The sequence below is a fragment of the Peromyscus maniculatus genome, chromosome 14 (assembly GCF_049852395.1).
Source record: "Peromyscus maniculatus bairdii isolate BWxNUB_F1_BW_parent chromosome 14, HU_Pman_BW_mat_3.1, whole genome shotgun sequence".
In the NCBI taxonomy this organism is placed as follows: domain Eukaryota; kingdom Metazoa; phylum Chordata; class Mammalia; order Rodentia; family Cricetidae; genus Peromyscus; species Peromyscus maniculatus.
Window position 1 is genome coordinate 30,854,942 of NC_134865.1, and position 72,089 is coordinate 30,927,030.

General features: G+C 37.2%; 1 long non-coding RNA gene across 1 annotated transcript; it reads left to right on the forward strand.

The window, feature by feature from the left end:
- Positions 1 to 5,390: 5,390 nt before the first annotated feature.
- Positions 5,391 to 37,858, forward strand: LOC143268537 (uncharacterized). The gene is made up of 3 exons (XR_013044595.1): positions 5,391 to 5,498; positions 24,008 to 24,163; positions 37,590 to 37,858. It is a non-coding gene; the product is annotated as an uncharacterized LOC143268537 (long non-coding RNA).
- Positions 37,859 to 72,089: the final 34,231 nt, after the last annotated feature.

Here is a 72,089-nt window from a genome sequence, read left to right on the forward strand (position 1 = left end):
TTCTCAGGGAGGAGACTTTTAGATCAGTTACAGTTCAAGGACTTCTGAGCTCTGTGTCTGAAGTACACGACATCTTTAGCAATAAATACTTACTTTAAACCCTGGGAGACAACCAAGGGCAATGGCAATATCATGCAATTTTGGGGAAGTCTCACGGACAGCCCTGACAACAAATCAAAAGAGGTCTTCTTGCAATGACCATCTTTGACATTTGACATTTCTAATTTATGGTTTTTAATTCATCAACTGTCTTCAGCCTATACTGAGTAGCCATTTCTAACGACTCTTCACAATTTGTCAGGTCAGGTCCATCTAGGATTATAGAGCAGGTGCTGTGATAGATTTATAGTTTACTTTTTAAATCCTGTGTACTTTAGCACATTTTCTTCCAGATATGACTTTTAACCATATCATAGTTATTCTTTTTCTCTGTGATCACTGGCTTTGAGATTTTGGAGAAAAAAGATGTGTGTGAGGGCAGTAGCAGGAAGCACAGGCAGAGAGGAAACCAGCTGTGCATAGTAACAATGGCGTGTTACCCTAAACAGACCAGCTCATAAGGAGAAACTTTTATTGCTTAATATACAGCAAGCACAGTACACATATAAAATTCTTTACCTGATTTGCTTATTGAAATAAATTATCAGTGTACTTTGCAAATTTTCTGTGGAGACTATGGAGGTCCACAAAGGTTTTTTAGTGAGATCTGAGCTTGCTTCACCCAGTAGGGCTGCATTAGAGAATTGCTTGACCATGTACATGGTTACTAGGTTATTGGAAGGATCTACACTTGGCTGAGCTAGGGGGAGGTCTTTTGCTCCACCCCTTAGCATTCCTATAAATAGCCCTTTAGAAGAGACAGAAGGGGCCAGTCGATAATGATCCAGGCCTTCTTGTGATTTTATCTGTTTCTCTCTCCTCTATCCTTCTTTCTAATATCTCTTATTCCTCTCTCCTCAAGAGTTCCCTGTAATAAAATGTGGGAGCCGGTCTCCCAGCTGGACTCCCACAGGAGACAGACTACTTTATCAGAGGGACAAAAATAATCCAGGGGGATAGTTTTATAGCAATATACACACTAACTTTTATGTAGTTTTATTTGCACATATGTATTTCAAACACATTTCTTTCCATCAGTAATTTTTATTCCTAATCAGATAATGTAATGAAAATTTCATTTTACTTTTATTCCCAACTGAATCAGTGTTAACACAATAAACATATTTCAAACAGCCATCCACTTAAACATTTCTTATGGAACTTCTGTTAAAAACAGACTTTCTGAACAACTTTCTCCTGAAGTAACAAATACCTTTCTTATCTTATTTTAGAGCTGGACATAGCCATTTCTATATCAATGAGAGCTAAAATAACGAGATTTGCAAAAATGTCACTCAGCATCTCATGTTAAATTGATGAAAGAAATAAAATGCAGAAAATTAAAATAAAAATGTAGAAAAATTAGACACTCTACTGTTACCAGAAGCTTTACTGTGTCCCACCTGGCCCCACAGCAGCTTGTAAAATAATCACTCAGAGGCTTAATATTAATTGCAAACTCTTTGGTCTATGGCTCAGGCTTATTGTTAGCTAGATATTACATTTAAATCAACCCATTTCTATTAATCTATGTATTGCCACGTGTCTCGTGGCTTTGCCTGTGTTCCATTACATCTTGCTTTCCTGGCAGCTCACAGCATCTCCCCCGACTTCACCTTTCCTCTCGCTGTGTCTTTGCTTGGATTTCCCGCCTTGCTGTAACCTGTCTTGCCATAGGACAAGGCAACTTTTTTCTTAACCAGTAGTAGCAGCAGCACATATTCACAGTGTACAGAAAGACCATCCCCAGTACTCTACAGACCTTATCATGATGGATTTGCCAGTTTAAGGTGGGGTCAAAGTCCTAAAAGAACCAACTTCTGAACAAAGTGTCCTGAATGTGGATATGTTCCCTCCTTCCAAGAGCTTCTGCAGAAGCCTCCTAATTTGCCTCCTCTCATGGAAAGTGGGGACGATATCAGTGTCATATGACCTGATTTGGCTCAAGTTATATAAGTTATGCTAGATTTAGAGAGGAGCCCTTCATATGTTGAATATCAACAGATGTTACTACTTTAATATGATTTGGGAGACATGTAAAATTATACACATATTTAAAATTTCATATGTATAACATTTCTAAGGAAGGCATGCCCAGCTCAATGTGGCCAAGATGTACACAATGTTCTTTTAGGGCTTCTGATTAACGGGCCCCTTTTTCACCTCAGATCAAATTAACAGGTTTAGAGTTGGAGAGATGACTCAGTGGTTAAGAGCACTTACTGATCTTTACTGATCTTGTGGGTGACCCACCTTTGCTCCCCACTCTCCCGGTCTCCCTGCACCCACATGGCTTATACCCATCTTTAACTTGGTAGCAAGGATTTAATGCCCTCTTCTGGCCTCCTTGCATTCCTACATGTATGTGCTGCACATAAACTCATACACATTAAAGAAAAGAAAGAACTTGGAAAAATTTCTCAATGTGTTCTTTCTCGAATATTGTAATGAAAAACTTTCATCTATTACTTATCACTTCTTCTTCAACCTTTCTATTTTATTAGACACATACGTCGTATATATGACACCTAAACCAAAAGTCATGGCAATTATCTGATGTTTGGTTTCTTCCATTCAGCCACTGGTCAGTGAACATGCTCTGCCAAGTCTGTCTTCTAACTGCTCTCTTTGATTTTGATCGCTCATTGCCAATTGTATAGACCCAATTTAACCCTGTATGTCTTGACTTCTCGCTCTCTCTTCTCTCTTGCCCACTTCGACCATTTGTTCTTTCATTTCCTGATTCAAGTTTTATTTTTGAACTGTGTGTGTTTATTCTACCAAGCAATGCTGCCCACCCCCCAATTATTTTACTGCTGTGGTTTTAAAAACCCATGTGAGTGCTTATTAGTCTGCTGTCACAGCTCAGAAGCAGAGCAGCTCCATCACTCACACAATCTTTTGAGGCACACTCCATACTCTCTTGTCCCTCCCACCTTCACTCGCCTTTCCTAGTCCCTAACTACCGCCAATCCAACTGCCATTTTCACATTTCATCATTTCAAATTTTGTATAAAACATTATATAACCATTGAGGTTTCATTCCTTCCATTCAGTATGGTTCTAAAGACCCACACATGAATCTCTGTGACAGTAGTGTTCTTTATTATTTGCTCCAGAGGTGCATGCCTTCATTTCTATGAGCTTCTGAAAATTAGCATTTCTGTTACAAAGGCACTCACTTTTACTGTTTGGTGAATTTCAACAATAAAACACCATGCAGCTCTGCTACAGAGATGCTAAAGGGAATCTCCATCATCTTCAGATTTCCTGGAACCACATTTTGCTTAAGATGATTTTTGAAATTATAAACATCAGAATATCCTGTTAGACACATGACACTAAGTTAATTTAATTGCAACTGAATTGATCCAGTCTTATGTTTAAGTGACGTTAGAAGTTTTAATAAATGCAGATTACATATTTCTTCAAATAGGAAAGGTTAAATAGGTAAAATACTTCATATATTCATGAAGTACATCTTCTGAATGTAGACATGCCTGAACATTTACTGAACATGCTGATTATTTAGGCTTGTGTTAGGAACAGAATTATCCTGAACAGTTAACAACAGCAGTATTGTTTGTAGTAACACTCTTTCTTACATAACAGAAAATGGAGAGCCAGCATGCTTTCCTGTAGTGTTTCCTAAATGGTAGATAGTAGTTTTGATTGCTGTGTTTTATTATTTAAACTTTGCAGATATTTGATGTGTTTGTCTCCTTCTAGTCCTCTGAAACATATTTTAAGGTTTGTTTTTATGGTTTATTTCTATACATATGAGTGTTTGGCTTGCATGTATGTACGTACACCATGCATTTACCTGGTGCCAATGGAGACCAGAAGAAGGTATTGGATCCACTAGAACTGGAATCACAGATAGTTGCAAACCATCCTATGGCTGTTGGGAACTAACCTGGGGTCTTCCACAAGAACAAGAAACTTAACCACTCTAGTGTTTGCTAGTGGTCTAGCAATCTCTCTAGTCTCCTAAAATGTATTTTATATAACTTATCACAAGGACAATATAATAGCAAATGATGATTTTTTTCCAAATGAGGAAAAATGTAATGCCTCTGTTGCACTACAATTGCTGTATATATTTTCATGTCCTTTTCTAGACTTATTATGAAAACATGGTACTCAAAATGATTTCTGAATATGATGTCCTGCCCTTTGTTGCATGCTGTTTATAAAAAAGGAAAGACTAAATTACCTAACATTTTGATATACTATGTCCGTGATGCATTTACTTTTCACAGCAAAGTGGATAAATACAGTAATATAGAAACCTTTCATAGTATACCTCCTAACACACACACACACACACACACACACACACACACACACACACACACACCATACCAGACACATACATACATATATACATCATACCAGCCACACACACAAGCAACACCCCCCCCCACACAAACACACACATGCACACACAAACATTCACATACACTCACAGCTGGACCCCTGACCTGACCATCTGTGTTTTAATCTGCTGTCAGTGTTTTCCTATGACCTGAAGACCATTTACTGTACTTTAAGCTTCAATATCTTCATTTGAGAATTGAGACAGTAGTAACATAAACTTAATGAACTGTGGGTAAAAATTAAAGACGATAAAAGACATTTTTTTGGCATTCATTATCCATTAAAAGTTAGTATTACATAAATTAGTTTGAGAATCTTCACCAATTACGGTATCCTTGACATAGTTCTTTCCAGAATGTCTTTATTATAGTCTAACTCTACTCAGGTTGATAAACTAAAGCAGTATAAAATGAACATCATTTTAAGGCTCAGATATTTTATTAATTGTAGGGTTATGAACCTGGCTATAAAAATGATAATAGGTTGTAACTAAAAGAAGTTATGACTTTATAATTAAGTAAATCTTTCACAAAAGTCATTTTGTGTTGTTACTTTAGATGTAGTTTAAATATCCAGATTAGGGGCTGGAGAGATGATAGTTAATAGTTAACAATACTTGACAGGACCTAGCACTCACACGATGGCTCTGGTCATGGAGGATCAAATACCCTTTTCTGGAGTCTTCAGGCACCAGCACTCACGTGGTGTACAAACATATACGCAGGTGAACATTTATGTTAAAAAAATGAAAAATAAATCTTTTAATTTAAAAGACCCAGTTTAAAGACCAAAGATTGCTCATCATTTTTACCAGCAATGGAACAACACGATGTTTACATCGGAACAAAGAACTTTGGAGGGGAGGCTTGGCGGGCGAATTGCTCGTCACGTGACCACGAACACCCGAGTTTGATTCCTGGCAACTGCTGGAAAGCTGGGCACATTTTGTAATCCTGATCTGGGGAGGTGAAGATAGGATGGTGCCTGGAGCTTGTTGGCCAGCTAGCCAAGGCTACTTGGTGAGCAAGGCCTAGTGAGAGACTCTATCTTAAATAATAAGGTGGAGAGCAATTAAGGTATCTGGTGTTGAACTCTGACCTCCACATACACATACATGTTCTCTCCTACACACATGTACATTTACAAATATTTAAAATTCTCATAATACCATTTACTGTATGATTTACCACTTGCTCCAAGAGAGACATCACTTCTTGTAAAGAACACATTGCAATATTTCGAAGCAAGAAAGTTCAATAGAGTACAATGAAATATTTTGAGAGTGAGAATTCATGATTTTTATTGGGGTATAAGGTTATAATTTGTATTCTATCATTAATGAATTAACATTTTCCTAACCCTAATTTATGCTAATTATATTTATGAATAAGTAGAAAAAAACATAGTACCTACAGATAAATCTCAATTTAATGTGGCTTGTTTTATGTTTTTATAACTTAATGATGACATCAAAGTAATACATGTTAAGCAGGCTCATCCTTCAGGTTTTTAAATAGTGGTATTTTCCTGAGATAGCAATATGCAGTAAGATCTTCTTATGATGCTCAGCTGTAAGAGAGAATCAAACCCCCTTCTCAGTCATATGGTCCTATAATTAGGAAGCTGATTCTCTGTTGTGTGGAGTGTTGCTAAATTATGAGATTAAACATGTAAGCCGAATCACATGTATTTGGCACATAATGTAAGTTTTACAACATATGAAGGCCTATTTGGACATAACTTAATTAAATGCCAAGAAGCACCTGCAATTTGAATTAAAAAATGGTTATAAGATTTTTATTTACTAATATTAAGCTTGCATTTATATCTTCTTTTCTCTCACATAAATTGTGGTGATATTTTGTTTGTGCTCTAACAAATAAAACTTGCCTGGAGATCAGAGTATTAGAGTGCAGAGCTAGCCACTAGAGGCCAGGCAGTGGTGGCACACATCCTTAATCCCAGCACTTGGGAGGAGGAAACAGGAAGTGATAAGGCTGGGTGGAGAGCAGAAGTGATAAGGTGGGGTGGAGACAGTCGCTAAGCCCTTTCAGTCTGAGGATTCCTACAGGTAAGAAGTCTTTATAGTGCCTGGCTGCTCTGCTTCTTTGATCTTTCAGCTTTCTCTCCAATATCTGACTCTGAGTTTTTATTATTAAGACCAATTAGGATTTGTGCTACACATAAATAGTTCTTTTCACCTACAATATTATTGATTTACCATAAACACACTTCATGTTCATTATTCCAACATTATTAATAATAAGATATTTACTGAAAGCCAGCATTTGTCAACAGATTCAATCCAACTCCTATTAAAATATAATAAGTTTTATTTGTATAAAACTGCTTGAAAATTTATATGGAAATAAAAGAGGCACTGAGTAGCTAAACCAATTTTGAAAGAATAATCAAATTGTAGGAATGTCACTAGCTTATTTCAAGGCCTATTTAAGCTGCAAGAATCAAAGAGTGGGGAGATTGGTCAAGTGCTTGCTGTCTAACCATGCAGAACTAAATTTGAATTTACAACACTAAGTAAAACTGGGAAACAGCAGTGTGCACCTGTAACTACAGCAGGTCTTGGGGATCAATGGATGGCCAGTTTAACCAATTGTGAGCATCAGGTTCAATGTACAGCATTGAGAAATATACCTGACATCAATCTCTGGCTTCCACATTCATGTGTACACACTGGTGCATGTACCCACATGAGAACACTCACACATGTGAACATTCTCACAATGCACACACACACACACACACACACACACACACACACACACACACACACACACACACAAGTAAGGTATTCCAGTATTGGTTGGAATAAAGTAACATAAATGGTTCGAAGAACCTAATATGGGTTCCAGAAACAGTTGCACATCTGTATGGACAGGTGGCTGGACAAGCAACAAGGGAAAAGCAACTTAGCAACAACATGACGATTTTATAGACAGATGATGCTGAAACAATTGATACCAGTATGTCAGAAAATTAACCTGGATCTTTACAAAAATCATACAAAATTTAATTCAAAGTGTATTTTATTTTCTTGAGTTCTTTATATATTTTGGAGATCAGCCCTCTGTCAGATGTGAAGTTGGTGAAGATCTTTTCCCATTCAGTAGCCTGCCGTTTTGTCTTATTTACTGTGTCCTTTGCCTTACAGAAGGTTTTCAGTTTTAAGATGTCCCATTATTAATTGTTGCTCTCAGTGTCTGTGCTACTGGTGTTATATTTAGGAAGTGGTCTCCAGTGCCAATGTGTTCAAGACTACTTCCTAGTTTCTCTTCTATCAGGTTCAGTGTAACTGGTTTTATATTGAGGTCTTTGATCAACTTGGATTGAGTTTAGTGCAAGGCAATAGATATCGATCTATTTACAATCTTCTACATGTTGACAGCCAGTTATGCCAGCACCATTTGTTGAAGATGCTTTCATTATTTCCATTGTACAGTTTTGGCTTCTTTGTCAAAAATCAGGTGTTCATAGTTATGTGGGTTAATGTCAGGGTCTTCAATTCAATTCCATTGGTCCACATGCAGGTTTTTATGCCAATACCAAGCTATTTTTATTATTATAGCTCTATAGCAGAGCTTGATGTCAGGGATGGTGATGCCTCCAGAGGTGGCTTTGCTGTACAGGATTCTTTTTATCTATCCTGGGTTTTCTGTTTTTCCAAATGAAGTTGAGTATTGTTCTTTCCAGGTCTGTAAAGAATTGTGTTGGGATTTTGATGGGGATTGCACTGAATCTGTAGATTGCTTTTGGTAAGATTGCCATTTTTACTATGTTAATCCTACCTGTCCATGAGCACAGAAGATCTTTCCATTTTCTGATATCTTCTTCAATTTCTTTCTCTAGAGACTTAAAGTTCTTGTCATACACTTGCTTAGTGAGAGTTACCCCAAGGTATTTTATATTATTTGTGGCTATTGTAAAGGGTAAAGTTTCTCTGATTTCTTTCTCAGTACATTTATCATTTGTATATAGGAGGGCTACTGATTTTTTTGAGTTTATCTTGGGTTGGGAGGGAGAGGCTAGGGATGGGGTGGGAGGAGAGAAGAGGGGAATCTTTGACTGGTGTGTAAAATGAATGAAAAAATTTCTTAATAAAAAAGGAGCGTATTTTAGTTATGATGTTTTTTGGGTCCCACCATGCTCCTGCCGTCCCATGGCCCACTTACGGAATAATCACTCAGAAGCTTGCAATAATTATAATTGCTCAGTCATTAGTTCAGGCTTATTACTAACTAGCTCTTACATTCAAATTAACCCATAATTCTTATCTATGTTTAAGCATGTGGCTTGGTACCTTTTCTCAGTTCTGCCTTGTCATCTTGCTTCCTCTGTGTCTGGCTGGTGACTTCTGACTCAGTCCTCCCTCTTCCCAGAATTCTCCTTGTCTGCTTATCCTACCTATACTTCCTGCCTGGCTACTGGTCAATCAGCAGTTTATTTACTTATTTATTTTGGTTTTTCGAGACAGGATTTCTCTGTGTAGTTTTGGTGACTGTCCTGGACCAGGCTGGCCTTAAACTCACAGAGATCCACCTGGCTCTGCCTCCCAAGTGCTGGGACTAAAGGTGTGTGTCAATGTCTTGTTTATCAACCAATCAGAGCAACATATACCACAGCATACAGAACAACATCACACAGAACTTCCCCTTTTCTGTCTAATAAAAAAGGAAGGTTTTTAACATTAACATAGTAAAATTATATATAATAGAAAAGTTATTAAGCAAGAATTACAGTTACAATCTCTACTCTATATTTTGCAAAGTGAAAGAAAATATTCTATCTATCCCTTATTTGTGAGTCTAAAGTTTTATATCTAATTTATCTTTTATCATAACCAAGGAAAATTATATCTAGTCTTCAACTACATTAAAGACCTCAGAAGGATATAATATTACCTAAGTAAACAGGAAATGCAATTGTAGGCAACTTGCAAAATTCTAGAAATGACAGAGACAGCTGCCTGCCTGGACAATCACCCAGAGTTCCTCTGTAACATTGGGGCATCCATCTTCAGCCTATAGGCCTAGAGTTTTTCAGTCACTTCTCCTTGTGTCCTGTAGAATATTTGGCAGTCTCCTTTGTGAAGCAGGAATCGGAAGAACCATTTCATCTTGCAAAGTTCAGTGGTCACCTTTCTATGGGTCCTGCATGTCCATTTTATACAACCTACTGTCAAGCAGTCGATGCAAGGACACTTTTTGCCCAGTGGCTAACTTTTGCCACAAAGAAAGCAAACTCCATAAAGAGTTTCTTCAATGCCCATTATCTTCTCTGAAGTAGATTGGTGTTGCCAGGAGCAGACATATCTCAATGTCCAGAAAGTCAAAGTTCTTAAAACATTTTAAATGCTATATTTTGTAGGTCTTTGAAGTGTTTGAAGATTATTTACATAAGTGAAATATATCTATGTATATCTAGAAAACTTAACTAATATGACTACAAGTTTGATTATCATAGATAATTAACTATTGATCTATATTTCTTAATATGTTACAATTTTAAATGAGTTGTATAAACATAGTATCTTAAACAAGAGTTAAAATATCCATACAGTATAACAAAATTAACTTTAAATTTGTATCAAAAAACTAAAATCCATAGCAATGTAAAACATTTTAAACAAGTTGTTACTCTTTATCCTATCATATCTATACCCCCTTCTCTTCTTTAGATGAGATTTCATTTATGACCAACCCTCTTTAAATAAAAATAAACACTTATAAACAATATTTTGGAAATTTTGGCATAGCTTTTTATACTACTTCCTGTTGGATGGGGGCACTGGCAATCCTATGGGGATCTTGAGAAAATTAAGAATTATGGTCAAGTCCTGACTGGAGTAGGCTGTGAGGCTGCATTGTCTAAGCCAGTTGCTTTGAAACTGTTCTGGATGTTGGATCATCTGGGCCATGGTCTCATCAGACACCTTTTAGGGGCTCTTGGCTGATCAAACCATATTAGCCTAGAAGCAATGCACAGGTTCTCATCTTCTGTGGAAACAAAAGCAGAATCTCTTTTCCAAAGCAACGTATTCTTAGATGTAAATTTTGGAGTCAAGATACGTTTAAAGTATATATATTGGTTTAACTCAGTAGCCTTTGCAACCAAATGTCTTTCTGCAGTTAAAAATGCCAAAGACAGTCTAATCCAGACTCTCTGTGTGATTTCCATCTTTATATGGCTTATTGTTTATATTACTTTTACTGTCTCTTTAAAGACTTTATTTTTTAAAATTATTTCTTTATATAGCTGTCTATTTTCCCTTTCCTCTCTCTTCCAAGCCTACATATATTTTTACATATAATGTAAACCATTTAGAGGTTTACTTTATCTAAATCTGTCTTTTTGTGAGATTGTTGCTTTAAACTGCAGGGGTTAATACTGAAGTGGCAGCTTTGGCTGCTGACTCCGCCCACCTCAGCTTCCCAACATGGTGGAGATAATTCACTGCCAGCTCTGGGAGCCATGAGCTGCTGCACTGACTCTGGGAGGCAGTGGGTCTATGTCTCTATCAAAGCTACATGTAGCCCAGAAATGCTCCCCCACCTCCCCCCCTTTTTTTTTTGTCTGTACTAAGAAAAGCTAAATCTGCCATGCAGTGCGCCGTACAGCTTGTAGAAACCTCTGTGTAACTTGGTGGGAGTCCTCCATATTGTAGCTCAAGCCCACAGGTCGTGAACCTGCCATACTGTAGCTCATGGTTTGCCGAGACACGACTAGGAAGCTGTTTACCTCCATTTCAGAATCTCTTATTAAGTTCTCTCAGGTTTTAGGTGGAAACTGTTGCCACCATGTCTTGTCACCATTTTGGAGACTGAGGTGTCGGTGAGGTGAGGTGAGCTGTGGCTTTTCCTGTTCCTCTGATCTCTTAGGTGTCAACCCCAATATCTGGCTCTGTGTTTTTTATTTAATAAGACCATTTAACAAATTGTCTACAGTGTATCATAGAACTAAACATAAAATCTAAAGCTACAACACTTTCAAAAGATAACTTTAAAAGATATATATGGCTATATAAACTCCTAAATAAAACACGGCACAATTTATGAGTGATAAAATTTAAGACTAGTGATTTTTTAAAATTAAACCCTTGCCCTTCCAAGGAATCTCAGAATAGAAAATAAATACGTTAGATATGAGAAAAAAATTAAATGCACATATCCATGAAGGTTTTATAACTGGAAAATTTGGAAATATAAAAATTATTGAAAGTAAATCAAATGACTCATTGTTTTACAAGACTAATGGACTGAACAAATCTATTAAAAGAAAGACACATCAATGGTAAATAAGTGCCTTTAGAAGGTGTTAAAAATCATCGATCATTAAGAAGATGGAAATTCAGAGGACAATAAAATACCAGCATATATTTATTAGATGAGCTAAAATGACAAATGTTGACCATATATATACATTGTGCCCAGAATATGGTAGACTTGGGACTTTCATGCATTTTTTTTTTGGTGGAATGTAAAAACCATCCAATTACATCAAAAATTATTTGCCATATTTAAAGGAATATGTGTGTGTGTACAAGAGAAATAAAAGTGTATCATTTGGTGTATCATTTGGTATAGCATTTATACGACACCACTAATGAGTATTCATAACAACATTGTCATAACAACCAAGGACTGGAGAACATTCTCATCCACTATTAATAAATAGGTAAGCAAACAGATATTCATACCTTGGAATATTCATAATTAAGGATAAGAACTTTATTACATAATGCAACAAGGATGAATTTCAAACTAGTTAAGATAAAGAAATAAGTCAGACAAAAAGAGGCATTGTGGTATCATGTAATAATATAAAATACATGAGCATAAAATAATTGACTGAAATGAGTCATATCTGAAGTGTGGAGGAGGAAATGGGAAGAATTTCAAAGGAACTAGGCTGCGTCCCAGAGATGGTTTAACACATATAAATTGATAAATGTAATTAAGCATATAAAAAGACTGAAAGACAAAAATCACATGATTATCTCATTAGATAATCTTTGACAGAATCCAACACCCCTTTATGATGAAAGCTCATAGCCAGTATTAACAGAAATGGAGAGAAACTCAAAGCATTTCCAATAATGTCAGGAACAAGTCAAGGTTGTTCACTCTCTCTACACCCATTCAAAATAGTTGAAGTCTTAGCTAGAGCAGTAAGACAAGGGAATAGAATTAGGGTGGGAAGAAGTCAAAGTATCTTTATTTGCAGATGATATGATAGTATACATAGTGACCCTAAAAATTCCATCAGGAAACTTTTTCAGCTGATAAACACTTTTAGCAATCCAGTTTATAGCTGGATACAAAATTAACTCACAGACATCAGAAGCCTTCCTATATACAAATAAATAGAGTGAGAGAAAATTTGGGAAACAACTGCTTTCACAATGCCTCAAAAATATATAAAAAAAAAGACGCTACGTGTTAAGGAATTTTGCTCATTTCTCCAGGAATACTTTACTACTAAAGGCATGTATGTGTAAGTAGGTTCACAGAATCAGTCCTTTAACCACTGCTGAAGATTTTTAAATGCATGTCCTATTCTTCAAATAAAAGCATTAAAATATCACAACAAGTAATAAAATATTGACAATATTGAGATGTTAGGACCTGTTTCTGGATAGTAAAAAACTATATATGTAATATTAACTAAAAGGATCAAATTAACACAAAGAAGATACCAGAACTTAATCAAATAAAAAATTCCTAGACATTGTACTGTACTTTTTAGATCACCTTATTCTCAATTATTTCATATGCTGAATTACCAGTTTTGTTCATTTGAGGGTGATGAAAATGTTTGTGGCATAGAGATGAATTAATGCGAACTTGACAATATTTGAAAAGTTCATATTGCAGAATTTCATTTCCTCACCTACACAATTAGTGAGTCAAAAGGGTTGAATAAGCAACCAACATTCAGCTTAAAATGAAAATGAAATAATGATTATAATAAACATTTTCTGTTCCTATTTTATGAAGATTCAGACTTATAAAATCCATTTTACAAAATGAAGAGAAAAGGCATTTACATTGTATTCACTATCAAAATTGAGCAATATTTATAAATGAAAACATCAGTCCTGTCTATTTTATGGTTCATAAACTTTAGTACTTTTAAAGACACTGAAACAGATTAAATATAGAACCTTAGAGCATATTGCTCTCATTTTCAAACATTATTTCCTATGTATTTTCTTTTCTCAAAAGAAAATCATATTGTTTTTTGAGAAAACTGCTTCTCAATAGCTGAAGGATAATGTGTGGGTTTGTGATTCTTGTTAAAGAGCTGTATCCTGCAGCAAGAGCTGAACTGCCAGCATGGGGCCCCATCAGCACACTGTGATCTGACTCTACAATAACAGCCTCACAGCAGCTCCCTCTGATTGTTCAGAACCATTTCCCCAATGCAATGAGTGTTGGAAATGACATGAAGCAATTTCCTTTCTGTCGAGCTTTAGTCTGGACTTCTAGAGTGCCGTTTCTACTCTGATTTCCGTCTTATATTTTTAAATTTCCACTTCAAGGATTTCTAAATGGATTTAATTTACTTTCCCAAACAATCTTTAATTGGCATACAATTGCCTTGAAATGTCAGTCAAAACTACTCACACTCCTCATATTGACAGGATTGCCTTTGTTTTGGGACTGTGATTGAAATAGCTTAAGTGGCAACAGACAACCACAGTGATTTTCAATATCTTAATTAAAGTGTTCGCACATGTAAAATCGGACATTCTATTCTCCATACTTGCTGTTAGTTATAACAGTACTCCAACACTAAAAATACACATGTATCTTCATGTGTAAACACATAAATATGGATATGCATAGATCTTTCTTAGTATGTAATCAGATAAAGAAGAGTGAGACACTGGTAAACCAACAGTGTTTATTTGCTCTATGGTTGGGTTAAGTTCCTAGCAAAACCCAGGCTCATTGTCTTAATGAAGCACATATATAATAGGAAAATGCAGCTCAGATGAAAATCAAATGATTGAATAAGGTAGCTGAGTTGCTAAAGCAAAGCTCAGACAATGACCACCTGATAATTTGATTACTGATCAATTTTCCTCTGTGTTTACATCCCTTCTCCATTTTAAAGGTTTTTTAGAATGGTAGGGCTGAGGAGATGTATCTTCATAAAAAACTTGGGGGGTGCCGGGCGGTGGTGGCGCACGCCTTTAATCCCAGCACTCGGGAGGCAGAGCCAGGCGGATCGCTGTGAGTTCGAGGCCAGCCTGGGCTACCAAGTGAGCTCCAGGAAAGGCGCAAAGCTACGCAGAGAAACCCTGTCTCGAAAAAACCAAAAAAAAAAAAAAATAAAAAAAATAAAAAACTTGGGGGAAATAATTTGAGATATGTTTATTTCATTAAAAATTTCCTTGGCATATAAAAAGAAGTTGCAATGCCAATTAATGTAAGAAATAAAGCATAAGATTGAGGTGGTGAATCACAGTGATGTCACTGGCAAGCTTCTGTAATATATACTTCCACAGAGGCTGGGGCTCATTTTTACATTCTACATATTCAGGCTCATCACCGCCTTGAGGTTATTTGCAGCATGGGTTCTAGTCTCCTGGAAATTCCATGACATTTTCCATCTGATGTTAGTATTTCAAGAAGCTATTGTCCCTAGATGATACTAACAGCTTCCCCAAAACTGAAATTTCCAGGTGCAATTTTTGTAACTCAAAGAATTCTACATATGTAACTAGGACCTAAAACCAAAAGCTACTTTATTTTCATCCATAGAGACCCCTGCTTTCCTTTTTTGCAATACTTTCCATCACCATCCTCACTTTCAGAGAAGATTAAGTTTGCATTTCATTTAAAAAAGATCCAATTGCAGGAAAAGTGCCCTCTGGTTTGTTGAGGGCTCACAATACTTAGAAGCTATTTATAGTCGTAGCTACACCTTCAACAGCAAGCAGATACACCGCCCGGCTTAAGTAGCTTTTTTTATTTTTTTCTTTCTTTCCGAGACAGGGTTTCTCTGTGTTGCTTTGCGCCTTTCCTGGAATTCGCTTTGGAGACCAGGCTGGCCTCGAACTTACAGAGATCCACCTGCCTCTGCCTCCCGAGTGCTGGGATTAAAGGCGTGCACCACCACCGCCCAGAGGTAGGTTTTTCTAATATAGGGTTTTTTTAAATTTTTATTTTTTTTGGTGTAAAATGCTCTTTGAAGTTATTTGACATTTTCTATTAACTTTTCTCTTTGGAGTGGTTTGTAAGAATTTTTACAATATGTTCTAAATATGGGGAGGAGAATATATGTATTGCAAATACCTCTTCAGACTGCATTTCCTCAGGTCTCTGAACGGTGATAACTAATGAAAAGAAGTTTAGGGGAGAACGATGAGTGAGCAGTAGTCCACATCTGTAATCACCATCTTGGGAGATAGAGAAATCTTGAGTTCCAGACCAACCTGGTATACCTTACAGAAACCCTGCTCAAACAGTAACAACAATAATAATGAAAATAAACAAAAGTTCTTAATTTTTGTGTAGTTCACTGCCTCATAATGCTTTATGGCTTAGCATTGTGACATGTAACAAAAAAGTTTTGATTAGTCTAAGGTCATAACTTTATCCTAACTCAGTTCAGACCTACAAGGTTGTATTATTTTTCTTTCAGATTTAAAATTGCCATCTATTTAGAAATATATTTTTTTATGTGGTAAATGATAAGGACCAGGGTCATTATTTTTGAGTCTTTATAATTTATTTAAAAGACTATATTGAAATTATAGTAAATCATGAGATTAAATATATGTGGTCTAGACTTTAGATTGTGTTTCATTGATGAGCTTGTCTACTTTGCCTTGCCTTTTATTCACTTCTTTTTAAAAATAATATAACATTATTGTATTTATTAGAGTTTCATAATTAATCTTGATGTCTTTTATGTGGAACCTGTAAATCTATAGTTTGAATTTTAGTCTGTCTGTAGATTAATTTGGAGTGAATTTATAGCTTTTAAATATGGAATTTTCATTCTTTCTATGAATATACCTTTTCATCTTTGAAATTTTTTTATACGTGTCTCTAGGTTCATAGCTTTAAAAAATTCATGTTTCTTTAATACCTTTAAATTTGGTTTTCTTCTCTTTAGGTTGCAAATTAATTTCTGTATAAAACCACTGATTTTTGACAATTTAATTACCTATTTAAAGAGTACATATTCAGTCATTGGTTGGAATTTCAACAAATACAACTATGTTATGTGCAGATAACGGGAGATATATTTTTCTTTTTACATTTAATTCTTTTATTTCTTTCTTATCACACAGGTTTGAGCTGTCACTATAACATAGAATATATCAGTTATTAACATTTTTATATTTTTTAATTTCTGGGCAAAATTTTTAAAAATTTAATCACACATTTACTGAAAAATTTTAAGATATTCCTTTTAAGATCAAGCTAGATCCTTCTATTTCCAGTTGACTACAGTTTTTAATCATAAATTTTGTCAAAAGCTATTTGTGTATCTACACGATGCCTGCGTATTGTATATCATTTTCCTATAGGATGTACAATTTGTCTAAAATGATAAATCATTCTCCTTTATCTATATCAACTCACACTCTGTTCTAATGGATTACTCCTTTATATTTTCTTGCATTAATTTTGAAAATTTTATCAAATATTTTGTATTTATGTTTATAATAAATATATTTTTTCTGTCTTTGTTTTTTTTACATTGATTCACTATTTTTATTTTTATTTTATTTTATTTTACAATACCATTCAGTTCTACATAACAGCCACAGATTCCCTTGTTCTCCCCCTTCCTGCCCCCCTCCCCTTCCCTCCAGCCCACCCCCCATTCCCACCTCCTCCAGGGCAAAGCCTCCCCTGAGGACTGAGATCAACCTGGTAGACTCAGTCCAGGCAGATCCAGTCCCCTCCTCCCAGATTGAGCCAAGCGTCCCTGCATAAGTCTCAGGTTTCAAACAGCCAACTCATGCAATGAGCACAGGTACCTGGTGCAATGACCTGGTACCACTGCTTAGATGCCGCCCAAATAGATCAAGCCAATCAACTGTCTCACCCATTCAGAGGGCCTGATCCAGTTGGGGGCCCCTCAGCCTTTGGTTCATAGTTCATGTGTTTCCATTCGTTTGGCTATTTGTCCCTGTGCTTTATCCAACCTTGGTCTCAACAATTCTCGCTCATATAAACCCTCCTCTTTCTCGCTAATTAGACTCCCGGAGCTCCACCTGGGGCCTAGCCGTGAATGTCTGCATCCAGATTCCTCAGTCCTTGGATGGGGTTTCTGGCACAACTATTAGGGTGTTTGGCTATCCCATCACCAGAGTAGGTCAGTTCCGGCGGTCTCTCGACCATTGCCAGCAGTCTTTTGTGGGGGTATCTTTGTGGATTTCTGTGGGCCTCTTTAGCACTTTGTTTCTTCCTTTTCTCCTGTGGTCTTCATTTACCATGGTCTCCTATTCCTTGTTCTCCCTCTCTGTTCTTGATCCAGCTGGGCTCTCCCGCTCTCTTTCCCTCAACCCTCACTTGCAAATGTGAGAGTGAGAAGGCTATAGAGACCACGTGAAAAAGGAAATACAAGAAGAGGCCATGTTGGTGCAGGAGACACAGCAGGCGTTGGAGGCAGACGGGAGTGGATATGCTGAAAATACATTTTTACCCATGTATGAAATTCTCAAAAAGACAAAACAAAAAACCCCAAAGGAGTATATATATTCATGTATTTATTTACTATTTTGGGCATGAAAGTGTGCAGAAATGATATATCTTCCTCAAATATTTTGAAGAAATTCATCAATAAAGCTACCTAAAGTTGTAATTTAAAAATGGATATAATTTCTTTAATAGATAATCTACTACTAAGGGTGAGAATTGAATTTCTTTTGTTTATGCTAGCTGGTCTATATTTCTCTGTCACCTTCAATGACTTTCTATTGATATTCATCCAGGGAAAATATATAATGGTGTCTGATGCTAACAGGAAAGACATATTTAGAAATTTAGAAAATGGGCTGATATTTAAAGTTGAAATGATTTGTATATATCTGTGCACACACACATAAACATAGATATACATACAAACCATGTATCTGTCACAATCTGCATGTGTGTATCACTACATGCATATATAGTTTTTCTAGAAATTTCTAATTATTTCTTAATTTGTAGATGCATAAAATTTGCATCAAACCATAGATATATTTGAAAGTGTAATGATGCTCATTGTAAGGTTAACCTCCATAAGATTTTCTTTATCGACATCTCTTATAAATTTTATAATCATAATTTTGAAAATATACTAAAACATTAATATTGTTAATCATCTCTGAATGAATGATAGGTCTGTTCAGTTTTTTTTTTTTTTCCTGTACCACATATCTTTTATGCCAAGTACAAAGGCATTCTTTTTCATTCTTTCTTGTTTATTTTTGAGATGGTAACTTAACTATAATATTTTTCTCTTCCCTTTCATCATTCCATACCCTCCTATACACACTTCCCTGCTCTTCTTCAAAGTCATGGCCCTTTTTTTTCAGTAATTGTTATTGCATGCATATATGTGTATGTATATATACATACATACATTGCATGTGTATGTATATACATACATACTTTGCATATGTATGTATATATACATATGTAAAAATTCTGAAATATAACCTGCTCAGTTCATATAATGTTACTTGTATCTATGTTTTCGGGACTGACAGCTTAATTCTGGGCCAGCAATAGAGCTCTCCCCTGGGGAGGACCCTGCCTCCCACTCCCAGTTTTGCTCATTTGCATATAGTTCTTTGTGTAGGCTTGAGGTCTTGTGGACTTTTCTTAATCCAGTTCAGCATGTTAGCTGGCGTCATCCTTGTTCATCTCATGTTTGGGCGGTCATGTTGGTGAGACTTTATGAGTATATCTTCTGATGTTACTAGGAGACAGAAATCTCACACTTTCACAGCAAACTCCCTGACTCTCTGCCTCTTTCTCTCCCCTCTTCTGCAATGTTCCCCGAGCCTTAGGTTCAGGACTGTTTTGTAGATATATCCACTGGGAGAGGGCTTCACAGCTGCATTTTGATTGGTTATGGTTTTCTGTAGTGGTTTCCATCTGCTGCAAAGAGATGTTTCTCTGATGAAGGGTGGGGACTGTCCTTAACTGAGGGTAAAAGAACGAATGTTTATAGATTGTTGTTAGGTATTATGTTAGTTTAGTAAACTGACAGTTGTAGATTCTCCTCCAATAACCATGGTTTCATTAACACAGAGTAGTTAGATCTCCAGTACCAGCTATGGTTTCTCTTGTTGCATAGGTCTTAAGTCCATTAGTTATTGGTTACCACCAAGGTATGTGCTCCAATACAGCCACCATAGGGTTATTGTGACATGCTAGTTGTTAATATGGTTTATAGGCATCATGGCTGGGTAGGACTTTTCATTCCCTTCATCCTTTGGAAGCCTTCATGGTGTCTTCTGGGACCATGAATGTTCATCCTCAGGGAAAGGAAATTCAGGGAATTCAGTTCTAGTTAAGGGTTTCTGGGCCCCATTTCAAGTGCAGGGTGTCTTTAGCAATAGGTACTTACTGTAGCTGAAAGTTTTCAGGTGTCCCTCCTGGCCCTTGGTCAGGACAAATCTCTCTCACCTGCCAGTCCTGCTGCCTCATGGATGCAAATAAACACACACAGGCTAATATCATTTTTAAACTATGGCCATGGCTGTCTTCTTGCTATCTAGTTCTTATATCTTAAATTAACCCATTTCTGCAAATCTATACTTTGCCGTGTGGCTTGTGGCTTACTGTTACTTTACATCTTGCTTCTCATGGTGGTGGCTGGCAGTGTCTCCTCTGCTCTGTCTTTTTTCTTCCTGTCTATCTGTTTGGATTTTCTGCCTGCCTCCAAGCTGCCTTTCCATAGGCCAAATGGCTTTATTTATCAACCAATCAGAGCAACACATATTCACAGCATACAGAAAGACATCCCCCCCACCGCTTCCCCTTTTCTCTCTATTCAAAAGGAAGGTTTTAACTTTAGCATAGTAAAATTACATATAACAAAACAGTTATCAAGCAAGAATTATAGCTACAATATTTAGTCTATTTGAATTTGGCAAAATCAAAGAAGATATCCTATCTATCCTATATTTGTGAGTCTAAGGTTTCATATCTACCTTATCTCTTATCATAACCAAGGAAAACCATAATTATAACTATCTAGTCTTCAACTACATCAAAGACCTCAGAAGGATACAATATTATCTAAAAGTAAACAGGAAGAGCATTGTAAGCAACTCCCAAAAATCCAGAATGACAGAGACAGCTGGCTGCCTAGACAGTTACCCAAAGTTCTGCAATGTTGGGGCATCCATTTTTCAGCCAACAGGTCTAGAGTCTCTCAGTCACTTTTTTCCCTCTGTGTCCTGTAGAATGTCTGGCAGTCTCTTCTGTGAAGCAGGAACCCGAAGGACCATCTCACCTTGTAAAGCTCAGTGGTCACCTTCCTGTGGGTCCTGTATGTCCAGTCGATACCTTTTAAGATTTGGCTACACACAATACCTTTAATATATATATGCTTAATTTAAAAACCTTTATAATAAAATATCTTTCTGCAGTTAAAAATATGAAAGACAAAACAATCCAGATTCTCTGTGTAATACAATCCAGATTCTCTGTGTAATATCCATCTTTATGTGGCTTACTTTTTATATTACCTTTACTGTTTCTTTAAAGACTTTATTTTTTAAAACTATTTCTTCATATAACTGTCTATATTCATTTTCTTCTCTCTTCCAAGCCTACGTACATTTTTACACATAATGTAAACCATTTAAAGTCTTGTTCCATCTGAATCTGCCTTATTATGAATCTATTGCTTTAAACTGCAGCATTACTAGGATTGAAATGGCAGCTCTGGCTACTGGCTCTGCCCACCTCAGCTACCCAACATGGCAGAACTATGTTTACCGCTAGCTCTGGGAACCATGCTCACTGCTGACTCTGGGAAGCAGTAGGTCTATGCTTCCATCTAGCAGCATGTAGTCCAGAAACCTCTTTTTTTTTTTTTTTTTTTTCTGTACTAGCAAAAGCTAACTCTGTCATGATGAGTGCACTGTGTGGCTTGGAGACACCATTGTGTACCATGGCAGAAATCTGCCATGCTGCACTCAAGCCTACACACCACCGTGAACCCACCATATTGTAGCTCACAGCTGGCCTGAAAGACATAACTAGGAAGCTATTTTTAGCTCTGTTTTAGAATCTTTTTTTTTTTCTTTTAAAGCTTTCTTAGGTTTTTAGGTCCCATATTTTGGTGCCATTTGTAGCTGAAAGTTTTTCTGTGTCCCACCTGGTCTGCAGCCATTCAGACCCAAGTAAACACACAGAGGCTTATATTAATTAAAACTGGTTGGCCATTATCTCAGGCTAATGACTGACTAGCTCTTACACTTAAACTCAGCCCATTTCTGTTAATCTATATGTCGCCATGTGTTCTGTGGCTTTATCTATGTGCCACTACATGCTCCCTGGATGGTGGGCTGGTGTCTCCTGATTCAGCCTTCCTCTTCCCAGAATTCTCTTTGTCTGCTTATCCTGCCTATACTTCCTGCCTGGCTACTGGCCAAACAGTGTTTTATTAAACCAGTGTACGAAAGCATTATCCCACAGCACTTCCCCTTTTCTGTTTAATTTAAAAGGAAGATTTTACCTTTTTTTTTTTTTAGTGATGGGGGAATGTCTTTCTGTATGCTGTGAATATATGTTGCTCTGATTGGTTGACAAATAAAACCATTTGGCCTTTGGCAAGGCAGCTTAGAGGCAGGCAGAAAATTCAAACAGATAGAGAGAAAGGAAAAAGATAGAGCAGAGGAGACACCAGTGAGCTGCCCAAGGAGCAACATGTAATGGGATGCAGGTAAAGCCACAGAAAATGTGGCAAAACATAGATTAATAGAAATGGGTTAATTTAAGATATAAGAGCTAGCTAGTTGGAAGCCTGCCATGGCCATAGTTTAAAAATAATATAAGCCGCTGTGTGTTCACTTGGGTCTGAGCTGCTTGGACCGGGTGGGACCCAAGAAAACTTTCAGCTACAACTCACCTCCACTGGGCAGAGGTTTCCTTTGGCTAAGAAGCCCTTAACGTTGCTAGGTGCAGGCAGACTGTGAAACAGGCATAGACTCTGGGGGATGCGCTGGCCCGGCAAGTTCTACAGCATTTCAGTTATGCCACCCACAACCGTCCTTTTCATGAGTTCCGTAATTAGCAGTATCGGTTTTCAGATCCCTTTCAGATTTAGATTTAAAACAACAGTAACCCCGTCCATACCGAGTGCTCATCATTGTTTTTTGAAAGAATTTAAACTTTGTATTAAATGATTTTTCATTGGAATTTACACATAATTCACATAATTCGATGAGTGTAGTGAAGTGTCATGCCTGACACCCTCACTGTTTTATGTAATTCCCCTGTTAGCTTAACAGCTCACTGTAAAAATACGGCAAAAAACCATTACATTTATTGTTTCTGCTGCATCTTCTAGCTGGTAGAAGCCATTATGGCCTAGAATGGCAATGCCAGCAGTCCTGGAATTTATGGGCTAATTGAATAATGATGACAGAATAAATGAAATAATTTAAAAATCATGTATTAGATATTTGCATATATCTATATCAATTTACAGTTATGATCTTGTGATGTTAACAGTGTCATTGAATTTCTTTTTTTTTTTTTTTTTTTTTTGTTTTTTTGTTTTTTTCGAGACAGGGTTTCTCTGCGTAGTTTTGCGCCTTTCCTGGAGCTCACTTGGTAGCCCAGGCTGGCCTCGAACTCACAGCGATCCGCCTGGCTCTGCCTCCCGAGTGCTGGGATTAAAGGCGTGCGCCACCACCGCCCGGCTGTCATTGAATTTCTATGTTGCTGAATTTAGACCTTAATGCTGAAAATGTTTTTCTACTAATTATTGATCATTTCGAAGAATCTGTGACTATGTCACTTAATCAAGTGGATGAAACTAGAGATTGGAAAGAGAAGTTTGAAGTGATTTGGAATGGTTTTAAGGCAACTTTAGAGAGGCATTTCAACCATGATTAATAAATTTTTAAAATTGAGACTTTGAAAATTATTTTACTGAACGACTTTTGAATAAAAATATCATTTTGAATAAACTCAATGAGTTAAAATTATGGAAAAATTTTTAAAAGATTTTAAATATTTACAAATGAAAGTAAAAGACAACTATAACAGAATGGAAAAGAACATAAAATAGTGGCATTCTTTAATGTCAGGAACATGCTTATTTTCCAAGATACAACAAAGAACAGCACACAGGGGGACATTAGGCTAGTTGAAATTCTGAACGTGAAAATTTCACTGAAGCAGTACACACAGAAGGTCCACAGGGACCTCTGGGTCTGCAGGGAGTTAGAACCAAAAAGAAGAGACAAGCTCTTGGCAGGTGGATAAACATTCGTGGTTGACTTTCCTTCTATTTGAATTTCATTGCCAAGGTCAAGAAAATATCTGAGGGCTCTAAGATGGAACAGCTCAACAGCTAAATCAAAGCAAAGACTGGGGATGAGTAATGGAATACAGACATTTGGCTCTGTCATCTGAAAGGAAGAATGCATGCTAAAATGACAAGGAAAAGAAAACATGAAAACTAGGTACGAGAGTGTTATTACTAACCTGTTTCAAACTGTCTTTCCTAACTCGTTTCATGTTTCTCAAGCAGCTAAGTCAGGAAGGGATGGCTTAATCCACTTAGAGCTTTTCTGAAGATGAGACAATTTGACAGAATGGCTATCAGTCTTAGGTATAATGAGAGGCTTACAGGAAGGACTCAAGGCACAGCATTGTCACTCACTAGCTGTGTGACTTGTGCCTTGTCTTCTCTGGGCTACATTTCCCTGGCTGTAGAAGGAGTATGTTACTGATGTCATTTTAGACTGTGATTGCAATTCATTGCAACAGCACAGCCACTTCCCCCGCATGGTACAGAGCAAGTATTCAAACAGGCATTAGCAACTATTGCACAAATGTGCCGCTCTTGCCAGTGGCTCAGGAATTGTAATAATGCATTTCTCAGAACACTGTAATACTGACTCTAGGCATCAGATGAGTTGAATTACTTCTAGGAAATGTCTCTTGCCATACCTTCCTCACTGAATGAATTGATTTTTGCAGAAATCATCGCAACAAAACAAAGGGAAGCTCTAGCTTGTTGATTGCATCCATGAAATTTCTAAATACTTAAATGACAGTTCTTTTTAGTTAACATTGCACTCTCAGGTCAGCACTGTTGTTTTTGGAAGGATGTTTTGCATGACTTGTGGGGAAGTTTCAAGGCTGGAAGAGTGTATTCTCATTCTACAATGGCTTAAAGGAAACTCAAGGCAGATTCCCACTTCAAATTAACCAGGAAGTTCACTTAAGCCCCTGCTCCCTTCACACACATGTGATGGCCAGAGCCAGGGTTCTAGAGTTCAGTTGTTTGGGTCTCTCAGTTACTACTTGTCTAATTTTGGATAAATAGCTGCATTTTCTCGGTTATAAACATGCTGACCAGGAGAACAGATTTAATTTCTGGCATATTTTAAGGCAGTGAAAAGCAAAAAAGGTTGTTATTATCATTATAAGTAGTGTTATGAATTGACTTTTCTAAAAGGTATTAGGCCATATGCTGTTAACACTGATGGCCTGTCTGAACTAAATGTACTTAAAAATCTTTCACTTTTGAATATCTTTATGAGATCTGTGGTAGCTATAAAAATTGTGATGCTTCTGAAAGAATTTAATGCTAGCTGCTCTTAATGAGAAGGCATTGTATTGTATTTTATATCCCATGCAACACCCAGTTGATAAGTGTTCTGTATTTCTTGGGAAATGTCCATCAGTGATGAAGTTCTGTGACTATTTATATGGCTCAAGTCTTTTGCTTTTAATTTGTCAAATGCACATACAAAGAAATGTTTTCCTTAAAACTAAAGAAGTAAAATCTTGCTGAAGATGATTGCTGACTGCCCCTCTCTTATTCTTAAATTTCTTTTTGCTTTTAAGTAAAGCCAGAACATTATTGCTTTTCCATTCAATTTTCTCTCAGATCTCTGAAATAAGAATAAAATTATGTGATGTGAACAAGCAATTTATACTTCAAAGCATCAGTGGCTTACTCTTGTTCCCTGGCATCTAGGAGCCACAGAGGGTAGACTCCTGGGATTTATGCAGGAAGAAATCACCCAAGAACTTCTGGAATCTAATAATTAAAATTTTTCTTAGTATTGAGAATTTTATACATGTATATGATGAAATATGATCATTTCAACCCCCTTTCTCTCTTATAACTTCCTATATCTCTTCTAAAGCCCCCCTCCCAACTTCATTTCTTTTCCTCCCTCTTCTTTCTTCTTAGATGACACATTAAGTTCAATTAGTGCTGCCCATAGTGCAGGAGTTGAGGCATCCATCGAAACATGGCAAACTTACCGAAGGCCACACCCTCACAAAGAATGTGTGTTCCAGTATTTCTAAACACAATTAGAGTATAAAACTTTTTTTTGTAATAAAGTTAATACAAAATACATGATGGACATGTTCATCATATGCTTCTAAGTGATGTAGCTAATGTTTATGAAGCAATTACTCCACGTCCTGTGCCATTCTTGGCCCTCTTTAATCCTCTCTCCGAAGAATGCCGTAAAGTACCTATTATGCATTTTCACATTTTAAAGTTGAGACACTGAAGTGCAGACAGGTTGAGTCATGTGCCCCCATGTGGTTACTCAGTTGGTGGTAATGGTGGATTGTGTACCCAGCTCCTCAGGTTCTAGAGTAGACCCAGACACTGTGCTCTTCCTCCATCTACATGCGGTGAAAGTTCTTTATAAAGCTGTTATTGGATAAGCTGCATACTCTCTTTGATATGTAAAGCCTTTCACCAAACCTCATTATAACACATGTTATCACACCGCCAACCACTCACTATGGGGGAGCTTTTAATCTCATAATTTTAATTCATTCCTTAACTTTACAAATGATTATAGTCAGTGAACTATAGATCACTTGCACAATACAACAGAATTACATCTTTGAGTCTTAAGAGTCTGCCAATTAAATAATAAAATTTTTAGTTGGAATATTTATATTTTGATGAAAACAAACTTGAGAAGACCTTTGAAATACCAAGTGAAATTCATAAACATTTTATAAGTTTTGGTTTCTTATTTTGTAAACTATAGATGAAGGTTTTTTTTTTTTTTTTTTTTTGCTTTAATTTTTCCTCCCTAACCATGCTATGGACCATGACAATTTTCTAGGGCCACATTGCTAGAACACAACACTGCTGATAGACAACATATTTGAGCAAAGCTGACAATGGCACCTTTGAGGAGACACTACTATCTTTTTCTCCCCTCCCCTCCCCTCCCCTCCCCTCCCGTCCCCTCCCCTCCCCTCCCCTCTCTTCTCCTTGTGTTTCTATTAGACTCATGGTGAGATCTGAATGGTTCTGCATGTGGCAGGTGTCAGCCACTAATCCAGTCTGGTGGATCAGGATGTGACTCAAGGGCAAAGGAGAAGCGCAGGATTCTGATGCTTTTCTGGTCCTTGGATGTCAGAGCAGAAGGGAAGAATGGGAAGCCAAGAGTCCTAGCAAGGCACCGAAGGCAAGGATTCAGGATTCCTTTCCAAGATAAATAGATTCAAGCTGGAAAGGCCTATGTGTTATTTTGTTAAGTTTGACTCCATGTAATTAAAATATATTTATTGAACTTTCACTGGTTATTTGTTCATCTAGAAAAGACTATATTCTTCATAGGGCATAGACATTTTTTCATTTTAGTTCCCAAGAAAAGATCATAATGTAAGTTCACTTGACTATAAAAGAAAGCTTGTGGAATAATAACATTTATGGTTCCTGGGATTTTGGGGGACAAGGCCCCATCTTTTAAACACATTGTCTCTGTTTTCTTCTCCTTAGAGTATCTTATATGTTAATCTGATTTGATTGATATCATCTTAAAAGTTTACAGGGTGGAATTGAAGTTAAAATACATATTGTTTGCAATAATTACTATTTGTTTGCTTAGAATATCTATTTCTAAATGCACTTGGAATAGAAAATGAGGTTTCTGCCACAATCTATCAAAGTCAGACAGTTAAACAAGCTTATAAGTAATTTGCTATAACTATATATGTGTGGGTCCATAAAAGAGTGAAGTGATCCAGTCACATGGTAGAGTTGAGTAGATGGGACTGATTAAGGAAGCACTCATGGATAAAAGAGACTCAGCCATGAAGATTACAGGTAAATTACACCCTTTGTAATTTGGACTATCACGGACTATGGAATTGAATTTGAAGAAGAAAATTAAATAATATAGCTCTCACTCTCATTTCCAAAATCCTAGACACACCAAGGCACTGTAATGTAATCTTAAACTGATAGATGACTGTTTCCCTAAATTCACATCCTCACCGGAATGAGCTGTCTTTGTATTATTAATCCATTTTGATTTGTATAAGATGAAATCTTAAAGTAATTTTGAATTGCATTTCTCTAATGGCTAAGGTTGTCGAACAGTTCTTTGTTTCTCAACATAATGAATTTCCTCTTCTGAAAATTCTGTGTTTAAATCTGTATCCTATTTTTAAATTGGGTTATCTGTTCTTTTGATGTCCATTTTTTGAGTTCTTTATTTATTTTGAATAGTATCTCTTTATCATATATATGGTTGGCAAAAATCTTTTTCAATTTTGTAGGCTACCACTTAGTCTGAATGATGGTGTCCATTTATGTGCAAAAGCTTTCCAGTTTCATGAGATCCTATTTATTAATTTTTGATCTTAGTACCTGGCTATCAGTATTTGGTTCAGAATGTCTTTTCTTGTGGCAATGAGTTCAAGACTATTTCCTACTTTCTCTTCTATTAGGTGCAGTGTATTTTGTTTTATGTTGAGGTCCTTGATCTAGTTGAAGTTGAATTTTGTGCAGAGTCATAACTTTGGATCTATTTGTACTCTTATACATGCAACCATCCAATTTGACCAGCTCAATTTGTTGAAGATATTGTCTTTTCCCCAGTGTGTATTTCTTGTTTCTTTATTAAAAAAAAAAAAATCAGGTGTCCATACGTGTGTGAATTTATTGAGTCTTTACTTCTATTCTATTGATCAACACGTCTGATTTTTGTACCAACATCATGCTGCTTTTTAAAAAACTATAGTTCTGTAGTTCAATTTGAGATTGTGGATGGTAATACCTCCAGCAGTTCTTTTATAATTCAAGAGTGTTTTATCTCTTCTGGGTTTTCTGTGTTTCCATATGAAGCTGAAAGTTGTTCTTTCAAGTTCTGTGAAGAAACACACACAATAATTTAGTAGATAAAGTAAATTAAAAATTGACAAGCATTTGATAAATGGTTTAACTAATTTGTTATTATTTTTAATTTCACTTAAATGTCTCTTTATATGGCTCAAGATCTAGTCTTCAGGAATGGAGAGAATCTTCTTGAGGTATAGGGGAAGAGATGCTTGCCAATGTGCTGGCTGAGCACCGAGGATGGCTCATCTCTTTCTCTTCATGCAATGACTTTCTCTAGTGTTTTTACACATACTTTACTGACCACCTTACTCCCCTCCCCCATTTACACTGATTTCTTTGAAAGCTTACAGCCTTTTTCACTTTTTTTTTTTTAATTATATGAGTGAGTATTCTGAAGTGACTAGCTTTCACTTCATAGGTTTAACTTAACTTTGAAGAGACTGAATGACATTCAGATTAAATCTCTCACACTTTGGTGTGCTCCATTTCATCCGGGGCTGGTTAAGCTCAAATTGCTGGCCACGCCCATGATCCTTTGACTGCCTTAGATGACATAAGCCTCAGAATTCATCTTTCTAACAGTATCCTAGAGGCTGGCCAGCAGATTGAATTTGAGTAGGAGTTTATTCAGTGATGGTTTATTTGTATCCGTCCAAGTGTAAAATTAAAGTTATGAGCAAAGAAAGGAAACACAGTCTCCAAGAAAATATTGACTGTCAAGTGTCTGTAGATATTCTCTAAATCATTTGGTCACTCTTTTAGCTCGCACAGCTTAGAAAATGGGAAAGATTTACATAAGTGAACAAAACTCTTTATGTTTTTAAGTTAAAACTCATCTTATTTTAAGGTTTCTTAATAGTCATGCCAAAACTAGGAATACTTTAACCCTTTTTTTTTATGAAGCAGAAAAATTAAAATCCATTTCCATACAGGATGTAAAGCCTGTCTCCTTGTTACCATGGCAAGGCTTTCTCCAAATCTTTGAAAAATTATTAATTTTGGATAATAACAATATATGTTTGTATTTATCCACATTTTAAAAATTTTTTAGTTTTCTACAAAGCTGTTTTTGTAGGGCATAGACAGTGAAATATGTGCAAAGTAAAGAACATAATTCAAATATAAAGAAAAGAAGCACAAATATGTTATAGTATCTGTAATTTACCTGAAATTATTTTGATTTAAAGCAGTATGAATTTACTTACAAAGGAGAGGTTAGCTTGAAAATCACTTTGGTGGCTGTTCTAAGAACAAATCCATCCTGACTTTGTTAGTTGCTTTAGAACATCTAACCGTATGAGGTGCTTGGTAGAAACACTTCTGGCTCACTGGGCCTTGATCAACATTCTAAGAGGTAGCTTATCAAAGCTAGTACACCAAAAAGTGGCTTGTTTATAACCAGTGCTTTATCAGTAAAATTAAAGGGTGCTGACGATATGTGGGTGATCTAAAACATAAGCATGTACTTAGGCTTGAGCTAGCATTTTCAAGATAGTGTCTGTTAAGGATCTCCTAACACATCCTTGGTTGCTGGAAGGTTTTTTTTTTTTTTTTTTTGGTCTGACTCTGAGTCACAGAATCTTGCTTCAGGAAGAGTGCTATGTCTGTCTTAAGATACTAGGATCCGGGCTGGAGAGATGGCTCAGCCGTTAAAGGCTAGGCTCACAACCAAAAATACAAGATACTAGGATCCATGAGTTTATGGGCAGGTTGACTAAAAATTATTGTAGGGAGCTTATTGGTGGATTCTTTACAAATATGTGTAGTTAGCCTTGCTTTTATTATATTTCTGGGGTCACATTGTAGGGGGATATTGCGTTTCCCCACAAAACCATTTTTGTTGTATAAATGAAAAGAATATAAGTAGTGTGAATGACCAAAATAATTTTGAAGTCATAATAGTATAATTCGTCAGTTTGTAATAGGCACGAATGTCCACCTATTTGTCTATTTCTTTAGCCATCTTCTTTGTAGAAATAGGATAAATCATTTTTTTTTTGTTTCTTAAGGCTTCAAGTACTTAGAATCATAGCTTAGAAAATAAATGAAACGTTTCTGTATCGGTACTAGACAAAATGAGTTAATTTTGTAAGCATCTGCAGTTTTAGTAATTTATCAATGAAAATGACAAAGCGTCATACTTTTTCTTTTCATAAAAGTGCTATAACAGAGTGATTGGGAAAATGTAACTTCTGCCAGTCTAGGGACAGAAACTTAAACACTTTGCTAAAGTAGAATTAACAAATAAACAACCATAAGAGCATGCAACTAGTAAAATCGAGTTTAATTAAAGATACATATTGAGTTTTAACCATGTGTGTTTAATTTCTGGGTATCTTCAGTAATTTGCCAACTTAAACACATGATTTTTGTTTTCTACGATTTCTTCAGCATAAGGACTATTGCAAGAATGGCCTGCATGGACCCCAAGAAAAAGCAGCTCTTGTCACTCGAGTGTCCAAGGCAGGTGCTGTGAGAGATGGTCCCCGGAGTGAGGCTTGTTCTTGTTTGTAGGGCTGTTTCTAGAGACACAATGATATTCTTAGGAACTTAGCAGCTCCTAAGAAAACTCCACAAATAGAGTGAGGTTTTGCTCATGCTCAGGAGTGGATGTTGGAGACAGACACTTAAAGATAGGAATTTGCTTCGATTCAATTTAAGCATAGAGAAAACTGACTTTGGTTTCAGAGGTGTGGCCCTGTTTAAGTTTCTGTTAGGTATATGGAAACACTTTGGTATAAGGAAGTGCAGTTTAATTAATAGCCTTTATACAATGTATGTTATGAGTTTTATAGAAGAACTATAGAGAGCTTGACAAATTGAAGAGACAGCTAATAGGTCATTGTTGGTTATGAGAGCAAATTGTCCTCCTTCAGGGAGGTCAGACTCCGCTCCTCTAGAACTGGGGAAATCAAGTTCAGTGCTGCGTTTTCCCACTTGCTTGGAAAAAAGTTAGCTTTGTTGCTTTCACAAGATGTCCTTTCCTTGTCCACTTAAAGCTCCCAAGCAGCAGGGTACTATCTATATTATTATTCCAACTGTGATGGCTTTTACATTATTTGTTGTAGAATATTATTTTAAAGTGTGTTACTTTTGTTTAGGTTGCATTTGTTTAGTTATGTGAAGCTGTGTTACTTTGCCTGTCTAAAACACCTAATGGTCTAATAAACAACTGAATGGCCAATGGCAAGGCAGGAGAGAGGTAGGCAAGGCTGGTAGACAGAGAGAATATATAGAAGAAGAAATCTGGGAGGAGGTAGAAGAAAAGAGATGGAGAAAGATCTAGGAGCCAGAGAAGGAGGAGAACTCCAGGGGCCAGACACCCAGCTACACAGCAAACCATGGAGTAAGAGTAAGATTTACAGAAGTAAGAGAACAGGAAAAGCCCAGAGGCTAAAGGTAGACAGGATAATTTAAGATAAGGAAAGGTGGCAAGAAAGAAACCAAGCTGGGGCCAGGCATTCATAAGTAAAAGTAAGACTCTGTGTGTGATTTATTTGTGAGCTAGGTGGTGGGTCCCTCAAAGAGCAAAACCATAAAAATAGTTATTTCTAGCTGTTGATATCAGCTCAATGTCTAAATACTTTATGCCTTATTTTGGTGCATGTTTACAGTGACTTCTTTGAGAATCACATTGGAAAGTATTTCATTCTTGAAAAAGCTCCATGATCTGAACATACTTAATTTAAGGGCTGAGGTTACCATATACTTTCCTGAACACTTTGAATTTTCTTTCTATAATTGAAATCTGACATTTTGATCTGACTTTGCCTAGATTCTGATATCATTTTTGGTTTTCAAAATTATGAGTTGATAACATTTTACAAATTCTTCAACTGAAACCATCTGTTTTTACTAAAAATTAATGTATTTCAGTATTTTATATGGGTAGGTGGGATAAACCCCAGAAATGTGCTAGAAGGAAATTGAAAGAACCAGGGAATGAGAAAAAATTGTCCTAAGATAAGGAAGCCAGTAACTCTCCAGCCATTTCTACTGATCTCTTTCTCACTGGAGCAAGTATCACCCCCCAAAACCTTGGTCCACCACACACTCTTTTCTTTTCCTTTCCTTATATCTCTGGCCAGTGCTTGCTATTGGGAGAAAATAACAGGAAATGAACCGTGAAGGAGTTGGGAAGTCCAATTTTGTGAACAGAAAATTCCAGCAGCAGATACTGAAATTTAAAAGGGTAAATACGAGACTAAGAGATTTAATAACCTGTTACCCTTGATGAATTAAAATGAGAGTTGCAGCAGCTTTTCTAGTAATTATCATTCTCCACATTTAAATTGTTGTCTATGTTTGCTTTAGACGCTCATCGGTATCATACATAATATATTTGTCACCCTTTAGAGCCCCTTTGGGTAGGACCAGTGCACTGGTATATTACATGAAGGTTTTCTGTTATACTGATATAGAGAAAATAAATACTGATGAATGTAGGCAGTCCAAACATTATAGAACAATATGTTAATTATTTCACATGATTATCGCCTGAAATACAAAGTGTGTTCACACCTAATAGTTTTTCTTTTACTGCTAGTCACAGTGGTTGGTTAGCCTTCTCTTGGTTGTTTATGATGTATTCTGATAGCTGCCGTAACAAAAGTTTCATAGGGCTGTCTAACCATGTTAAGTACAAAGTTGAGGAATGAAGCTTCATGTGACATACTAGTGTGACATGATTGACAGCAGAGGGGATTATAACTTTGGTAGTGTCAGTTCAGGCATTGGGTTGCTGTTAGAAGAGGTACCAAAATATGCAAAAGTTTCCAACTTAAGCAAGAAACTGCATGCCTAGCAGTTCATACTGTACCAGACATAGTTACTGATGTATTAGAAAGTCAAAGCAACTCTGGAAAATATAGAGGCTGCTCATACAATATATTGAATTATTGATGTTAATTTTGCCATTGTTTCTCATGGTTTTCCACTTTGTGTTTTAATACCATATGCTAAAATCCATGATATTATGAATGAGTCTTTACACAATGTGATAGTTTGAATGAGAATGGCCCCCATAGATTCATATGTTTGAATACTTAGTTCCCAGTTGCTAGAACTGTTTGGAAAGGATTAGGAGGTGTGGCCATGTCAAAGGAGGTTTATCCCTGGGGGTAAGCTTTGAAGTTTCAAATGACTCACACCATTTTGAGTCTTTCTCTTTCTGCTTCCAACTCCTGGTACAAGATGTAAGCTCTGGGATTCTGCTCCAGTGCTATGCCAGCCTGCCTGCTGCTGTGTTCCCTGCTGTGATGATAATCATGGACTCTAATCCTCTGAGATTGGAAGCCTCAAAGAAACTCTTCCTTCTTTAAGTTGCCTTGGTCATAAAGTTCTATCAAAGTAATACAAAAGCAACCAAGGTACATGGCCTATGTGTTTGTATGTGTGTATGTGTGTTTGTGATGCTTATGATCAAACCCTGGGTCCTATACATGCTACTTAAATAGTATACCAGTGATCCAAAGCCATAGACAATTCTGTGTTTGTGCTTGTGTGATGTGTATTAACGTGTGCATATGTGTTCAGTGTATGCATCAATGCGTATGTGAGTGTTCACGGTGGAGCACATATGGAGGCCATGGGAGATGCTGGGTCTCTCTCTCCATCTTGCTGTCTTCAATACAGGTCTTTCATTGAACTTGGAATTAGGTGGGCAGCCAGCACACTCTTGTGATTCTCCTGTCTCTGCCTCCCCACAACACTGCAGTTACAGGTGCTTAGCCACATGTTTAGCATTTACATCCATTCTAGGGATTTGAACTCAAGTACTCACACTTGCATAGCAAATGCTCTTACCATCTGAGTCAAGGTCCCAGTCTCTGCCCCTGTATTTTGAAAGGCAACTCACATATCATCATATTTAATCTCATGGAAACCCTGCAATTTGTTTTATTCTGCTTTACTATAGGTGAATAACTTCTCTGATTACACAGGTAGAATAGACATGCAAAACTGAGTGTGCCTCCTGAGTTTATATCAGCTACTGTGCCCTGACAGACTTTGGGATTAACTTTTATTTTTGGTTTTAAACATTTGTTATTTATTTGTCTGTCTGTCTGTCTGTCTATCTATCTATCTATCTATCTATCTATCTATCTATCTATCTATCTATCTATTTATCTATCTATCATCTATCTATCTATCTACCTATGTATCTGTCTTTCTATCTATCATCTATCTTTTTATTTGTGTGTGTGTGTGTGTGTGTGTGTGTGTGTGTGTGTGTCTATGTGTGTGTGTCTGTGTCTGTGTGTGTGCATGTGAGGCTAGAAGAGTGAGTCAGAATCCCTGAAGCTGGAATTAAAAGTGGTTTTGCAACCACTCAGTGTGGGTGCTGAGAACTGAACTCTAGTCATTCTGAAGAACAGGAAAACGGTCTTGGTCACTAAGTCATTTCTCCAGCTTTAAGATGAACTGTTCCTTAATCAAATGAATGTCCTCTTTGCACTGATTTCTTTTCTGTATGAGACATTAACCAGTATCCCTCATATCTCAGACTTCTTTATAAGCCCTCAGCACTAATGACACTGTGCTTTACCCCATATTAGGTACTGGCAGGAATGAATACTTACCAAATTCCTAGGAAAACAATTTTTTATGTAGACCTACTCATGACATTTATGAATAACAATTGCATGATTAGAAAGAAAGGTTTGGTATTTTAGGGGCTGAGAGAAAGTCTCATTGAAAAATTTCCAAAGTTGAGAAAAGAGTTTGATTTCATTGTAAGCTACACACAGTGACACCACCACTTCTTTGATCTTCTACTGTCCTTTCCATCCGCTCCTTTCCTTACACTGGGGCTCAGAGCTGTCACATTTTCCAATGTCCTTACAAACATTCCAGATGCATGCACTAGATGCACGCTCATCCAATATAACATCCATTTGTGAGGACAAACATGCAGGCCTACAGCATGTCTTGTTTCTGCATCTGATTATTTTTGGCATATCTGCAGAAAGAACGAAGTTTCCTCCAAGGCTGCATGAAAATAAACCAACAGTCTGAGCCATTTCACTCACTGCCAAGTGTCTAGCACTCACTAACTCCTATGTTTCACTCTTAGGACACCACAGGGTATTTGGGATGGGGGCTTTTGATGTGAAACTGCCTGTAGATGAAATGTGGATAGTGTTTATACAGCTGCTGCAACGGTAGAAACTCTGCTCTGGAAGTTAACCTAAAAGGAAAATCAAAAAGCAGAGATTTTCCTTAGTTCAAGCATAATTAGATGGTAACTCAACTTCATATTTTCTTTCCTGTATATTTCATGTGAAAATTCATTTTGTTGCATTATGTCAGAAGAGAACTTCATCTCTACCTCTCTTTTTCCCTGGGGCACTAGAGATCCTAGATATTAGCTGTAAATTCTCTAGTGTGATTTAAAAACTATTACAGTAAGGGTGTGTGCATATAAATACACTCCCCTACACATACATGAAAAAAAAATACAAAAAAAACCCTTGCTGGATTTATTCCTTGATGTGGCCATTACAAGTCATAACTGAGATTTTAAATACATCTTTTTGGTTCACCTGCAGATTTCTGTTCAGAACTCAAATTAGCTTCTTTGTTATTCCAGTTCCATAATTATTGATGCTGTTACTGCAGATGGAGTTACAGTTCTGGCAGAAGGGTGGGGAAGCAAGGGGAGATCCTTGAGGAGGAAGGGGGAGCAGAAGGAGGAGCAGGGAAGGAATTTAGAGAGAAGGGCCGGCCGTGGGGAAGGACAAAAAGGGAAAGGGGGAGGCTAGGAAGGTGAGCAGAGGGTGAGCAGAGTGAGTGATTATTCTTGATGTGCAGGTATTCACAGGCAGCATGGCCATGCTCCCCTGCCATCCCAGCACTCAGGCAGTAGAGAAGGGATGGTTTGAGTTCAAGGTCAGCCTGGGCTGCACAAAAAGATCAAGGGGAAAAAAACCCAAGAAGACAAAAACAGGGTCCTGAGGTATAGCTCACTGCTAAGCATTGCTTAGCATATGCCAGGCTGTTTTTGACGTCTTGCCTCACACTAGATTAACAAACAACATATTACCAGATGGACTAGGATGAGGTACAGATAGAGAAGGAAGAAACAGCAGCATGCCTGAGATAGAGAAGATAGAAATATGGTGCCTCAAAATGTGCTTGAAGCTAAGCCCAGGTCAAATTTAAATAGCCGCTGAGTAAATAAGCTTTCTGTACTAGTCTCATGAATGAACATGTCTTAAATATGCCAGTAAATCTATAGTACATTTGGATGACAGCTGGTCTGAGTGATGACTTAGTGTTGAGTTTGTTCAAAGAATGATTCAAATGTCACCTTTAATTTCTGCTAGAAACATATCTAAATATTCAAATAGGTTGGAAGAGTCTAAATGCTCTGTACAGTCCACAGTTTTGTGTTGGAAATGCATTCCGCTATCTGATCATAGTGATTTAGCAAATTGGCCCTAAAGTAACATAATTCTACATTTGTCCTATTGAGTAAAGGTCAAATTATTTACAGTCATAAAGTAAGAGACTTCAGGAAATGCTTTGGAAGACTGCATAGGGAAAAGCATACCAAAACACACATCAGTCTTGGAAAATTATATAACATTGCTCCTCCGTTATAGTTTGCTTCAGTTTGCTTCTAAGCTTGTAGGTAGAACACTTAATTCGCCTCTCAAACATCGGTGAATATAAATAGCCCTGCACATTCTTAACTCTATGAATACATGATTTCTTGAATGTTCTGGTTTCACTATTCATCTGTTCTCTCTTTCTTGGCAACTGCTTAGAAATTCAAAGACAAATCTCAAATGCTACCTGGAAAGAAGGAAATCTGACTGTGTTAAACATCATTTGAATTTTGACAACCTAATTGAACTACATGAAACTGAGAACAAAATGAGCAGCACTTTCATTAGATTGGAGCTTTTAGAGGACGATTCTGTAGCAAACCTTTTCACATCTGAACTTAGATTCACCCATCAGCCTTCAGAAATCAAGACGGCCAATAATGACTTCACAATCTCCAGTCTTTGTAAGATGGAGCTTTGATTCCTTCCTGGGGTTCTCTTGGTAAGCAGATGTCTCTTGTTTCCTATTTCAAAATTTTTATTAAATATTATAAAATAATACTACAAATGAATTGTTTTGCATACTAGATGTGAAACCTTTAATAGTTTAGATTTTTCATTTTTGCTATTTCCCAAAGGGTGGTGACTTCATTAATACTTTGGACCTGTTAGCTGAAAGATTTTAGTTTGAGTGGTAAGTTCAAGGTGTTAACAGTTTGATCAGACAGGATCAAGTGACTCAGAGTAGACAAGGCATCTTTACATTTCCCCTTTTGAGGGGAGATGCCTCTAGGCTTCCAGGCTTCCAGGGATGAAAGAATTTATTACTCTGAGGTTGTTTCCCAGCAGATTAGCAATGAAAATGGTGATTCCTGAGGGATCAGGCACAAACATCCGCTATCCATTCCTTTGGAGTTCAATCTGAATACATGAAAATTTGAATCTTTTGGGGTTAAATTTAAATGATTATTGCAGTCAGGTCACAATAACAAACACAATCTGTACATTCCATTACAGGGTAAACTCTGGTGGCTTCAAGTCAGAGTTTGATGGTTCTTTGGTCAGAGTAGATGACCTCCAGTAAATGTTGTATATGTAATGAGCTATAGAAAATTATTTTATTCTAGGACATTTGAAGGACCAGGTTGATGATGCAAGAATTTTTCAATGTGTACTTAAAAAATAACAAAGGATTCCAAAACTTGTGATTAAGCACCTTTGCCCAGAAGTAATGAGATACTTCTACTCATATTTCATTAGGAAATAAAGTCACATAGTCTCCCATAGCTATTAAAGTGCAGCAAAGTTACCATGAATGTGGAAGGAAAATCAGAAGATTATGTGAACATTTCTAATGTCTAACAGAAAAATCAATTAGGACCTTCAGATTGTAGGTTGATCACCTAGATCTTTCCCTTCACTACACCAAGATATTTACAAACCTGATGAGGTCATTGTGCTTAATGGAATTCTTACCATCAATTGACCAGAGAGATGGCATATTCCTTAGTAAAAATGGCTAAAGTGAAATATGTTAAAATTCAACAATAAATTTTGCTATTTCTTTTTATGTTTGAACAGTAGTATATCATATAGCTAAAATATAAACATAAAATTGAAATGGCTGCACCAACACATTTCATTATTGATATGCTCTTGGGCATCTTACTCTTGCCTTGGTCTCCATGGATAACCATTCTTATTAGCAGTTTCTGGGGTGTTCTTTTAGTGTATTTTTCTGTAAATGTCATCGTATATTTTATCTTTTCCGTTTAAACATATATATTTAGCATTCTTTATTGACTATACTGTACTTTGCAATACTTGCAATTGAATACCTTTACAAGTGTTTCATAATGCATCCTAGATATTTTTTCCATTATCACCACCTGGAGAGAACCTTAATTCCTCAAAAATATGTATAATCTTCTAAAGAGTGATGATGCCACAGAGGAAAGGTAGTTAACTGTAATAGTGGCACCACAAATCACATTATAAATCTAATTCCTTGTATGTGTGGGAAGTGCCCAAGGGATAAATACCTTGAAGTAGGTTTTCAGTATTAAAGCAAAGGATTTGCAAAGGAATTGTTATACTTAATAGATATTGCCAAATTACTCTCCACATACGAGAAATTCTCTATAAATGTTCCATAAAGTATACTGGCAGTCTTTAAGTTTTTTGTAGTTTGAGAACTGAAAAAAAAATTGAACTTCACCAGATATTAATTGATCAAAGAGCTGTTGGCAAATCCAAGTGATATCCTCAGTCATAAAACTGAAATTATCCTAAGCTTGGAAATGTTTGGGTAATCACTAACTCTTCCAGCAACACTCTAACTCTAAACTCAGAGATACCATATAATTCTCAAGTACGAGCCACAGCATAGAAGGGCCTTTCTTCTTGAACAATGGCAGTGTTACCACTTCTCATGATGGTGCTACCATCGGAATACCACTTAGTTCTCTGATATTTTCAGAAAAAATTTGAATCACCCAAGAGCTGCATAGAACATGAGGTGCTGACCACAGCCTGAGGACTGTGGAAGGAACCTGGGAGGACTCCCTCTGATTCTCCCCAAATGCCACTGTGCTTTCTTCTCCTCCAAGGTCCCAAAGTCCTCTCAGATATAAAGCTGCACAACTTCTCTCTCCTATATAGTGCGATCCCTTTGTGTGTCTCCCAGGCTTAGAAAGGAAAACATAAAGAAATAAAACAGTTTTCTTGAAGGAGTTGAGGTAATCAAAGCAGATCATAAAAATCTAGGTAAGGTGGCAAGCAAAAGGCACAACTGCTTACTAATATGAGTGTGAAGATTTATAGATGCATTTTGGTATGAAATTTAATCTTGGGGGTTCAAGGAAGCCTAGTAGGTTTCTATCATAGTGTATTAAACATATAACAAATATCTTTGAATACATTTTTGAAAGTGACCTCTGTTCTTCAATCTGTTTGCATAAAACTAATATTAGTTGTAAGATACAATCATAAAGATAACTTTAGTGAAATTCTTTTGAAGTAAAAATAAAAGAATCAACATTTTTTAAACTTAAAAATAAATCAGGTTCTCACCTGCATGGTGAGACTAGATGTAGCAGCTGCCACTGAGGGGACATGGTGGTCCTCTGCCTCCAGTACCCAAAGCCACTCGACAGCTTTCCTGTCATCCCTCCACAGAGAGGAGGCTCCTGCCTCTCATTTTGTGAGCCTATGCTGGAGGGAAAAGAGGCTCTCTCATCCCTTATTTAACTCTTAAAATTGATAGGTGGGAAGCTGGAGAATTTGAGAAATGGCTTAGGGGTTAAGAGTGCTTGTTCTTGCAAAGGACTGGAGTTCCATTCCCAGCACCCATAATGCACAGCTCACAAAACAAAAACTCTAGGTTCAGGGATCCGATGCCCTCTTCTGGCCTTTTGGGCACTCACACCTACGTGTGCACATGCACTCACACAGAAACACCCAGATGTGTGCATGTTCACAAACACCAACAAGAACTTTTAAAAATTTTTTTTTAATAATCAAAAATAAAAGTTATCCCCTACCCAATTAATAATCCAAATCATTTAAAATATTTTGGAAAGTTAAAATTAATTTCAAAATTTCCTTAAGATTTTATATCTATAAAGCTAGACATGACTGTATAACTAACACAGAAATTCTTGGGGTTAGTCATAGTTTTGTTTAGAATTTCATAGATGCAAAATATCGTGATATCTTGTAGAATATACATAGCTTGACCTCCTGACCTCTGCCGCTGCTTCTCTTGCCTCTCACAGAATGTTCTCTCCTGCACTTCCTGCCTCCTCCCCACTGCCACACACGTCCCTCCACATTGTGAATATTGAAGGAAGTGAACAGTCCCTCACTGAGTGTGTGTGTAGGAGGCACACAGTGGGGTTGGAAGCAGACAGGGTTTACAGCTCTGCCTGAAGTCTGAATTTAGAAACAGACAGTGATCTGAATTTAGAGTCCACAGTGATCCTTCAGTTTTTTCTAGTTGAGCCACTTGTTAGATGTTTAATGTACAGCCTGCTGCTCTTTCAACATTTTCTTTCCACTATTTTATGAATGTGTAGAGTTATTGTTTCTCAACACAGATATTTTACTTTTAACACATACTACATTAAATCCACTTAAGTCATAAAGCACGTATCTTGTGGAAATAGATGTGCTAGAAACTGTGAAGAATTACACAGGTGAGAAGTCCAACTGTCCCAATGGGGTTCTTTTTTTCTTCCATATCATATACATCTTTGTGCACTTGTCTCTTGTTGGACATCTCATTTGTGAGAGTTTCTCCTGTCATTATATCTTAAAAATCATCTCAATTGACTTATGGTGTTGTAGTATGTCTTAGTTAAGGTTTTTATTTCTGTGAAGAGATACCATGACCACAGCAACTCGTATCAAGGAAAACATTTAATTGGGGTGACTTACTTACAGTTTCAGAAGTTCAGTCCATTATCATGATGGGGAACATGGCAGCATGCAGGCAGATGTGGTATTGGAGGAAAAGTTGAGAGTCCTGTCTATTGCAGGCAACAGGAAGTTGACTGACTATTGATACTGAGGGAAGTTAGATCAAAGGAGACCTCAAAGCTCACCCCCACAAGGACGACATACTTCCTCCAACAAGGCCACATCTCCTAATAGTGCCATTCCCTGTGGGGGCTGTTTTCTTTCAAACCACAAGCAGTAATAACTTAGAAATGAAGTAATTTACTATTCATAACCCTAATTCTGAAATTACTAAGTTGCTTGTATTGGAAAATAAATCTGAATTTTTGACTGTTTTTCTAAAATGGTGTATTATATATGGAACTACTTAGTTAAAAATATTATAGTTTGAAAGACTCCTATTGACATTACAAAATTATCTCCTGCGTGGGCTTCCCACTTCTAGCAGCAGAATGTGGGTTTTATTTGGTTGAGCCTTTGATGTCCTTGAGCTATACACACATGGTATGCATAATGGTCCCCCGCTGACATGGCCTGGATCCCAGACGATGGTAGTGGCCATAAGCATCCACATGTCTATGGATATAGATCCTTCCTATCTTTGCCTCTTTATAGAAACATCACAAAATATGTAGTGGCTTTCATTTCTGATTGTGTTGAATGCTGCCTTTTCGCTCTGTGAAGAAATTTAACAGCAATAAATTTTAGAAGAAACATAATGGAAGTTATGATTTAAGAAAGTTATTAAGGTTGGAAAGTAAATTGCAAATATGAAGGCATTGTCCCTTCATTTGGTTTATATTTATTGTTTCTTCCTGTCTTTATTTTCTATTACCAATTTACTAATATGAGAAGATGCCAGGAGTTGGTATTATAACCTTGTTATACAGTTTGTGTTTGGGAAATTTTGGACCAAGTAGTCAAGGTAGAATCAGAGAATTCTACTTGCTAAGAGGCACACTGAAAGGCATACAGGTCATCAGAGGTCTCATTTCTTTTTATTTTATTTATTTATTATTTAATAACTAGCTTAATTTCACATATCAGCCACGGATTCCCCTGTTCTCCCTCCTCCCACCCTCTAGCCTTCCCCACCAAAACCACTCCCTATTCCCACCTCTTACAAGGCAAGGTCTCCCCTGGGGAGTCAGTCCAGCCTTGTAGACTCACCCATTGGTGTATCCTAATCATTTATTCCTGCTCATGAAGAATTTGTTAAGTGAGGACATTTAGAGAAGGAGGTGTAATTTCAAATAGACAATATTTTCAAGTATGCAAACCTAGCATATCATGGTTTTAAGGGAAGATATAGCAGACTGTGTCCATGCTAATGGCACTTGGAAAATGATGAACTACTCAGACTGCTCATGACTCCCCAATATTACTGCAGGAACAGGTAGCTGCTGAGGATTGAGGTTCACTAAAAGAAAACAAAAACAAAAAAAACTGTTATTTTATACTGACAAAATTAGTAGAAGTAAGGAAAGTGAATAAATGACTTCACAAAACATTTTGGGGAGAACAACCAATATGGCCTACCATGAGACATTTAATTCCAAATAAAGTATAGAACCACATTCCTGATTGGCCATTGGGATGTAATTAAGCCCATAAATGAAAGGAAGTTCAGTTTCTTGGTAATCAGAATTCTCACAAAATTGCATTTCCAATAGGGCAGTATTATCTCACAAAGTGTTAAGCCCCAGCATTCCCCTACCTGTAATTACTAACCTTATGTAGCTATCCTTGCCTTGTGGAGTTAAACTTGTAACTGTAAAGCATGTAAATTAAACATGTGACAGGCTCTTTGGGACCCTCCAAACTCTCATAGTGTGGGAGACTGTGGTGTCCAGGTCCTACCATTCCCACCTTTTCTAGGGTTCATAGGAGGAGGAGAGAGGGATAAGAAAATATCAAATATATATAGAGAAAGATGTGGACAATGAGAAGAAAGACAGAAACGTAGGATAGCTTTGGGAAGCCCTAGGTCAATAAATGCTAGCTTGAAGGTTTATTCAAAAGGCTTTTTACTAATATGCCAAGGGGAGAGGCAAGAGACATCCCCCTTGCAAGATCAATGCACACCATACAGTAAAGTGTAGACATTTCCCAACACCTGGCAAACACTCCTATGGCAAAATCATCTCCATATGCAGCCCTGCTTCATAAAGCAAGCTTAGGTTCTCTGACCCTGAGTAATTTGGGCCTCCACAAATTCCCCCTTTTTAATAATATAAATCCCAAGTGGGTGTACAGGGCTTAACTCCATACAGCTCTGAAGATGCTTTTTCACTAAGATCTTGCAAATAGCTGGAATAATTATAACAATACTCCTGCTCCTTATGGCTGCTAGGTCTCCTAGTAAAGGAGTAGAGGATGATAACTATGGAATATCCTTTTTGAATGGGTCTAAGATGTCTATAGCAGTCTTAGTTGCACCAAGCCCTTTTTTAAATCAAGAAACTCCTGATGCAACTGCATCAAACCTAAAGATTCCCTTAGCATCACCAAACCATGGTTCATCAATATCAACAGGTTAACATAATTATAGCATGAACATTACTATACACAATTAAAATTCTTACAAACTTACATCCAAAAGCAAACTCTCACTAGAACTATTTACACTTTACAAGTTTAGCAAATATTCAAAAGCAATTTCTTAATAGAACTATTTACACTTTAAGACAATCTCTTAATAGAACTTTTTGCATTTCTTGTTAACAAAACATAAGGTACATTAACACAAGTTAGTATTAATCCACTCAAGGGACAAGAGAATATTTTTAAAAAATTAAATCGACTGAGGAATATTAACTCTCCCTTTTCTTTATAATTTTTTAAATTTCATGTTGAGCCTGTGTAGAAAACAAATTTCTCTATTTTTACACCAAACAGTTCCATAAATGGTTCCATTTTTACATAAACTGTTCGTGAGTCATCACAGTTAATAAAGCACATATGCATACACAAAACAATTCATAGGTCATCACAGTTAAAAGAGTCTATATGTATAAGTGGATTTAAAACTGTCCCATAGCAATTAAACCACTCCTGTCCATCCCATTTCCTAAGCCTGAAAATCTGAAAAAGACAGTTTTGGTACCAGTCTTAAAGTTCCTGTGAGCACTTGAAATCAGGACCTGGCTCATCAGCTGCCCTGAAGTCTTTGTATAGTTGTCAGAGTCGCAATGACTCTGAAGCAAATAGCTCCAAATATGAGGAGTCCCATAACCAAAACTTTTTTTCAGTTCCCCTGAATGCAACAATTTAGTTGAAACAGTCTCTGAAACATTTGTTCTCAGCTCTCAGCTGTGCTTTGAAGTTGCATCCTTCACCTAAGGCAATTTTGCTCCAGGGCAAAAGCTATCAACTCCACAACCACTGGCTGGTGTAGAGTCCTCTCAAAAGAGACCTTCTGACAGCCAGCAAATAGAAACTGCATGGCTTTTGGCTCCTGGCTCCACCTGTTCAGCTTCCACAGTCCTAATCTTTCTGTGCCTCCCATAACTGGCACTCCTGGCCCTAGAGCTCTCAATTGCATTACATTGCATGGGCTCGAGGGACCACCTCTGCTGCTACAAGTTATGACTCTCAAGTAGTAACCGTGGGCCCAGGAGGAAACCCCACCACTATGAGCTGTGGCTCCTGTGGGTCCCATTACCTGCTCTGTCAGTGGCTGTGCATTTGGCACCCTGGGTCCCAGAAACCCCAGAGCACTGCCCTGATTTCACAGCCAAATGCCCCTCCCATGGTAGTCACATGGCTTTGCCTCATTCTGTCCCTGGGAGCTTAGGCTGCTCTAGGTTACAGTGTCTCTGCTGTTCAACCTAGAGCAGAGCTCTGTGTCACCACAGCATTTCTCACTGCCATTCCATGTAGGGGCATGTCTCAGCTGCCTGTCCAGCTGCTGCCTTTCCCATGGCATCTCTGCTGGGCGCTTGGCACTAGGATCTGCTCTCTCTGCTGTACTCCAAGCTGCCACCACCATAGCATGCCATTTACCTCTCTTCTGGCATGATGTCTCTGCTTGACTTGTCAAAGTTGCATGTAAGCCTCAAGCCTTTTATAGCAGAAAGTACACAGAACCCCTCAGCTTGTGGCTTGTGCTGGCTCTCTTAGTCTGCTGTTGGTGGTGGCTTCTGGAGCTTCTGAAGCTGCTTAGACTGCTAAGTTCACAGTCTGCTATTTCCTGGATGTTGCTCTCTGTGTTCCAGGTCCTGTCCATACTCAGAGGAAAATCTACTCTACCCTAAGTTTCTGTTACACCTAAGCCTTCACAACATTCCTATACCTAGAGCCTATGTTTTTCAAACTTCACAAAAACTTATGTGACTTACTTATACTACTGTTTTCAGATCTAATTTAGTAGATAGATAGAGATTGAGGGGGAGAGAAAGAGAGAAACATAGACAGAGACAGATAGAGATATTTGCTGCAGCCTAATTTTGCTTTATATTTACAGTTTTACTCCAAAAGAACAGAATACCACCACCCCAGCTTAGTTCATTAATTCATTACTGGGCACACACACCCTGATTCATGTGGTGCCCCCTCTCTCTTATCTTTTGTACCTAAGCCCCACATTGGGCACCATCTGTGGTGGACTGGCTCCCAACATTTTGAAGGGTTCTTATGAGGAGGAGAGAAGAATAAGAAAATATTAGATAGAAAGATAGAGGAGAGGAGAAAGACAGAAACACAGGACAGCTTTGGGAGAGCCTGGGTCAATATCCACCAGCCTGGAAGGTTTATTCAAAAGGTTTTTTATAATATGCCAAGGGGAGACACAAGAGACCTTCCCCTTGCAAGATCAAAACACACCATACAGCCAAGTGTAGATACCTCCAAACTGGTAAATATTCCTGTGGCCAAATCATCTCCTCATGCAGCCCTGCTGGGCAAAGCAAGCTCAGATTCTATGACCCTGAGTAATTTGGGCCTCCCCATTATGGTATAGTTTCTCCCGAGTTTGCATCTCCTCCCTTTACTTCTATGGTGTGTGTCTGTCCCTAGACACCATTCACCTATGTAGCTACTGATCAAACACCATGTCCTGGAAGCACATAATTTCCCAATAGCCCAGTGCTGTATACCATCAAGCTTCCAATTACCTGTGAGAAAGACCCAGTGGGTTTTTCCTTCTGATATAGATTGAAACAGTATCTATGTGAAATATGATACGATTTAATATCTAGAAAGGAGAATTTAAACTAAAACTAGAAGATATTCAAATTATAGTTTTAATTCTGTGTTGTGTCTGTGACAGGCATGCTAATATTGTATCAAGTGATCTTAAACTCTAACAGCTATTTTTTTCAGGACTTGGTCAGCCAGATATTACTTACTTGTTTACGTGTGTTCATATTATTGACAAATCTACTTTCATGATAAAAGAACATCCTACTCTATGTCTAGATGCTTTGTTTATTTTGTTTGACACTAGGCACTCTACTTATTTATCTCTATTATCTAAATGCTGTTAAAAGGTGCATCTTGTCCTATCACTTTTGTATGACATAAAATCTATTTTGATAAGTTTACAACAGAGGGTTCCTGTGAGAGACAAGATTTCATTAACATATTTAATGATATAAGATGTATATTCTTCTTATATTTTCATGTGTATATCCAACATACTTCGATCATATTTATCTCCTTTGTCCCTGACATTAATCCTTCTCCCCTCTCCTACTAGTACCTTCCTTTTCTACAATACCTCTCTTTCTACATCATGCCTTGCTTTCCCTTTCCTCTCATTTAATTGGTAGTTTCTACATATAAGCAAACACATTAAATCCTGGACTTCCCAGGTCTGGTTTATTTTGCTCAACATCATGATATTCACTTCTATCAACTGGCCTGGAGACACATGATTCACTTCTTGTTCATGGCTAAATAGTAGTGTGCTGTGTTTACATATCACATTTTCTCTATCCATTTATCATTTGATGGCTATATAAGCTGATTCCATAACTTGGCTATTGTTAATACTGTCATAATAAATATGGGGATGCAAGAACTTCAGGATTTGTCAAGGAGTAATAAAGCTGAAAAGAAGAACAAAAAGGAGAAACAAATATTCATAAATAATAACTATAAATACAATGGATATGATGAAAACTCAACATACTTTCCTGTACTACAGACATGAAAAATTGGCTGACTTCTCAAATGATCAAAATAAAGAGGATATTCAGGGAAAATAAAACAAACAAAGATGTAATGTTTATTAGCTTCTTTGGGTCTGTGTATTATAGCATGGTTATGTGTTGTGGAATATTATTTTAAGGATTGTTAGTTTTGCTTATGTTGTATTTGTTTAATTATGTGAAGCTATGTTACTGTGCCTGTCTAAAACACCTGATGGTCTAATAAAGAACAGAATGGCCAATAGCAAGACAGGAGAAAGGATATATGGGACTGGCAGGCAGAGAGGATAAATAGAAGGGGAAATCTGGGAAAAATAAAAGTATCCAGAGAAGGAGGAGAACTCCAGGGGACATCCACAGAGCTAAACATCAATCCATGGAGTAAGAAACAAAGAATGATATACAGGAATAGAAAAGAAAAAGCCCAGAGGCAAAGGATAGATAGGATAATTTCAGTTGGCTAGAAACAAGCCAAGCTAAAGTCCAGCATTTATAAATAAGAATAAACCTTTATGTGTGATTTATTTGGGAGCTGGGTAGTAGGCCTCTCAAAAGAGCAAAAACAAACAACAATATTTTGGCACCCAACATGGGGCTGAATTTCCATGTAGGGCTTAAGTAAGCTGAGAAAAAAAAAGAGGATATGGCTCTTTAAGAGTTTTTGCCTGCTGGTAAGCCCTTAAATTGCTGGTATGTTAAGTAGGAGCAAAAAACTAAGTAAAAATGCCTGCCACAGCACAAGCACAAGTATTTCAGAGCTCTAGGAAGGTTGAATGCAGTTCTCAGCACTAACCTCTGACACAGCTTGTGAGCTTTCAGCTTGGCTTTTCCCAATCTGAGAAGTAGGCAGAGCCAGCTGACAAAGTTGCAGGCAGAGGTCCAAGCCACTTAGCAGTTTAAATTTGTTCATGTGGTCAAAAAGGCTAAAAGTTACACAGTCAAAGAGGTCAAGATGGAAAAACCTGTAAACAAGTTACAGTGTATTTAATAATGTAGTTAGGCTTAACAAAGAAAGAAAAAGGGTATAGTCATAGCAAAAAAAAGAATGATTTATAAAATAAAGTCTTCAAAATAGAATATAAGAAAAAAGCCATGTAAGATGGGAAATACACAGGGATTCTGGATCCTATATAGTATTGTGTGTACTTTATACCTCTTTTGTGAGTTTCTTTTCTGAACTTGTTAAGAAGGAAAACTATAAATATCTAGTCTTCAACTCCATAAGAGATCTGAGAAGGATACAATATTACCTGTGTAAATAGGAAGAACAGAGCAAACAGCTTCCAAAACAAAGAAATGAGAGAAACAGCTTGCTGCCTTCACAGTCACCCAAGGTTCCTCTGCAACACTGGGGCATCCATCCTCAGTCTACAAGTCTAGAATATCTGAAAGACTTTTCTGTGAAGCAAGAATTTTGAAGACCTGCCCTGCCCTGTCTTGGCAAGGTTTGGCAGTCACTTTCTTTTGTGTCCTGCTTGTCCAATTTGGACAGCATAGTGTCAGCAGTCAAGGCAAGGGCCATTTTTTTTTTTTTTGCCAAGTGACTAACTTTTGCCACAACCGGTGGTCTTCAAACACTTCAGAGATCTACAAATTATGGCATTTAAGATGTTTTAATAACATAAGGTTCTTTTTTTTTTTTTATGACAATGAGACGTGTCTGCACCTGGCAGTACCAATCTGTTTCAGAAATGATGATGGGCATTGAAGAAACTCGATATGGCATTTACTTTCTTTGTGGCAAAAATGCCAGCTGACAGTATGCTGTCCAAATTGGACTCATGGATACATTCACGGCTGGGCAAATGTTATTTTGGGTGTTTCTCAATGAGACTAGAATTTGAATTAGGCAACTGACTGAAGAAGAGCCACCAAATTACAGAGGGCTCATTTGTGTAACTTGGCATCAACCTAAACCTCAAAGACCCATAGGATATCTGTCTTTCTTTGCTCTGGAACATTGGAACTTTTGGCTTTCCATATGACAGTTTCCAGACCATAATTATGTTACCTGTCTGCCAAGTATCATAATTCATTCTGTCTGTCTGTGTGTCATGTATCTATCTATCTATCTATCTATCTATCTATCTATCTATCTATCTATCTATCATCTATCATCTGTCTCTATCATCTGCCTGACTACCTCATCAATTCTGCTTCTCCAAATAAATTTAATACTTACTACTTTCTTGAATTGAAATATTTCTAGTGGGATTTTATTTAGGCCCCATTACACTAATATGTTATGCAAAGTCTGCCACTTGCTTTCATGAGCAGTACATGATTTCTTTTTATTGTTGTTGTTTTGGTTTTTGAGGCAAGCTTTCTCTACATAGCTCTGGCTGTCCTAGAACCCACTATGTGGACTCACTAGGCTATTTTTAAAATCACAGAGATCTACATGCCTCTGCCTCTCATGTGCTAGAATTAAAGGAATGTACCACCATGCCCTGTGTTTTTCTTTGTGTCTGTTAAGAGAGCTTTAAACCTATCTTCAGCTACAATCTATACATTTTTTTATTGAGTTTTCCCCTAACACTTTGATATTTGTTCTTGTGAAAGTGGAATTCTTTAGATTATTGTTTCAGAATTCCCATTTTCATAAATACTGATAACCCTTGTCAACCTAGATCCCCCCACCATTACCACCTAACCTTCTTTCATTCAAGTCAAAATAGGGTATAATTATACAAGTATTTGCTCTACTCTAGAAAAGATTCTATGCTTCAAAAGGATTAATGTATTTTATATTGGTCTTCAGTTCTATTGCAATGATAGCAAAGGTACTCAATAGGCATTTGAATTTTAAAATGAAGTATCATAACCAATGCTACCTTCTGTGTTTAATGTGGAAAAATGAGTGTGAAATTTCAATTATTTTTCACTCTCAATATTCTACTTATTTATATTGTGGACATAATACTAAAATCTGCATAGGAAAATTTATAGTCACATAAAAAAATTCATGTTTCTTACTTGTTACTGGTTGAGGTTAGATTGTCTTATTTCTTAGTTGAAATGTAAAAAAGCACAGAATACTTTCAGAAAAGTAAAAATAACCACTAAACCTCCAATGTTTTTATTATTTTCTAACTTTGGATTACTAACTGAACATGAAGATACCACAGAATCTATCTTTGTGGGACTAAGGAATTAATGAGCACCATCCTCTCTGATTTTGGAAGCAATCTTGATGTCTTTGGACTTGGTTTTATAGTATATTTAAATATATAATGCTAAATTATCCACTTTGTAATGGAGATTCAGTAAATTTAGTGCCTCTGTTATATAATGAAATTTATTTGGACTTTTCTTATTCCCTTGAGATAAAATTGGATCTTGTTGAATATTTTTATACTTAATTTACATTGAACTGCATCATAAACTTATGTCAAATTAACTGCCAAAAGATCACGATATGGAAAATTAAATGAGAAGTGAAATGAGAAGGAATCTGAGAAGCATTGCTTTCCAAGCTTTCTCCTAACTCTATTTTTCAGCTATTTATCTTGGGAAAGAGATTACATGGAGTAATTTTGGGCTCAATTTAACTTTCATCTAGTGTCCAAATTCTATTCAAAAGCACCGATTTAAATATATTTAAGTAGGATCACAGGCATGTTTATGCTTTAATTGTAATTGCTTTTTTATTTTTAAATTTAGAATATTGCCATGAAATCATTCAGACATAAATTTTAAGAAATAAGGCTTCCCCACACCCATAATATATGTGCAACACAAATTGGACTTCATATGTTATTTAAAAAATTGAGGACATGAAATTTAGAAGTTTGGGGGTGTTTCAGTTAGACCAGGGAAGAGTTTTTGGGAAGGAGATGAGGGGTAAATATGATAAAATAAATTGTAAGAAATTCTCAAAGAAGTAATAAGAATACTAATGCTGTGGGATAATGCTCTTGCAAACTGCAAAGATTTGGCACTCTGATTGGTTTAATAAAATGCTAATTGTCCAGTAGCTAGGCAGGAAGTATAGGTGGGGTAACCCCACTAAGAATTCTGGGAAGAGGAAGGGCAAAGTGAAGAGTCACCAGCCAGTCACAGAGGAAGCAAGATGAGAATGCTACACTGAGAAAAGGTACCAAGCCACGTGGCTAAAAATAGATAAGAATTGTGGGTTAATTTAAGCATAAGAGCTAGTCATTAATAAGCCTGAGCCATAGGCCAAACAGTTTATAATTAATATTAAGCCTCCAAGTAAATTATTTGGTAAGTAGCTGTGGTTATTTGGGAGTTGCTAGCCAGACACAGAAACTTCTGCCTACATGTGGCACCCAAACATTTGGCAAGAATTTCCACATAAAACCTGAGAAAGCTTAAAAAAGGATTGTAAACACACAAAAACAGAATCAAACTCAACTTCTGGGTAACCACTTTTTCTCTAGTGGGCTCTGTTTGCTGGTAGTGGGCAGAGGGGCAGCTCCTTTAAGAGATGATTTCCTGACTCAGCGTTAGTGGCAAAAACTATGAGGTTTTTTTAAGAGGCCCTGCTACCACATATACATACTTATACGGTGTTTATGAGGAGCCAGAGACATGCTATTTAGTGGCAGCAAGTACCTAAAAACCTTCCGAGAGTTGGGGGTGATACACATGGCTCCCCTCGTACCTCTTCCATGAAACTATACTCTCAGGAAGCCAACAAATGTGGTGGAGCCTAACACTTTAATCCTAGCCATGACTGCTTAGCAGATTAAACACTCATGTGGTCAGAAAAAGATAGAGATATGCAGTAAAGACAGATTTAGACAAAAACCAAAAACAAAAAACCCCTCTAAACAGTTCACAGTGTGTTTAAAACTGAGAGAGTAAAGAGAAGGTATAGACAATCATGAAAAAAGAAATATATAGTTTTAAAATAATAAAGTCATTAAAAAGGGAATAAAGTAATATAAAAAAGCCATGTAAAGATGGAAAATACTCAGAGAGTCAGGACACTGTATGCTATTGTGTTGTCTTTGAACTGTTTGACAGCTGAGGAAGGAGCAACAGCTGCTGAGAGACATTTGATTATAAATGTTGCTGGATTCATCCAACCTGTATATTTTGAAATGCCTTGACTTCAAAATTTAAGTCAGTCAAAAGATATGTTACTTTGGAGAAGAGGTTAAGCTTTTATTTTCACAGGAAATGAGAGGCTATAGATTCATTCTGGGTTAAGAAAAAGTAGAATTGATTGAGGAAGACCCCTGAAAAAAATCTCCAATAAGAATAGATGGCCCAGATGATTCAATGTTTCAGAGCACCTCTGTTGCAATTTCTTCTAAATTCTGCATCCAGAACAGCTTCAAGCCTTCTGGAAGAGATTATACAGTCTCATAGATTACTCCAGCTAGGACTTGACCATAATCCTCAATTTTCTCAGGGTCCCCAGAAGATTAACAGCATCCCCAGTCAGTAGGAAGTGGCCTAGAAATCTGCCCCACATTCCCCAAAAATGTATTATGGATGTTTGCCATCATTTAGAGGGTTTAGTTATAAATTGTTATTGGTTATAGACAATCTCTTCCTAGAGAAGAAAGGGGGATAAGATATAGAAATTATAAGATGAAAAGATAGATTATTGATTCTAATACAAAAAAACAGTTATTCATCTTACATGTTTTACATTGGTATGGATTTTGGTTTATTGATACAAATTTCATGTCAATTTTGTTATACTGTATGTATATTTTACTCTTCTTTAGAGTATTACGCTTATGTAGCTCATTTAAAAATGTAACATATAATTAAGAAATACAGACTAATAGTCATCTATAATAGAAAACTTATAGCCATGTTAGATATGTTTTCAAGATAGATAAACAATCTTCAAACACTTCAAAGACCTACAGAATATGGCATTTAATATGTTTAATAGCCTAAGGCGTTTCATGAAAATGAGACATGTCTGCTGCTGGCAGCACCAATCTACTTCAGAAAAGATGATGGGCATCAAAAAAACTCCATATGGAATCTGTTTTTTTTTTTTATGACAAAAGCTAGCCATATGGGCAAAGAAAGTGCCCTTGCCTTAATGCTGACAGTATGCTGTCCAAATTGAACAAGCAGGACACAAAAGAAAGTGACTGCAGAACTTTTCCAAGACAAGGTGAGACAGTTCTTCAAAATTCCTGCTTCACAGATAAGTCTGTCAGATACACTACACCTGCAGGCTGAAGATGGATGCCTCAGTAATTGCAGAGGAACTTTGGGTGACTGTTTAGGCAGCTTGAGGTCCCTGTCATTAGGTAACATTTCATCCCTTCTGGAGTCTTTGATGGAGTTGAAGACTAAATAGTTATAATTACTGTTTTCCTTAGTTATAATAGAAAGTAAATTAGATACAAAACTTTAGACTCAGTAAGATAAAGTAGATAATTAAATATTTTCTCTAATTTCATCAAATGCAAATGATTGGATATTGTTACTGTAATTCTTGCTTAATAACTGCTTTTGTTTTACTATATTAAGGTTCAAACCTTCCTTTTTAATTAGACCAAAAAGGGGAAATGATGTGGGATAATGCTCTTGTACACTATAAAGATCTGTCACTTGGATTGGTTTAATAAAACACTGATTGACCAGTAGCCAGGTAGGAAGTATAGGCAGGGTGATCAGACTAAGAAAATTTTGGGAAGAGGAAGAGCAAAGTGAGGAGTCGCCAGCCCACCCCAGATGAAACAGGATGAGAATGTTACACTGAGAAAAGGTACCAAGCCATGTGGCTGAGCATAGATAAGAATTATGGGTTAATTTCAGTGTAACAGCTAATTAGTAATAAGCCTGAACTACCTGCCAAGCATCTATAAGTAATATTAAGCCTACAAGTCAATTATTTGGTAAGCAGTTCCTGGATATTTGGGAGTTGCTGGCCAGACACAGAAACTTCCACCTATATACTACATTAAAAATGAGGATGTGGAATAAGAGGAACACTCCTCTATTGCTGGTGGGAATACAAACTTGTACAGCCACTGTGGAAGTCAATATGGGATTCCTTAGAAAATTGGGAATTGATTTACCTCAAGACTTAGATATACCACTTTTGGGCACATACCCAAAGGACAGTTTATCTTACTGCAAGGACAATTGCTCAACTATGTGTATTGTGGTTTTATTCAAAATGGTCATAAAATGGAAACAACCTAGATGCCCCTCAACTGAATAATGAATAAAGAAAATATGCTCTTGTACACTATAAATATTTGTCACTTGAATTGGTTTAATAAAACACTGATTGGCCAGTAGCCAGGCAGGAAGTATACACGGGTGACCTATGAATAAAGAAATTTACACAATGGAGTATTACTCAGCTGTTAGAAAAATGACATCATGAAATTTGAAGGCAAATGGATGTAACTAGACCCAGAAAGACAAACCTGGTATGTACTCACCAGTAAGTGGATATTAGCTATTAATTAAAAGATAGTCATGCAGAGGCTAAGTAACAAGGGGGGCTTAATGTGGGGGACACTTGGACCTCCCTGGGAAGAGGAAATAGAATAGATTTTGTGGATGGACTAGGTGTGAGCAAGGATGAGATCAGGAGGGAGCAGGTGGGGGCAGTGTGGAGGAAGAGTACTGGGAGAGAAAACTGGAATTGGGGAGAATTTAGGGGGTGATGTGCAAACCTACCATAGTGGAAACTCCTCAGAATCTGTGAGCATGATCTTAGTGAAGACTCCTAGTAATGGGAAATATGGAGCCTGAGCTGTCCATCTTCTGTGACCAGGCCAACACCATGAGTGTGAGCCCATGCCTGACCCTTTTTTCAGTTTCTTACAGTCTTGGTGATATTCCTGTGATGCTAGTTAGAGGAGAAGGTTCAAATGTTGTGCTCACCTCAGAGGCCAATGGAAAAATCTAGTGGAATGATTTGGATAAAATATTCAGCCAGCCATGTGATTGACGAACTATAAAAATCATCAAGTGCTGCTTTGGTTATTTTGTTTGTTTGCTTGTGTTATTCACATCTGCATTGCAACAAAACACATTTTATTTCTATGTGTCTTTCAGAATTGTTTAATTGCTTGTCTTTCTCTGTATATTATGCCTTCACTTTATAAGCAAGACTTTTATTTTAAATGCAACAGAGTGCATAAAAATTCTGTGAGCTTTTTTTCTCTCCATTCTTTTCTACATTTTTCTATTTTTGTTCCTCCTTTTCTTTCTTTTTTTTAATTTGCCCATGCCAGTGTCCATGTCTTTGTCCTTTCTCTCCCTTCACACCTTACTTTGTCTGTCTTGTGAGATGATCGGGGGGGGGGGGGAATTAAAGCTAAGGGAAGAATGCAAAAGCCTTCTTTAGAATACCAATTTGCATAACTCCAATCTGTCACCAGGCTTTTCATTCATTTAGGGTGTCTTTTTTTTCTGACACACAGGGGACTTCCAGATGAAATAGTGTGCTGTTTTATAAGGGGCAATTGTGCTTATCTTTTCTCAGTTCCACTTTCAATCCATCTCATTAACAGTATGAAATCATACCATAGGGAATTAGAAAACAATGAAAGGAAAGACAGTGGTTAAACTTTTATCACGAGTGCCTCCTGTGGCTACTTGTAGACTACTCTGGGTGATAAGACAATACCATGAGATGTTGCTTTTGCTGATATAAAGAACTTATTCAGGGAGACGATAGCAAAAATTATTATGAGCAGACTATCACATGTCAGTAATTAATACTCTGAGAACTCACCATGTCTGCAGCTCTTTTCAATGTATTTGAAGACATTTTTAGAGAATACTGCTAATCCTACTTAATAGAAGCTAAACCAAGGCTCAGACTTTTAAAAAGCAACAATAAAGAAAATACAAAGGCAACTCACTGGTTAGCATAGAATTAGCCACATATAGTCATCTTTTGTTAAATGCTGACGATAATGCAGAGATAATGATTGCCTCAGAAGTGTTTCCTAGTTCTAAATATTTCTTAACCATTCGAGTTGACAGATCCCCTTTTTAGTAGATAGCTGTGTGTGTACTTGATCATTTTGCAAAGTGCAGGGCTCCACATAAATTCCACTTCTCTTGTTTGGCTTCTCGTAGCAAGCTGCTGACAGTTGCTTCACTGTGGTGACTGGAGAACTTTGTTCACATGTATGCTATGATTTGTGTATAATGAGGTAAATGACTTTTGAATTCTACGGAATGATGTATATTTGTATTCTGCTCATTGTTTGCATTTCTTTTCAAGTTGACAATACATCAACAGTATTTATGTGTTGCTCACAGTTTGTGAATAACTTTTTCTCAGCAAAGTTTGAGCTCTGGATAACCTTTTATTCGCTCCAGTACTCATGTACATAATATTATCCAAGAATGATTATCTGCAATAATAAAATATTAGTAAACATAAACTTGGTAGAAAAGCATCCCAAGTAGAAATTTCTCTGTTAAAATATAAATGTAAAGGTCTATACAAAAGTGATGATAGGGTCCATAGAGAAGATAGTTTAGAATGAGAGTGATTACCCTGCAAAGATTCAGTGAAAGCTTTAGCTCCTGCTTGTCATCAGTCAATTGGCCGAAACCCAGATCCTGTGTGTCATGTTAAATGGTGAAGAGGTAGAACTATTTGAGCTTCAAAAACTGAAGATGCCCATTAGATTTCCAAGTGATATGAAAAGAAAGATAAAGCACAAAAGGATTCTTCATTATCTCTGAGTATTTCTGCAGACAAAACCCATTTTACTCTGAAATCTGAAATTTGAATATTTGCAACTCTTAGTCATTATGATAATCATCATTATATCTCATGAAGCAACAACGGTTTGGATTTAATTGTTACGAACTGCTAAGCTTATGGAGTTTATTGGTGGATTCTGCTGGAGGATCCGATGCAGATAAACACTGGAGGGCTCCTGTTGCAAATCACCCTCTGGAGCGATGGAAGGATCTTTCTACTACCATGTGGAGGAGACCCGATCTAGTGTTGGTGTGGCCCCGGAGTTTGGTTTATGTCTTTCCTCAGGACAATGAAGTTCCTCTTTGGATTCCTGAGCACTGAACACACCCTGTGGCTGCTGCTGAATCCCAACATGACAGAGACCTAATGGGTCTTCATGAAAAAATCTACCCTTCTGATGCCAATGGAGATTGAGAGCCCAATATGGCCAGCTTTGGCAAGCATTAATGTAAGCCTAGGAACTGTAGCCATGAGATTGGATTCTCCAGAAGAGCTGCCAGCTAAAGTCATGCTGGGATCAAGAAAAACGGGCCTTGGCAGTTCGTGTTCCTGGAGTTGTATCCATGCCAGTGGATGTCCACACAATCCAGAAGAGAATCTGACATTGCTGCTGCCACTGTTGCTGTTATAACAATGGCGCACACCGCTGCTACTGTTTCTGGGATTACCATTTCATAATTGCTTATTACAGCTAGCACAGTGGAGACCCTGGCAACAAAAGTAGCTACCACAGTTAGTTAATCTTTCATTCTATTGGGCATGATAAATTTAATTCAGTAGTTATATACATCTCAATTGGCTTTGAAAATTATAAACTTATAAACTCAAGTTCCAGTTGCTTTTGGGATACTATCTTACAAGGACTCCAGTGTACAGTATGGTTCATTAAGGAAGGAAATGGCTCAGTTGCCTTTAGCCTACTGGCTATGAGTGAGATAGGACCTCTGTTGGTCTTTTCTGTATCGAACACACAGATTGCAAGCTCAGTGCCACTTTGAGATCTTGGGCAGCAATTAACCATGCAGCTCACACATGATTGAGCCGGTATGATAATGAATATTCAGAGAAGGGTAATGCCTGGGGGGGCACTCACCAACCTAAGACAGAGCACCTGTGTGGCCTGGGCAGGCATCTCCATGATGGGTAAGGTGACCTGCTGATGTCCCACACAACCCAAGACAGAAGCTCATTTTTTAATAAAAGGGGGACCTGCAGGGCCCTGGCCCCCGTTTTGGGTAACTGTTACCTTGCTTGCGGACCTTGACCTTGATATCCTCCCAATGCTAATTCCCAGAGGAATTGGAATTCCCTTATTTGAGTTCTTAGTTTTACTAATAAAAGAACTGAGAACTTGACTTGAAGGAAGCTCAAGGACAATTTTGTTAATGTTCAAGAGAAGAACAAGGCAGGCAAATGGTAAGTTTCTGCAGCTCCCAGACAAAGGGAAATGGAAAAGAGAAAGCCATGCCCCCTGTAATGGCCACATGACAGACAAGCAACCACAGGGCAGAAAGGGAAGGGTGGTTTCAGAGAAAAGCTGAAGGAGCCCAAAGTTTCCGAGTGTACCTGGGGTTTGGCCAGTATCCAGAGGGAGAGAATGAATCAGTGTGTTTTTGGTAGTTTCTTTTAGAATCTCTAGTTAAATGTGTTGCAAGATTTTCCCAAGATAACTCAGGACTTTTTTTTTTTCTTCCAAAAGTGGCATTGATAGAATATGCACACGGTCAAAGTAGCTTCCAGAAATCTTCAGGCCAATTATTGAGCAATCATTCACCCAAAGTCAGATTCATGGTACATCATGATGAGTGCATTTTAACAACAGAACTTCCTGTGTGGTCTGGTTACTATGTGAAAAACTGGTTCCTATCCTAGTTATCATTTTAACATGCAGCTTTTAGAATGAATGCATGTGTTTTTCCTACTTCACATTAGGTAATGTTTAGTAAGAACAATTGTGGTGGTAATCTAATTGTATTGAAATATTATTTTGATTTGTACTGAAATATTAATTTGATTGTATGTTAATAAATAAAGTTGTCTGGGGGTCAGAGCTATTAGAGCCATAGCAAGAGTGTGGCGGTGGTGGCACACACCTTTAATCCCATAGATATCTGTGTGTTCAGGGTCAGAGCTATTAGAGCCATAGCAAGAGTGTGGCGGTGGTGGCACACGCCTTTAATCCCATAAGATCTCTGTGTGTTCAGGGATACAGCCAGCATTGGAGACATATGCCTTTAAGACCTAGGGGGCTGTACATTCAGACAGTGACGAGGCAGTCATGTGTTTGGGTTTACAACCAATGAGAAGGCAGAACAACATACTTTAAAAATACGAACCGACAGGAAGTAGGTCTCTTTTCGCGAAGCTGGGACAGCAGGAGGAAGGGTGAGATTTTAGCTCTGAGCTCTGACCTCTCGGCTTTCTCTTTTACATTGTTTCTGTGTTTCTTATTTAATAAGACGGTTGGTTACATCTACATCTGGCGCCCAACGTGACAAGAATCCATTAAAAACTGCTTGGCTTGGCGGCAGGTCCGCTTTCCCGCAAGGGCGGCAGGCGGCCCGTGGCGGCGGCGGCGGCAGCGGCGGCACACGGCGGCCGGCAGCGATCGGCTTCTTAGTCCGAGCTGCTGGCGTCCTAGTCCGGGTAGCAACTTCTAGCCCGGGCCTAGGTCTGTGAGCAGCTTGCCTAAAGCCGGTGCTACAAACAACTCAGACCTGCCCTGCCGAACAGGGCCCTGCCTGTAAAGCCAACGCACGTGGTCGGAGCTTAAGGAAGCCAGACCCAAGCCTTGACTCGGCACAAGAGGGAACACGTGGCTGCATTTAAGCTTTAGCCGGCTACGCTTTCTTGTGCGTTCTCTCTTTCCTCTCTCTCTCTCTCTCTCTCTCTCTCTCTCTCTCTCTCTCTCTGGATTTACACCTGGGACACTAGGTGGCTGCTTTGAAAATCCCCTCGGATTTCTACTGTTCTACGCAGATTTGGTAAGTCATAATATATCAGATATTTTAAAGGAAACTATCTAAAAGAGAATTTTTTTCCACATTAAAAAACAAATGGGTTTTATGTGTACATTGGAAGAAAATTGGTTTTTGTTCGAAATTTTAGGCAGTCTGGCAATGGAACAACTATATAATATTAGTATTGGTGGAATTATGCACCTCATCACTATAATAATCCACATTTTAATATTTAAAAAGATAGTCAATTTAAGTGCCAGGATAACAGCGTTAGAAGAACTTGTTAAACCTGTAAAAATTCAGACAGAAGAAATTAACAGTGAAGTTGTTTCAAGTCGGGATCATAAGGTTGCAGAAAGAAAGCCTGTTTTCACACAGTCACCCTTAATTTATCCTGTAACAGTACAGCAGATGCCTGATCAAATGGCTACACAAAATACTTGGGCTCCAATTGAAATGTTGGATTTAAAAAGGTTTAAGGAGGCAATAGTATCTTATGGCATGCATTCCCCATATGTAAAGCAAATGTTAAACACTTGGTCAACATATAATAGGATAGTACCACAGGACTGGCGGGACCTCGCACAAGGTGTTCTGGAACCCAGCCAGAGACTTCAATTTCTGACTTGGTTTAAGGAGGAGGCTAAAAACATAGAAAAACAATGGAGGGATAAAGGAGTACAAGTTTGCCAGGATCAGCTTATGGGCGAAGGCCAATATGCTTCAGCACAAGCACAATGTTTATATGATGTCCAAACCCTAATTTTATGTGGAACGGCAGCCTTGAATGCATGGGACAAAGTTGAGGAACCAGGAAAAAAATCTGAGTCATTTACAAAGGTGAAGCAAGGCCCAAAAGAGTCTTTTACAGATTTTTTACAAAGACTGGCTTCAGCAGTAAAGAGAACGGTCTCGGATTCAGAAGCTGGTAAGGCAATAATTGAATCTTTGGCCTTTGAGAATGCGAATGCAGCATGCAAAAGAATAATCAGGCCATTAAGGGCAAGATCTGCACCTATGGAAGATTGGATTAGAGAAACAATTAATGTTGAAGCTGATGAGCATGATGATACATGGGTAGGAGAAGTAATTTCAAAAGGTTTGAGGAGTGTTAGATGTTTTGGATGTGGAAAGCAAGGACATTTGAAAAGGGACTGTAGACAGGTCATTTCCAGAAACAATGTTTCTTCAAGGAACAATGGCAACAGAATGCCCCTTCCTTCTGGAGTATGCAGAAGGTGTGGTAAGGGAAAACACTGGACCAATGAATGTAGATCAACAAAGGACAGACAGGGTAATCCTTTGCCTCAGTCTTCGGGAAACTCCCAGAGGGGCCTCAGGCAGGCCCCCAGTGCAAATCCAGTTCAAACCTTTCCGGCAGCCATAGAGGAAATGCCTGCTCTGGAGAGCGATTAAATAACCAAATGCCTATTGGAATAAATCATGCTGGTCAGAATGATGAAACAGAGAGAATAGAAAATTCAGGAGAAAACATAAAGAAAATTTTTTGGCAAACTTCTATTAATGAACAAAGACCAAAATTAACGATAAAAATAAATGGTGTTTTGTTGTCTGGTCTGGTAGACACAGGTGCGGACGTTACCATAATTGCACCAGAATTTTGGCATCCAACTTGGCCTCTTCAGGAGGTAAACGTTCAACTGTTAGGAATTGGGACATTATCTCAGGTGAAACAGAGTGCAAGATGGCTCGAATGTATAGGTCCAGAAGGACAGAGAGGAAAATTAAAACCATATGTGGCTAACATAACTATGAACCTGTGGGGTCGAGACTTGTTGCAACAATGGAATACTCAGATTAACATCCCTCCAATCTCAGAAACAAATCATAAACTAGCACATGTTACTGAGAGAAATATTAGAAGATATTGTTCTAATGAGTGGTCACCAGCCATCCATATTATACAAGAACAGGGCACAATAACTGATGGTCTTCCAAAGACACCAACAGCTCTACCTTTAAAATGGTTAACAGACAAGCCTGTATGGGTCCAGCAATGGCCTTTAACAACAGAGAAACTCCAGGCTTTAGAAGAGCTGGTAGAAGAACAGTTAAATGCTCAGCATATTGAAGAATCAACCAGCCCTTGGAATTCTCCTGTATTTGTTATTAAAAAGAAATCTGGTAAATGGAGAATGGTAACAGACCTTAGGGCAATTAACAAAGTAATTCAGCCAATGGGTTCTCTACAATCTGGGATGCCTTTGCCTACTCTGTTACCAAAAGGATGGCCTCTCATAGTTATTGATTTAAAAGACTGTTTCTTTTCAATACCCTTACAAGAAAAAGACAGAGAAAGATTTGCTTTTACAGTAGCTACTTATAATAATTCTCAACCGGTTAAAAGATTTCAATGGAGGGTCCTCCCACAGGGAATGTTGAATAGCCCAACTCTGTGCCAATATTTTGTACAACAGCCATTGGAAGTGATACGTAAAAAATTTCCTAAATCTATAATTTATCATTATATGGACGATATTTTACTAGCTGACTCAAATGCAGATACTTTAGAAATAATGTTTGAAGAAGTAAAGAAAATTTTGCCTCGCTGGGGATTACAAATTGCTCCTGAAAAGATACAAAGAGGAGATTCTATTAATTATTTAGGATATAAAATAGAGCTACAAAAAATTAGACCCCAAAAGGTGCAAATTCGGAGAGATAGACTACAGACTCTTAATGACTTTCAAAGATTATTTGGAGATATTTCTCATCTACGAACTATTGTTGGGGTAAAAAATGATGAACTGACTAATTTGTTCAAAACCTTAGAAGGTGACAAGAACTTAAATAGTCCAAGAGAATTATCACCTGAAGCTGAGAAAGAATTAGCCTTGGTAGAAAAGAAAGTGCATGAAGGACACATGAATCGTATTGATCCAAAGCTGGATTGCATTTTGGTTATCTTACCTTCTAGGCGTTCTCCTACTGGAATATTAATGCAGAGGGAAGATATTATATTGGAATGGATATTTTTACCAAATAAACCAAATAAAAAATTAAAAACTTATGTGGAAAAAATCTCTGACTTGATTTACAAAGGAAAATTGAGACTTCGTCAATTAGCAGGCATAGACCCAGCAGAAATTGTCGTACCATTAACTAAGGAGGACATTGAAAAATTATGGACAGAAAGTGAACCTTGGCAAAGAGCTTGTAGTAATTTTTTGGGAGAAATTAACAGCAAATATCCCAAAAGCAATAGAATTGATCTTATAAAGAGAGCTGAATGGATCTTGCCTCGAATTGTACGGCAAAAACCCATATCTGGAGTTCGTACATTTTATACAGATGCCAACAAAGAAGGAAAGGCAGGTTACAAATCAGAAAATTTAAGTAAAGTGGTTCAAAGTCCGTATAATTCAGTGCAAAAATCAGAATTGTATGCTATTCTGTTGGTATTAATGGATTTTTCAGAACCTCTCAACATAGTAACTGACTCTCAGTATGCTGAAAGAGTGGTGTTACATATTGAGACTGCAGAATTTATCCCTGATGCTTCAGAATTAACTTCACTATTTATTCAATTACAAGATACAATCAGGAAAAGGAATCATCCTTTATATATAACTCACATTCGATCCCATACTGGTCTGCCAGGCCCTCTAGCACAAGGCAATGAAGAGATTGATAAATTATTGATAGGAAATGTGCTGGAGGCCTCAGAATTTCATAAAAAACATCACGTTAATAGTAAAGGTTTAAAAAAGGATTTTTCCATAACCTGGCAACAAGCCAAAGAAATAATAAAGAAATGTCCTACTTGTTCCTTCTACAATCAGACGCCATTACCAGCAGGATGTAACCCAAAGGGTACTCAGAGAAATGAAATCTGGCAGATGGACGTGTTTCACTTTGCAGAATTTGGAAAATTGAAATATGTACACCACACTATCGATACTTATTCAGGATTTCAATGGGCAACTGCTTTGAGTTCTGAAAAAGCTGATTCTGTAATCACTCATTTGCTAGAAGTTATGGCCATCATGGGTATACCTGCACAAATCAAAACTGACAATGCTCCATCATATGTCTCTGTTAAAATGAAACAGTTTTTTGCTTATTACAATATAAAGCATATTACAGGCATACCACATAATCCTACAGGTCAAGCAGTTATAGAAAGATCAAACAGAACTCTAAAGGATATGCTAAATAAACAGAAATGGGTAACAAAAACCCCCAGAAATAGACTGCATAATGCTCTTCTAACTTTGAATTTTCTGAATGCCAATGAGAAATGAACAACAGCTGCAGAGAGACATTGGATAATAGAAAAAACTACAGAATTAAATCAGCCTATATACTTTAAGGATGTGCTGACCTCAGAATGGAAACCAGGGTATGTATTACATTGGGGACGTGGTTTTGCTTTTGTTTCTACAGGAGAAGATAAGCTGTGGGTACCATCAAAATTGATAAAGGTTCGATTTGAACAAGAGAGACCTCTTAATTAGAGGAGGTGATAGTTCATCAACCAGCATGAACATCCAATTTAAACTAACTTGTATCAATAAAACATGCCTTTTCATTTCATCAGATAATAACTTGCCAAAAAGGAACATCCCCAAAATTAGTCTTGGGGAAAGGTTTTTGTTTTTGTCTTTTAGGAGAATGAAGGTTAAGGAATCTGAAGAACACTGGACAAATGAGACAACTGAAGAAAAGGGACAAATCATCTATCCCAAGAAACAGAGTGAAACGGTGTATGGGTATATATTATCTAAAAAAAAAAAAATTTTATGTCTTCCTAAATGTTTGTTTCTGCTTTTCTCTAAAGATTTAACACTATTGGTCTTCTAACAGTCCCAGTTCAATTAAAATTTAAAGCTGACTTTGGAGTTGGAGAATGGCTCTCTCCTTCTTTAAAATCAAGCATGTTGTTAAAAGGAAAATGCAAACTCCCTGTATCATGCCAGAATAAGAGCCATCTTCTGCTATGGTACAGGACAAAAGCAAAATTAATTAAGGGACTATTCTATTACTAATCTCAACTCTTTGATTCTATTCTGATTCTTTAAACTTTTCTCAAAGTATAAATTTTATATCAAAATTTACAAGATTAATATATATATATACATTTTAAACTTTGTTAAGATATGAATGGTCACATAGAGTACTAACTAATTCTAGAAAAAAGGCTAGCTGCATATATATGTTTTTGTGTTCGAGTCTCTTATCAGTTTTCTGCAGGAAATCACGGCCAGGCCTAATATCAACTGAAGTCTCCAGAAAGAAGATGGGGCCCCACAACAACAACAATTCCACGTGGACAATAATAATATCATTAAGCTGACAAACATCATCCACAGATCAGCTTTGAACTACAAGGTGCTCAGAGCAATTTTGAGATGACTAGCTGAGATGATCCAGTCTCAAAGACTACTTGAATAAGGACTTGAGATAAACCCTGAACTTTGGCATTATACACAGACTGGATAGTGAAGGATATAGTTACCTCTCTTAGAATTTGACAATTAACCTAAAATTTTTCTTTCAGGATAAAGAAAACTTCGCCCATACCCAGCAGGAAGCAATTTTAAGAATACGACGCCCACATTCCCAAAGAGGTGGTGTGGGGCAGGTGGTTTTTTGGTCTTTTTAATGGGTTCTGGGTCTGGGATAATTTTCAGTATTTAGGGGGGTTGGTTACAAGTTATTGTCAAGGGTTAGGAAAAAGGCTAAGCAAAGGAGATTAGATTTAAGGTTCTTGTTTAAAAAAAAAAAAGAAAGAAAGAAAGAAAGAAAGAAAGAAAGAAAGAAAGAAGGAAAGAAAGAAAGAAAGAAAGAAAAAAAAAGAAAGAAAAGAGAAAGACAATTACTAGTTTTAAATACTTTACATTGGATTGAATTGTTTTATATTGTACACAAATTTGAAACTGATATTGTTAGAAAATGCTATATGTATATTTCTAATTGTATTTATTCCATCCATTTAACAATGTAATGCAAATTTCTGATCCTTGAATGTTATTATTATCAACTATTAGGATATAAAGAAATGAAAGCTAGTAGTTAGACATTATCATAGAACTTGTAGTCATATTGGATATGTTTTAAAAATTGAGCAGAGATGTTTTAGACAGGTCATCTTCAAACCCTTCAGAGATCTACAGAATATGGCATTTAAAATGTTTTAATAACTTAGAAAATTTTTCTTTTTTGAGACATGTCGGCTCCTGGCAGTACCAATCTACTTTAGAGAAAATATGGGCATTGAAGAAACTGCATATGGAGTCAACTTTCATTCTGGCAAAAGTTAGCCACTGGACAACAAAGTATCCTCGAATCAACAGGACAAAATGGACAGACAGATCACGAAACAAGGGACTACTGATTCTTGCCAAAACAAGTGTGGTTATGGCTTTATCAAAAGGCATCTTCTGAGGCCAGGACAATATGGCCCCATCCCTGAAGTGGCCTTCGCATCCGGAAAAGGTACGGTGCCCTTTTCTTCGAAGGCAGCTTAACAGGCAGAGGGCCGATGGATTCTGTTGTACAATGGAACAGCAGCTGAAAGCTCATGCCTCTCAAAAGTAGACTGGCATTTAATAGAGGGATGTGGAGAAGAAGGGGATGCTGAGATGAAGCCATATATACACAGCCAAGAAGAATGGACAGCTGAATTAAAAAACTGTCAACAATTTCCAGAATTTAAAATCCTGAATCATGACAGGACACTAGTGGAATTCAGGTGTTTCTGGTACGTGGACTGCTCTCACCCAATGTGAGGTTGAACTGTTGACCTTGTGTACATCCTACTTCACAAATGAGTCTGTCAGATACACTAAGCCTATAGGCTGAAGATGATGCCCCAACACTGCGGAGAAACCTCAGGTGACTGCCCAGGCAGCTGGCTGTTTCTGTCAACTCACAAAATTTTTTGGAAGTTGCTTGCATGCACTTCCTGTTTTTATTTTTGTTAGCTAATATTATTCCCTTCTTGGGTCTCTGAGGGAGTTGAAGATTAGTTAGTTATGGTTGAAGATTAGTTAGTTATAGTTGAAAATTAATTAGGATAGAAAGTACATTAGATACATCTTGGAATTATCAAAATAGGATAGATAATGGAATTATTTTCTCTGATTCGTCAAATACCTGTTTAGGTATTTATTACTTGTATATATTGTATATAGTTATTGTACTTTTGTATATAGTTTTTCTTTTGTTAGTCATAACCTTTTGCTTTTTTTCTTTTTATTAAAATAGAAACGGGGAAATGTGGTGGTAATCTAATTGTATTGAAATATTATTTTGATTTGTACTGAAATATTAATTTGATTGTATGTTAATAAATAAAGTTGTCTGGGGGTCAGAGCTATTAGAGCCATAGCAAGAGTGTGGCGGTGGTGGCACACACCTTTAATCCCATAGATATCTGTGTGTTCAGGGTCAGAGCTATTAGAGCCATAGCAAGAGTGTGGCGGTGGTGGCACACGCCTTTAATCCCATAAGATCTCTGTGTGTTCAGGGATACAGCCAGCATTGGAGACATATGCCTTTAAGACCTAGGGGGCTGTACATTCAGACAGTGACGAGGCAGTCATGTGTTTGGGTTTACAACCAATGAGAAGGCAGAACAACATACTTTAAAAATATGAACCGACAGGAAGTAGGTCTCTTTTCGCGAAGCTGGGACAGCAGGAGGAAGGGTGAGATTTTAGCTCTGAGCTCTGACCTCTCGGCTTTCTCTTTTACATTGTTTCTGTGTTTCTTATTTAATAAGATGGTTGGTTACATCTACAAACAATTAATTTAAATTAATTAATTTTTCATCACAATTTATATACTTCATAAACTTCCTTTTGCCTGAATTACTCCACTTTGCTCAGTTAAATGTATAGAACAAAATCAACTACAAAAGAAGAAATAACAAAATTCTTTTCATTATTTTCCATTATCCCAATTCAATTAATCGTTTGTTACTACATAATATGAAATGTTTTTAAAACATATGATTTCACAGGTACTCCTTAATTTGTGATTATGTGACAGCTTAGACATAATCATATCCTGCATGAGCTTTACATTTATCTCGGTTAAACCTTCTGAAAATGTGATTACTGCCTTCCTCTGCTCTGCAGGTTGCAGTTGGCCATTGCCCCCATGTTGTAGGAGGTGCTGTGATGGAGCTCTTTAGAAAATTACAGAAGCATCATTCCGGAAGTGAACATCACACTGATGACTTTACACAGCGAACATATTTTCTCAATAATGTCCTTGCAGGAGTTCATTGATCAGTGATTACACTTTCTTAGAACATAAGGATACTTTATTAGTGTTATTTTATTAACAAAACACCTTCAAACCTACCATGAGCCAGGCACTATTCCAAGTGGTATGAGATGTTCTTCACATATACTAACCATTAATTCTCATAAAAAACATTATTCTTTCCATCTATTAGTGATGGAAATAATAAATAATGGAAACTTAAATAATTGCTTCAGATCCAAGAGCAAAATGTCAGAACCAAAATTGGAGCCATTATTTCCCAGAGTGAATTACCCTGAATTACTTTTGGTGGTATTATATAAATATGTCACCATGAAGCATATGGATATCTAAATTATCTTAGAGTTGTCATATTTTCCTTGTCTACATATTTTTGATACCAGTTTTTATATATTTATGTAGAAATATATAATGATGACATAGCTGGTATAATAAATAATAGAAATGTGTAATCTATACAATATATGCTTATACATGTGCATATATGTTAGGTTCTATATATACCTTTGATAATGATAATTTTTTTAATAATTTATAATTGGAAAACTCAGTATAAAATTCTGTGTAATCCAGTGTATTTTATTAAATACTTACAAGAATTTTGTCAAAGATGACTCACAGAGTGTGTTTTCTGAGCAATACCTTGTTCCTTCCCTGTTTGGTTTCTCAGCTGAAGACAAATCAGCAGGTGCATGTAACTGTCTTCAGAGTCCTGCAGCTCCTCCCTGGAATTCATGAGGTCAAGGGTATGAATTAAACTAGTATATTTTAAGATTTCTACGTGGCATGAAATATGATTGTTTTGATTATTTTGTCTCAGTAAATTTCAAATAAATTTAAGATATTAAGTCCAGTCAATCATTCTCCTACTAAGAGATTTGTTCCACACCTCTGAAAGATTTGCTCTCTGCCACATCTTCAATCATTGCATGTGTCATGTTGACCATTTGATCATCAAGGGACATGCTAGAGATATAGTGCCCACATTGTGGTGAGATGCCATGAAATTCTAGGCAAATAAGGTTTTGCTGCCTAGTATCATTAACTTATAAATGGTTTCCCTAGAAGTCTAGAAGGAAGATCAGCAAGCATATAGTCAAGTCAAGATTTGCTGAGTATTGGCTGTTCGTCACTTATTGGGCTCTATTTATCACCAAATCTCAGGAGATTGGTGCTTTATTTTCATGAACACATAGCAAAGCAGGAAAGTGAGGTTCGGTGACTGAAAGAGGGCCCCCCCTTCCCCCCCGCCTTGCCTGGAGCCTTTGCTCTGTGCCAGAGCCCAGACTGTTCAGTCAGTAGCTTTGGTTTAAATCAGATTCTGCCAGTTCTTAGCCGTGAAACAGTTGCATTGTCTATGCCTCCATTTCCTCCTCACTCCAACAAGTGTAAGGACTCGTGGAAGGACTCTTGTGACTATTTCATGTGGTAATACATAAACCAGCCTTTGAACTATTCACACTCAGTCTCTCTCACACAACTACAGAAGCGATCCAGTTTGGATTCCGAACCTGTGGATTTCAAATTCTGGAATTTAAATACTGTGTTATTTTGTTCAGTGAGTATTTTCCATTCCATTGTTTGACTGCTTCCACTTACAGAATAGCTCTCTGGGAACAAAGTTAATTCCTGCCATAACTTACCCCAGTTATTTACTACTTTATGCAGCATTTTCAACCTGATAAACATTCTCCTAAGGCCGCCCATGTGTCCTCATCTAGGCTAGTGTATATGGGACGAAGAAAGGTGGAGGCATGTCACTCAGTCTTGGAGCCAAATCTTAATATCTGTGAGGCCCTGAATTCAACCTCAACATGAACATAACACACACACACACACACACACACACACACACACACACACACACACTGCATGTTTATTTACACATACACATCCACACACAAAGGAAAGAAAGAAAATGAATCTAGAGGAGCCAAAATACCCTCCTTACAGTGTCCATCTACTTGAGCAGCTCAGGAGCTTCTGAAGAGGAATCCCTGAAAAAGCATAATGTTGAATGCAATCTGGGTAACCAATACTGGTATGGATTCCATTTTGTGAGCTTGGGTAGGGAGAAAGAGAAGCCATTCATCAACATTCCCCACATCTCCATCCCTAAATACCAACTCTGTTCCATTCTTTACTCGAGAAGCTCTTTCCTGTTCTCTGTAGAGACTGGGCTGTGCATTCTCTTTTGTGAGCAATGGCTCAATCTGATTCAAAAAATAGCATTTTACACTAAGGTAATTCTCAAGAGAATTTAGAAACCACTAATAATGTGCTATTTAAAAGCCTACATTGGACCCTACCACTGTTCTTTGAAACAAATTATAGTTTTTAACATATTAAAATTATACTTTGAGAGGATTCTCTGACCATTTTCTAAAAGTGGGCATTCAGGATCTTATTAAAAGAGTAATTGGAAAAGTTCATAGAACATTTTCTAAGAAAATCATTAATGAAAGAACAATCTAGTTTTTTACTTAAAAAATTATTTGGCTAATTCATCAACAAAATAGCATCAGGTTAAAGTTGTTATAATAATTCAACTGAAAATTATTATTATTATTATTAGTGTGTGTGGTGGCATGTGTAGAGGTCCGAGGACAACTGTGGAGTCAGTTTTATTCTCCCCCTTTATGTTGGTTTTCAGGATGGAACTCAGGTCATCAGGCTTTCAGGGTAATCCTCTTGACATGCTAAGTCATCTCTTTGGTCTTTTTTCCACATTTTTTATATTGAGTAAAAGACAACTTTATTCAATTCCTTGATAAATTCTTGTTTCAGAAAATTAAAATCTAATCTTCCAGTTTACAGGGTAGAAAAATAAACTAAACACATATTTTCAAAATATCTCCATCTTAAAATCTTTTAGATAAAAAGCAGCTCAAGATAAAACAACAAAGCAATTTTCATCCATCCTCTCTGCCCTCCTTGTTCTCTTTCTCTCTCTCCATCCCTTTTTGCCCTCCCTTCCCCGCTTTCCTCTTTTTCTCCCTTGTGTCCTCTTCTGTGTCTACACTTCCCCAAGGTCTCCTTGTCTGAGCACACAAAAAGTCTCTTCATCTGCAATTGTTAAATAATGTTAAATAAATGGAGCATGTCAAGGTAGTGTGCTTTCTCTTAATCTCATCTCTTGTGAACTGGCCTCTGCCTTCAGTATGTGAAATATGTTGAATGCCAGCTGGCTGAATACACATCCCTG